The sequence below is a fragment of the Rutidosis leptorrhynchoides genome, chromosome 11 (assembly GCF_046630445.1).
Source record: "Rutidosis leptorrhynchoides isolate AG116_Rl617_1_P2 chromosome 11, CSIRO_AGI_Rlap_v1, whole genome shotgun sequence".
In the NCBI taxonomy this organism is placed as follows: domain Eukaryota; kingdom Viridiplantae; phylum Streptophyta; class Magnoliopsida; order Asterales; family Asteraceae; genus Rutidosis; species Rutidosis leptorrhynchoides.
This window is the reverse complement of record NC_092343.1, coordinates 63029328-63101416: the sequence shown is the minus strand read 5'-3', so window position 1 is coordinate 63101416 and position 72089 is coordinate 63029328. Positions and strand designations below refer to the sequence as shown.

At 33.1% G+C, this 72089-nt stretch overlaps 1 protein-coding gene and 1 pseudogene across 1 annotated transcript; both read right to left on the bottom strand.

The window, feature by feature from the left end:
• Positions 1–43632: 43632 nt before the first annotated feature.
• LOC139877798 (benzyl alcohol O-benzoyltransferase-like) lies at positions 43633–45372 on the bottom strand. Its single transcript, XM_071865217.1, has 2 exons — positions 44926–45372; positions 43633–44651 (listed from the first exon to the last, which is right to left on the bottom strand). Exons 1-2 carry the CDS (start codon positions 45370–45372, stop codon positions 43716–43718), a joined length of 1383 nt encoding a protein of 460 aa, XP_071721318.1. The 3' UTR covers positions 43633–43715.
• A 10090-nt stretch (positions 45373–55462) lies between these two features.
• On the bottom strand, positions 55463–56341 carry LOC139874635 (protein FATTY ACID EXPORT 3, chloroplastic-like; annotated as a pseudogene).
• Positions 56342–72089: the final 15748 nt, after the last annotated feature.

Here is a 72089-nt window from a genome sequence, read left to right as displayed (position 1 = left end):
AATCTTTATTTCAAGTTTATTATGACTATGAGTTGTTTTACTTTACTAAAACATATAATCAATCATCTAAAGTCAAGATTAGGGATAGTTATGTAGTCATCATTGAGTGTTTAAACACTCTAGATTAAGCTTTTACACTTATTTCTCTTGAAGATGATCTTGAAATGAAGAATAGAAGTGCAAGTAGTGTTTATACCTTGATGAATGAAGATGAATATACTTATGAAGATGAAGGAAGGTGGAAAATATAGCTGGAACTTAAGAGATTTTAGTGAATTTTTAAGTGAAAAATGAAAGAGTAAAAGGAAAGTGGAAGTCTAATAGGGATGGTGGGGGGTGGTGTGGCATGATGGGAGGAAAAGGAGGAATGACTCATCAAATTCATTAATTAACCATGCAATCCATGCATAAGTGTCTAATATCTTGAAGACAATATGATGTGATGAGTTGCATGCAATTAGTCCTTAATTAAGTGTGATTAATTAGATATAATGTTAAGGTTAAATTTAGATTAGTTAGGTTTAGGTGCAAGTATGTGTTTATGATCTTGATTAAAGCTTAATCATATATTGTTTTAGCTTCTAGATAGATTAAGGAAGGTTACTTAATCATTATACTTGATTAGTTGATGTATTTAACTTCATAAATACATAATGGTGTGAGTTTCTCGAGTTAAGAGTTTACGAGAATATACTAGGGTTTCTGAAAATTGTGTGAATGTGTGTGATAACTTTGGATCAATCAAGACCCTAATGTAACCTTAGGGTTATACAAACCCTGGAAACAAATCAAGATTCACTATATCGGATTTACTTGTCAAGTTAGAAATTCTAAATCAGGAAAGTTAGGTCAAACAACCTAGTCGGGAAAGTTAGGGTCGTGACAATACCTATCCGTTAAAGAAAATTTCGTCCCGAAAGTTGAATTCGCACAAACTGAAGACATCAATAGAAAATTTTAAATCAATATTTACCAGAATTAATATTAATGTAGATGGTGAGGTGACATTCTCCGCACACTCGTTTTTGCTCACGTGAATATAATTAAAGAAGGCATCTATGTAAAATGAAATTACTCTTTCAAAGTTAGTAGTACATAATATATATATGTATATATATATATATGTATATATATATGTATATGTATATATGTATACATATACATATATATACATATATATATATATATATGTATATATATATATATATATGTATATGTATATATATATATATGTATATGTATATATGTATATGTATATGTATATATGTATATGTATATGTATACATATATATATATATATATATGTATATGTATATATACATACATATATATATATATATATATATATGTATATGTATATGTATATATATATATGTATATATATATATATATATATGTATATATATATATATATATATATATATATATATATATATATATATAATAACAATACATATTATAGTAACATAGTGTAAGTAATCACATGAAAGTGAAAATGACTCGGTTGTAGACTAGACTCACTAATGCATCCTAATGACTCATGTTGGATACACTAATGCACCTAATTCCCTACAACCAACGCTCTGATACCAACTTGTAATAACTGCCAAAATCGTTATTGACGCAGTCATTAACAAATGGTCCTATCGTTTAACACTCCGTTTTTTCTTGAACATGGTCCAAAGGTGCATATTTAATCTCTTGAATGTTTAACTTTAACCGTGGTCGACCTTAAATGGTTTAAACGTTGGAAATTAGACTGATCAGGTCACCATCGCGTTTGGGGCATGTGTATCGCGTTTTAGGTCGTCGCGGAATGCGACAAGAGTGGTTGAAACGCGACAGCTTAAAACCCTCGGCCTGACCTCTTTGTCACGTATTGGTCGAACCTATCGCATTTGGGTTGTCGCGAAACGCGACACGTGAGCAGATCTGGTTTCCAACTCATTTTTAAAATGCATTTTAAGGGGTGTTTTGGTCCTTTCACTTTGTGGACGGGTTTGAGACCATAAAAACTGATCAAGGCTTATCCTTATCTCATTTCTCACTCTTTCACCTACACACTTTCATTTTAGAGAGAGAATTAAAGTTTTAGAGAGAGAGAGAGCTCATTTTGGAGAAGAATGAACCGATTCTTGACTAAGTCCAAGCTTTAAAGTCGTTCCCTACATCTCTAGCTACGTTTTGGTAGTGATGGTAAGTTTTAACTCAGAGTTTCAAGTTCAAATTGATTTATAGATAGGGTTTATTCATGTGTAGTGTGACGACCCAGAAATTTCTGATCAAATTTAAACTTAATCTTTATATAATTCCGACACGATAAGCAAAGTCTGTAATGTTGAGTCTCGAAAACTTTGGAACAGATTACATGAATGCAATTACCCTTCGACTGTCCACAACGAATCACGAACAACTAATTGTAAATTGATACATATATATTTAAATATGTATGTATGTACATACGTATATATAAATATGAAAATAAGTATATATAATAATGTGAAATAATAAAACACAAACTTAATCATTAGGATTAAGAATATAAAATAATATACAAAATAATTAGGTTACTATTAAAATGAACATATATATTATAATATATTAAAATATTTAAATATTAAATATTTAACATATGCTATTATATATATTATATAATTATTAAATATTACATAATTAATAAATTGTAATATTAATATATGTAACTACAAGTTAAAATATAATCATATTATTATTATTACTTTCATTACCATTATTAAGATAGATATTAATATTATTATCAATATTATGACTATTAGTATTTTAATATAATATATAGATATGAAATTTGATACATGTAAATTGTTATATAAATATTATTATTATTATTAGTTATTATTATCATTATTATTAAACTTAGTATTTTTATCATTATTGTTAATATTAATATTATCATTATTATTATTATTATCTTTATCAATAATATTATTGTTATTATTAACATTATTATTGATAAATATCATTATACATGTTATTTGTATTATCATTATTATTTGTATTATGATTATTACTCTTATTATTATTAATAATATTAAAAGAATTATTATTAATAATGAATTTATATTAATATTATGTATATAGTTTATAACTCAATGAATCATTTGAGTTTGTTACATATCACAATCGGATTTGTTCCACTTTTTGAAATGCACCATACAAATTGAAGAACTAGTTAATCCGTGAATTGCTTTTTGAATGTGAATATTACTGTGGCTACTTTCATTTATGTCGTGTCCTACCTCCCACTTGATTCCACTTGATCTTGTATATTGTACATACTTATTCAATGCATAAGCTTACACACACAAACACTTTATCTCAAGTCACTCACTTCCTCTACTTGGTGAAGACGATTGAAACCTCACCTATACCATCGTGAGCCACCATGTACAACCACCATTAACCCCATCTTCATATACAAGAAACACCATCTCATAAAATCACATAACCTCCATCTCATTCTATATATATATATATATATATTTACATAAAAACCCATTTACATATTTTTGTTCCCCGACAACTATCATCGAATTCTTGTTTCTGCTTCCACTTCATCGATCATCAACTAAACAAATATAATCATATCCATTTGCAAAGGAAACAAAGGTAAAATATTAACTTATGATTATATCGCAATTCAATTGAAATTTTAGAAACTGTCTTACATCAAATCACCGCCGCCTGCCCCCACCACAAGCCACCACCATTACCACCGTAAAACCACACCCACTTAATCACCACCCTTTTGTTGTTCTTTCTATTCGTCGTGAATAAACCGTCACCATCTAATCACCACCACCATTTTCAAACACCAATAAAATCACCGGAGCAAACCCATTAAATCATCCACATCAAACTATCACCTCTAGCAACCATTTTATTTACTACTTTGTTTTCTGTTTTATGTTGAACCCAAACAACCACCATAACTTGCTCGTTATTACAACCATTCGAGTAGTCTACGCTGCTGTTATACTCCCTGTCAGACCCTGGTTTTCTTTAGTAAACCCACCCAACATAAATCGGTTCATTCACCAATCACGAAACATCATCCTAGCTGAACCTCACCATCGAACCTAGGTTGATTATTGCAACTGCTGCTATTCAGTGGAGAATAAAAAAAAATGATTATAAATGAAGTAGAGGAAGGATAGGATAAGGTCATAGTTTAGTAGTTAAATATTCTTTAACTTGAATAAAGAATACTACTTTACAACTTATGATTGTATTTGCCAGTGGAACCCAAAAGTTGAAATATACGGCCGACAACAAGCAAATTTAATAAACATTGCAAGACTTCACCCTCTAAATGCTGTACAAACCGAATCCCTTCTAGTTGATACAATCGGACTGTTTTGTTTATATGGGTCAAATAACATTAAAGGGACTTTTACTTGGACTCAAGAAGTGGTTAAAAGTTGTTGGGCCTGTAGGATTTCAATTAGAATGATAATGATAGTGATATGATACGTAAGATGATGATGATGATGGGTGATGGTAACGAGAACGAGATAGATAGATAGATAGATATAAGACGTACGAGAATTTGATTGATTCATTGATATACATGAAATGATAAATATGATGGAGAGTGAAGATGATGACATAATACATAAAATCATAGACATAAAAAGATGGTTATGATCGTGATTGTTATGATTAGGATAATGGGTTTGTTTTGAAGAAGATAAAGCAGTTATATATTAAAACAGAAAAATGCTGAACGGTCTATTGGTTGAGTGTATGGTTGTTAAACGAGAGGTTGGGTGTTCGATCCTTGGTTGCAGCAAAAACTATTTTTTTTAAACAACCTGCTGTTGGGTCTATTGATGGGCTAGAATTTTATGATGGGCCAAGTTCCTATTAGGCCGAAGTGAGCTGAGCCGAAAGTATTATGATCATGATGATGATGTTATGATCATAATGGTAATGAAGATTAACTAATTAATCATGCGAGTTAATACCAAAACAAATCGTTGGTTCGTTGGTTTAAAGGTATTAACGGGTTAGCGGGAGGTCGTGGGTTCAAACCCGGGCTTGGGCATTTTTTTTAAGGATTATTTCTTTGAGGTAGAATTCTTATTTACTTATTATTATTATTACTTTTATTATTATTATTATTATTATTATTATTATTATTATTATTATTATTATTATTATTATTATTATTATTATTATTATTATTATTATTATTATTATTATTATGATTAAAGATACATATTATTATCACCATTAATATTATTATCATTATTATTATTATTAACATTACTATTATTATTATTAATATCATTATCATGATTTATAAATATACATGATTATTATCATTATTTTGATTATTATTAATAATATTGTCATTATCATGGTTATTATTATTATAATTATTCTTATTAATAAGTATTATTACTATTATTATTATCATAAGATAATACAACTTTTATTTATTATTATTATTTTACCAAATAACAATTAGTTACATAAAACTATAATTAACACACATAACATAATTTAACAAGTATATCATTAAAAATATTTATATTCGTTCGATTACGATTATATGTTTTAATATATACGAATGATATAGGTTCGTGAATCCGAGGCCAACCTTGCACTTGTTCAATGACGTCATATGTATTTTTACTACAAAATACAGTATAGTGAGTTTCATTTGCCTTTTTACCCTTTATATTTTTGGGCTGAGAATACATGCGCAATTTTTATAAATGTTTTACGAAATAGACACAAGTAATCGAAACTACATTATATGGTTGAATGATCGAAGCCGAATATGCCCCTTTTTGCTTGGTAGCCTAAGAATTAGTAAACCGATCTACTAATTGACGCGAATCCTAAAGATAGATCTATTGGGCCTAACGAACCCCATCCGTTGTAGCGGATGCTTTAGTACTCCGATGTTGTTTTTATCATGTCTGAAGGATTTCTCGGAATGATAGGGGATATTCTTATATGCATCTTGTTAATATCGGTTACCAAGTGTTCAATCCATATGAATGATTTTTGTCTTTATGCATGGGACGTATATTTATGAGAACTGAAAATGAAAATCTTGTGGTCTATTAAAATGATGGAAATGATTATTTATGTTAAACTTATGAACTCACCATCCTTTTGGTTGACACTTTAAAGCATGTTTATTCTCAGGTATGAAGGAAATCTTCCGCTGTGCATTTGCTCATTTTAGAGATAGTACTTGGAGTCATTCATGACATATTTTAAAAGACATTGCATTCGAGTCGTTAAGTTCATCAAGATTATTATTAGGTCAATTATAGTTGGATATATTATGAAATGGTATGCATGCCGTCAATTTTTGATGTAAAGAAAGTTTATCTCTTAAAGACGAATGCAATGTTTGTAAAATGTATCATATAGAAGTCAAGTACCTCGTGATGTAACCAAATGTAATGTATTCATCCAGATGGATTGGGACGGGGCAGTATAGGTGGTATCAGAGCGGTGGTCTTAGCGAACCAGGTCTTGCATTAGTGTGTCTAACTGATAGTTGTTTAGATGCATTAGTGGGTCTGGACTTCGACCGTGTCTGCATGTCAAAAGTTTTGCTTATCATTTAGTGTCGAAAATCATCTGCTTATCATCCTTAGGAAATTACCTGCTCATTATTCTTAGTCTAGACACGTTTTACTGCATTGACTGCATGAATAGTGTATAGACAAAATTCATATTTTAGCGTATCTGTTACTGTAGACCTTGCCTGATATCTCTCGTAAATTTCTCCGTAATATAAGGGATCCTGGTACTATATATATCTATGCGTATTATGCATTGAGAATACATCCAACTATCAATTGATGTCACTAAACTCTTCATACCAAAAATCTTTTCTGTGATCGCGTAAGATGGCCTCTACGAATCGACCACGTTCCTCTGACTCCGAAGACAGCGTATCAGGAGCACACCAACCAATCAACTACCGTGATTACTAGATAAAATGAGGGTGGGTTCGCGACATACTCACCCTATGGAGAAGGAAAGAAGGTACTCCATATCATGAACCGAATCTACCACCTAACCTTGGAGTACTCGACCCGCTCACCGGCGAACCTGTTCGCAACACCGTTTATACCCTTTTTGGAAGAATTTTTCGTCTTGAGGCTACCATTTACGGAACTAGAGAAGATATCCGACCTCTACCTCACACTGATAACCAACCAGGGTTAGTAGAAGAAGTTAAAGAACTCCGAGCTCGAATGTTAACTTTAGAGAGCACGATACACAATTTGCAAGCACCAGCAGTATCACCAACACTAGTAACATCACCAGCCTCAGCACCAACAGAACTAGTACCACCAACAACAACATCCGCGTCACTAGCTTCGACATCTCATTCTGTACCTCGAGTATAATCATCGTTCTACATGACGTTCTACATCATTTATCTTCGTTCGACATAGCGATTATGTAATCTCTAATGTTTTAGAGATTATACATTCTTGTTTTAACGGTAAATCAAATGAGTTTAATATCATATCGACTCATTAAATCCATGATTACATCTGAAAAAAATATATAGGTATATATATTTTTTTCATAAAGATTGTAATTAAAAATTCTTTCGTACAAACTGTTAATGGTGAAAATATTTTAACGGGTAGGTAATACCCGAGGAATATTTAGATTTCACATTAATAAGTACACTGTACACTCTTTCAAATCTAATTCAACAGTCATTTACTATCCTATTTGCAACCACCGATATACGTATCCGTTCACCGCAGAACAACTCTTTTCATTCAATTTCATATTTGGATTTTGATCTATCAGAATCCAACAAGTGGCATAATGAAGAAAACATTGGACAAAAATAAAATTTGTTTGAAACAAACAGATTAACCATGAGAAAATTTTGTTAAGAATCCACGCTAACAAAATCCTAGTTAACTGTTCCTAGCTAACTAATTACATTTTATTTATCGCAGTTTATTTATCGCAATTTAATTATCGCAATTTTATTTATCGTCATTTAATTTCTGTTATTTACTTTACGCACTTTATTTATCGTCATTTAATTTCTGTTATTTATTTTACGCACTTTAAATATCGGGACACGTATACAAGGTTTTGACATATCATATCGACGCATCTATATATATTATTTGGAATAACCATAGACACTTTATATGCAGTAATGACCGAGTTAGCTATACAGGGTTGAGGTTGATTCTACAATAATATATATAATTTGAGTTGTGATCGAGTCTGAGACATGTACACGGGTCACGATACGTATTAATTAATTCGAATATTATATATTAAACTATATATGAATTATTGGACTGTTAACTGTGGACTATCGACTGTGGACTAATAACATTGGACAATTAAAATGAATTAAAATATTGATTATAACATATGAAACTAAACATTTATTCAAGTTTGCCACTTGATTTCATCATAAACCTCATTTGTATCTTGACAATTACAATCTTCGTTCAAACTTTTCATGATTCTTGAAAACACCTTAATCGGGAGAATGGACCAACTGCATCTCATCTACGGAAGGAAAGATTTATGCACATAGTTATGTACCTGATAACACTCGAAACCTGAGTAAGCGTTTAAAACGTATCTGTGCTAGCTCCTTTGGCGTTGTTATTACCGAAAATAACTTTGCAATTTCTTTTCAAATTAGCCAATTTTGTTACAGCTTCAGCAAATCAACTTCGACTCTTCATTCGAATGAACTCTATTATAACTTTGATATATAAGTTCACCTTTCGTCATCATTACCGAGGAACCATTTATACTCCACCACATTATCAGCAGATGTACCGGCAACTTCATTGATCTTTGACTTTCTGAAAAATTATTATTTTTATCGAAACCCCATTATCTACTCATCCACATCTTGTAACAAGAATTGCCATACCAATTACCGGGAATCAGTAATCACTATTTTGAATCGCGTAGCGTTTATACATCAACAGTTATATGTATACATATAACATTTATCTCTTAGAATTATGATCTTTCATTCTGAAATCCTGAAAAGCACTCAGTCTACAAAGCAATACTCTGAATGTTGAAAAAGCTGAATGAAGTAGCTGAAACTATAAACAACCGTAAACGACCTTAATCGTCGAAATTTTGATGATAAAGAATGGAATGTTGGAAACGCTCAATAAAAAAGTTAGTACCAAAAAGCGGATTATACGAAATTATGAAGGAGACTGTAGACAAATCATAAAGATTAAACTTGTACATAAAGAATCCTGATGATTCTGATTCTGATGAAATCTTTAGCGAATACATTACTCTTTAATCGCTCTAAATAATCGTGAATGAATTTCTTCATCACAATTTGATTCTAAAATTCTAAGATATCATCGTATCTTTCTTTATTAATATCCTTAATATTTCTGAAGATATCTTCATAAATATTCTTGTCCGATATTAATTATCTCTCCGCTCTATCTGTGTTATATCATAAAAGAAACTGTTTTGGTTTCTAAAATTCTAAAAATTTTGAATTTGAATTATGAATGATATTGAAGTAGTGTTGGGAACTGAAGCATGAGTTAGTATAATATAATGACACTTGATCAACGTGATTATATTACAGTAAGTCATGCTGAGTTCTAATGGAACATGATGATTCACATATCATAAAGTCATCATGTGCCATTTACACGACTCTTACATTCTATCTAATATATAAACATATCAAGAACATATTTTCTTGATAGTTCTATCTTTTCTTTAGAATTCTGGTAATTTAACCAATCAATATCATCTATTACAATTTCTTTCTTAGAACATTAGTCACGTTCATTTGAAACTCCATACCTATGAATTCTGGACCATTACTCGCTTGACATAAAAGTCGGGAAGAGAAGACTAGAGCATGAAGCTCCGATATATAAGGAAAAATATAAAGCCCAATGAAAACACCGAAATTACAAACCGTGGATATTAATACGAATAGCAATATAAAGACACGGTAGAATTAAGAATAGTATCACCCCAAGGTAATAGTAGAAGTAAATAGATTTCTTCTGTGGAAGTTGGAAAAGGGAGAATGATTGTTGCGATAGTAAGAATAAGGACAAGGATCAGAACTGGATTAAGCATTTTCACAATCTTCTAGATGTATGAACTAAGAAAGAAAGTTTAGGAATGGTGAAAATTGTAGTGACCCGAACTTTTCCATGCTTATATATGTTAATTGAGATTGATATTTACATGATTAAATGTTTCCAACATGTTAAGCAATCAAACTTGTTAAGACTTGATTAATTGAAATATGTTTCATATAGACAATTGACCACCCAAGTTGATCGGTGATTCACGAACGTTAAAACTTGTAAAAACTATATGATGACATATATATGGATATATATATATATAGTTAACATGATACTATGATAAGAAAACATATCATAAAGTATATTAACAATGAACTACATATGTAAAAACAAGACTACGAACTTAATGATTTTTAAACGAGACATATATGTAACGATTATCGTTGTAAAGACATTTAATGTATATATATCATATTAAGAGATATTCATACATGATAATATCATGATAATATAATAATTTAAAATCTCATTTGATATTATAAACATTGAGTTAACAACATTTAACAAGATCGTTAACCTAAAGGTTTCAAAACAACACTTACATGTAACGACTAACGATGACTTAACGACTCAGTTAAAATGTATATACATGTAGTGTTTTAATATGTATTTATACACTTTTGAAAGACTTCAATACACTTATCAAAATACTTCTACTTAACAAAAATGCTTACAATTACATCCTCGTTCAGTTTCATCAACAATTCTACTCGTATGCACCCGTATTCGTACTCGTACAATACACAGCTTTTAGATGTATGTACTATAGGTATATACACTCCAATGATCAGCTCTTAGCAGCCCATGTGAGTCACCTAACACATGTGGGAACCATCATTTGGCAACTAGCATGAAATATCTCATAAAATTACAAAAATATGAGTAATCATTCATGACTTATTTACATGAAAACAAAATTACATATCCTTTATATCTAATCCATACACCAACGACCAAAAACACCTACAAACACTTTCATTCTTCAATTTTCTTCATCTAATTGATCTCTCTCAAGTTCTATCTTCAAGTTCTAAGTGTTCTTCATAAATTCCAAAAGTTCTAGTTTCATAAAATCAAGAATACTTTCAAGTTTGCTAGCTCACTTCCAATCTTGTAAGGTGATCATCCAACCTCAAGAAATCTTTGTTTCTTACAGTAGGTTATCATTCTAATACAAGGTAATAATCATATTCAAACTTTGGTTCAATTTCTATAACTATAACAATCTTATTTCAAGTGATGATCTTACTTGAACTTGTTTTCGTGTCATGATTCTGCTTCAAGAACTTCGAGCCATCCAAGGATCCATTGAAGCTAGATCCATTTTTCTCTTTTCCAGTAGGTTTATCCAAGGAAATTAAGGTAGTAATGATGTTCATAACATCATTCGATTCATACATATAAAGCTATCTTATTCGAAGGTTTAAACTTGTAATCACTAGAACATAGTTTAGTTAATTCTAAACTTGTTCGCAAACAAAAGTTAATCCTTCTAACTTGACTTTTAAAATCAACTAAACACATGTTCTATATCTATATGATATGCTAACTTAATGATTTAAAACCTGGAAACACGAAAAACACCGTAAAACCGGATTTACGCCGTCGTAGTAACACCGCGGGCTGTTTTGGGTTAGTTAATTAAAAACTATGATAAACTTTGATTTAAAAGTTGTTATTCTGAGAAAATGATTTTTATTATGAACATGAAACTATATCCAAAAATTATGGTTAAACTCAAAGTGGAAGTATGTTTTCTAAAATGGTCATCTAGACGTCGTTCTTTCGACTGAAATGACTACCTTTACAAAAACGACTTGTAACTTATTTTTCCGACTATAAACCTATACTTTTTCTGTTTAGATTCATAAAATAGAGTTCAATATGAAATCATAGCAATTTGATTCACTCAAAACGGATTTAAAATGAAGAAGTTATGGGTAAAACAAGATTGGATAATTTTTCTCATTTTAGCTACGTGAAAATTGGTAACAAATCTATTCCAACCATAACTTAATCAACTTGTATTGTATATTATGTAATCTTGAGATACCATAGACACGTATACAATGTTTCGACCTATCATGTCGACACATCTATATATATTTCGGAACAACCATAGACACTCTATATGTGAATGTTGGAGTTAGCTATACAGGGTTGAGGTTGATTCCAAAATATATATAGTTTGAGTTGTGATCAATACTGAGATACGTATACACTGGGTCGTGGATTGATTCAAGATAATATTTATCGATTTATTTCTGTACATCTAACTGTGGACAACTAGTTATAGGTTACTAACGAGGACAGCTGACTTAATAAACTTAAAACATCAAAATATATTAAAAGTGTTGTAAATATATTTTGAACATACTTTAATATATATGTATATATTGTTATAGGTTCGTGAATCAACAGTGGCCAAGTCTTACTTCCCGACGAAGTAAAAATCTGTGAAAGTGAGTTATAGTCCCACTTTTAAAATCTAATATTTTTGGGATGAGAATACATGCAGGTTTTATAAATGATTTACAAAATAGACACAAGTACGTGAAACTACATTCTATGGTTGAATTATCGAAATCGAATATGCCCCTTTTTATTAAGTCTGGTAATCTAAGAATTAGGGAACAGACACCCTAATTGACGCGAATCCTAAAGATAGATCTATTGGGCCTAACAAACCCCATCCAAAGTACCGGATGCTTTAGTACTTCGAAATTTATATCATATCCGAAGGGTGTCCCGGAATGATGGGGATATTCTTATATATGCATCTTGTTATTGTCGGTTACCAGGTGTTCACCATATGAATGATTTTTATCTCTATGTATGGGATGTGTATTGAAATATGAAATCTTGTGGTCTATTGTTACGATTTGATATATATAGGTTAAACCTATAACTCACCAACATTTTTGTTGACGTTTAAAGCATGTTTATTCTCAGGTGAATATTAAGAGCTTCCGCTGTTGCATACTAAAATAAGGACAAGATTTGGAGTCCATGTTTGTATGATATTGTGTAAAAACTGCATTCAAGAAACTGATTTCGATGTAACATATTTGTATTGTAAACCATTATGTAATGGTCGTGTGTAAACAGGATATTTTAGATTATCATTATTTGATAATCTACGTAAAGCTTTTTAAACCTTTATTTATGAAATAAAGGTTATGGTTTGTTTTAAAAATGAATGCAGTCTTTGAAAAACGTCTCATATAGAGGTCAAAACCTCGCAACGAAATCAATTAATATGGAACGTTTTTAATCAATAAGAACGGGACATTTCAGTTGGTATCAGAGCGTTGGTCTTAGAGAACCAGAATTTTGCATTAGTGTGTCTTATCGAGTTTGTTAGGATGCATTAGTGAGTCTGGACTTCGACCGTGTTTACTTGAAAAATGATTGCTTAACAAATTTTGTTGGAAACTATATATTTTTAACATGTGAATATTATGTGATATATTAATCTCTTAACGCGTTTGATATTATGTGATAGATGTCTACCTCTAGAACAAGTCCCATTGACTCACCTAATAATAATGAAGAGTCAAATGTAAATTGGAATGATTCGTGGACTGATTCACAAGTTCCCGAAGAGGAACCGGAAGAAGAGTCGGAACCGGAAGAAGAATCGGAACCGGAAGAAGAATCGGAACCGGATGAAGAAATAGAACCGGTGGGGGAAATAATAAAACGGTTAAGTAAAATAAAATCCTCAACCAACCGACCAAGGTTAATTATGGTCAATGGTGTTTCCGCCAAGGAAGCAAAATATTGGGAGGATTACCAATTCTCCGATGAATCGGATTCCGACGAGAATTCCGATGATGTTATAGAAATTACCCCAACTGAATTTAAAAAGGCAAAAGAAAATAATAAGGGAAAGGGCATAAAAATAGAGAAATCTAATTCCAACCCCGATGAACTTTATACGTATCGTCAACCCCCGAAGTCCTTAAGTTGTAACAATGACCCGGGAACCTCTAAACCACCAGGTTTTTCTAAACCAATGTGGATCACGACGGCTCGTATTAGGGGAACATCATATATCCCTAGAAACTTGGCAAAACGAACCAAAACCGAAGAAGAAGAAACGAGCGAGTCGGAATAAGATAGTTGTATTCGTGTGGTGTAATATATGTAATATAGTGTGCTTATGCTTTATGATATATGTAAAAATTGCTTGTATTAATAAGTATTTTTTTATGAATCTAACTCTTGTCTATTTTACAGTTTAAAAACACAAAATGGATAGACAACCCAATATTTTAAGAGACCTACCCGGAGACATGATTGATGAAATCTTGTCTAGAGTCGGTCAGAATTCCTCGGCACAACTATTTAAGGCGAGATCAGTTTGTAAGATATTCGAAGAACGTTCCAAGAATGTCTTGGTTTATAAGAGACTTTCGTTTGAAAGATGGGGGATATCACATTGGGAAACCCATAAGTTACGATGTGTTTACTTTGACGCATATATTGCGGGGAACCCAAATGCTATTTTACGCAACGGGTTAAGAAATTATTTTGACTCAATGTATCCGAATATAGGACTTCATGATTTAGAAAAAGCGGCTAACATGCAACATAAAGAAGCATGCTATGCTTACGGGTTAGTAATGTTCGCTTCTCACCAAAGTGAGAAAAAGAACATCGGGCTACAGTTATTAAACAAAACGTTCCCACAAGTGACGGAGTCGGTAATTGGGGTAAGAAATGAGGTTTTTAGATTGTTACGGGACTGTTGGACATTACGTAACCCTCGTCCCTTTGACAACGTTACAAAACGCTGTCTTATCAACGGCCATAACGGTTATGTTCCACAAGACCAAGGATGGGAAGTAGTCCTAGTAAAACCAGAATGCATGACTTGTTTCTGGACGTATGAATTACGTGTCTTTATTGCCTTTGCTGAACGACTTGTGTACTAGCTAGAATTATCTTCACAACTATCTTGTATCAAAGTTATTGTGTGCTATATTTCATGCTTTATGTAAAATAAGCGGTATTGTAAGTTTGTAAAATATTGTGTAAAAGTTTGAACGCGAAATATTATTATAATCAGTTTTTCATATAGAATTGTAGTAGTTGAATTGTATATTAGCTACTAAGTATGAACTTAACGGGTAGGTACTACCCGAATTTAAACTTATAAAACGCTAATATGAAGAAAAAGCTTTTATAAATGAGTTCATATTATGCTACGAAATACTATTAACTACTCTTAATATTCTGTATGATTAACTTGTTCCATTTAACTATTTTGAAGGAAATGGCACCGACTACTCGACACACCGTGAATATGAATGAAGAGGAATTCCGTACTTTTCTAGCTTCAAACATAGCCGCAGTACAGGCTGCGCTACATACCAACAATAACATTGGATCTAGCAGTACAGGAAATCGTGTAGGATGCACCTACAAAGAATTCACTGCCTGTAAACCTTTGGAATTTGATGGAACCGAAGGACCGATCGGATTGAAACGGTGGACCGAGAAGGTTGAATCGGTGTTTTCCATAAGTAAGTGTACTGAAGAGGACAAAGTGAAGTACGCTACGCATACCTTCACAGGTTCTGCGTTAACATGGTGGAATACCTATCTAGAGCAAGTGGGACAAGATGATGCGTACGCACTACCGTGGTCAGCATTCAAGCACTTGATGAACGAGAAGTACCGTCCCAGAACCGAGGTCAATAAGCTCAAGACAGAACTTAGAGGGTTACGAACCCAAGGATTTGATATTACCACGTACGAAAGACGATTCACAGAATTGTGCCTATTGTGTCCGGGGGCATTCGAAGATGAGGAAGAGAAGATCGACGCGTTTGTGAAAGGATTACCGGAAAGAATCCAAGAAGATATAAGTTCACACGAGCCCGCCTCCATACAACAGGCATGTAGAATGGCTCACAAACTAGTAAACCAGATTGAGGAAAGAATTAAAGAACATACGGCTGAAGAGGCCAATGTGAAGCAAGTCAAAAGAAAGTGGGAGGAAAACGGTGATAAGAATCACCAATACAACAACAGCAATTACAACAATAATCTCAATAACTATCCCAACAATCGCAACATCAATCGCAACTACAACAAACGCCCCAACAACAACAACAACAATAACAACAACAACAGCAACTACAACAATCATCCCAATAACAATAACAACCGCAACAACAACAATAATCAGAAGCAGCTATGCCAAAGGTGTGAAAAGTATCACTCGGGGTTCTGCACCAAATTTTGCAACAAGTGTAAAAGAAATGGTCATAGCGCGGCGAAGTGTGAGGTCTACGGACCAGGGGTTAATAGAACGAAAGGAACAAATGGTGTCGGAACGAGTAATGGCGGAGCAAGTAGTGTCGGAGCAAGTTATGCCAATGTAGTTTGTTATAAATGTGGAAAACCGGGCCACATTATTAGAAATTGCCCGAACCAGGAGAACACGAATGGACAAGGCCGCGGAATAGTTTTCAATATTAATGCGGCAGAGGCACAGGAAGACCCGGAGCTTGTTACGGGTACGTTTCTTATTGACAATAAATCTGCTTATGTTTTATTTGATTCGGGTGCGGATAGAAGCTATATGAGTAGAGATTTTTGTGCTAAATTAAGTTGTCCATTGACGCCTTTGGATAGTAAATTTTTACTCGAATAAGCAAATGGTAAATTAATTTCAGCAGATAATATATGTCGAAATCGAGAAATTAAACTGGTTAGCGAAACATTTAAGATTGATTTGATACCAGTAGAGTTAGGGAGTTTTGATGTGATAATCGGTATGGACTGGTTGAAAGAAGTGAAAGCAGAGATCGTCTGTTACAAAAATGCAATTCGCATTATACGAGAAAAAGGAAAACCCTTAATGGTGTACGGAGAAAAGGGCAACACGAAGCTACATCTTATTAGTAATTTGAAGGCACAAAAACTAATAAGAAAAGGTTGCTATGCTGTTCTAGCACACGTCGAGAAAGTACAAACTGAAGAAAAGAGCATCAATGATGTTCCCATTGCAAAAGAATTTCCCGATGTATTTCCGAAAGAATTACCGGGATTACCCCCACATCGATCCGTTGAATTTCAAATAGATCTTGTACCAGGAGCTGCACCAATAGCTCGTGCTCCTTACAGACTCGCACCCAGCGAGATGAAAGAACTACAAAGCCAATTACAAGAACTTTTAGAGCGTGGTTTCATTCGACCAAGCACATCACCGTGGGGAGCTCCTGTTTTGTTTGTCAAGAAGAAAGATGGTACATTCAGGTTGTGTATCGACTACCGAGAGTTGAACAAACTTACCATCAAGAACCGCTACCCACTACCGAGAATCGACGACTTATTTGATCAACTACAAGGCTCGTCTGTTTATTCAAAGATTGACTTACGTTCCGGGTATCATCAAATGCGGGTGAAAGAAGATGATATTCCAAAGACTGCTTTCAGAACACGTTACGGTCATTACGAGTTTATGGTCATGCCGTTTGGTTTAACTAATGCACCAGCTGTGTTCATGGACCTTATGAACCGAGTGTGTGGACCATACCTTGACAAGTTTGTCATTGTTTTCATTGATGACATACTTATTTACTCAAAGAATGACCAAGAACACGGTGAACATTTGAGAAAGGTGTTAGAAGTATTGAGGAAGGAAGAATTGTACGCTAAGTTTTCAAAGTGTGCATTTTGGTTGGAAGAAGTTCAATTCCTCGGTCACATAGTGAACAAAGAAGGTATTAAGGTGGATCCGGCAAAGATAGAAACTGTTGAAAAGTGGGAAACCCCGAAAACTCCGAAACACATACGCCAGTTTTTAGGACTAGCTGGTTACTACAGAAGGTTCATCCAAGACTTTTCCAGAATAGCAAAACCCTTGACTGCATTAACGCATAAAGGGAAGAAATTTGAATGGAATGATGAACAAGAGAAAGCGTTTCAGTTATTGAAGAAAAAGCTAACTACGGCACCTATATTGTCATTGCCTGAAGGGAATGATGATTTTGTGATTTATTGTGACGCATCAAAGCAAGGTCTCGATTGTGTATTAATGCAACGAACGAAGGTGATTGCTTATGCGTCTAGACAATTGAAGATTCACGAACAAAATTATACGACGCATGATTTGGAATTAGGCGCAGTTGTTTTTGCATTAAAGACTTGGAGGCACTACTTATATGGGGTCAAAAGTATTATATATACCGACCACAAAAGTCTTCAACACATATTTAATCAGAAACAACTGAATATGAGGCAGCGTAGGTGGATTGAATTGTTGAATGATTACGACTTTGAGATTCGTTACCACCCGGGGAAGGCAAATGTGGTAGCCGATGCCTTGAGCAGGAAGGACAGAGAACCCATTCGAGTAAAATCTATGAATATAATGATTCATAATAACCTTACTACTCAAATAAAGGAGGCGCAACAAGGAGTTTTAAAAGAGGGAAATTTAAAGGATGAAATACCCAAAGGATCGGAGAAGCATCTTAATATTCGGGAATACGGAACCCGGTATAGGGCTGAAAGGATTTGGGTACCAAAATTTGGAGATATGAGAGAATGGTACTTAGAGAAGCTCATAAAACCAGATACTCAATACATCCTGGAACGGGGAAGATGTACAAGGATCTCAAGAAACATTTTTGGTGGCCGGGTATGAAAGCTGATGTTACTAAATACGTAGGAGAATGTTTGACGTGTTCTAAGGTCAAAGCTGAGCATCAGAAACCATCAGGTCTACTTCAACAACCCGAAATCCCGGAATGGAAATGGGAAAACATTACCATGGATTTCATCACTAAATTGCCAAGGACTGCAAGTGGTTTTGATACTATTTGGGTAATAGTTGATCGTCTCACCAAATCAGCACACTTCCTACCAATAAGAGAAGATGACAAGATGGAGAAGTTAGCACGACTGTATTTGAAGGAAGTCGTCTCCAGACATGGAATACCAATCTCTATTATCTCTGATAGGGATGGCAGATTTATTTCAAGATTCTGGCAGACATTACAGCAAGCATTAGGAACTCGTCTAGACATGAGTACTGCCTATCATCCACAAACTGATGGGCAGAGCGAAAGGACGATACAAACGCTTGAAGACATGCTACGAGCATGTGTTATTGATTTCGGAAACAGTTGGGATCGACATCTACCGTTAGCAGAATTTTCCTACAACAACAGCTACCATTCAAGCATTGAGATGGCGCCGTTTGAAGCACTTTATGGTAGAAAGTGCAGGTCTCCGATTTGTTGGAGTGAAGTGGGGGATAGACAGATTACGGGTCCGGAGATTATACAAGAAACTACCGAGAAGATCATCCAAATTCAACAACGGTTGAAAACCGCCCAAAGTCGACAAAAGAGCTACGCTGACATTAAAAGAAAAGATATAGAATTTGAAATTGGAGAGATGGTCATGCTTAAAGTTGCACCTTGGAAAGGCGTTGTTCGATTTGGTAAACGAGGGAAATTAAATCCAAGGTATATTGGACCATTCAAGATTATTGATCGTGTCGGACCAGTAGCTTACCGACTAGAGTTACCTCAACAACTCGCGGCTGTACATAACACTTTCCACGTCTCGAATTTAAAGAAATGTTTTGCTAAAGAAGATCTCACTATTCCGTTAGATGAAATCCAAATCAACGAAAAACTTCAATTCATCGAAGAACCCGTCGAAATAATGGATCGTGAGGTTAAAAGACTTAAGCAAAACAAGATACCAATTGTTAAGGTTCGATGGAATGCTCGTAGAGGACCCGAGTTCACCTGGGAGCGTGAAGATCAGATGAAGAAGAAATACCCGCATCTATTTCCAGAAGATTCGTCAACACCTTCAACAGCTTAAAATTTCGGGACGAAATTTATTTAACGGGTAGGTACTGTAGTGACCCGAACTTTTCCATGCTTATATATGTTAATTGAGATTGATATTTACATGATTAAATGTTTCCAACATGTTAAGCAATCAAACTTGTTAAGACTTGATTAATTGAAATATGTTTCATATAGACAATTGACCACCCAAGTTGATCGGTGATTCACGAACGTTAAAACTTGTAAAAACTATATGATGACATATATATGGATATATATATATATAGTTAACATGATACTATGATAAGAAAACATATCATAAAGTATATTAACAATGAACTACATATGTAAAAACAAGACTACGAACTTAATGATTTTTAAACGAGACATATATGTAACGATTATCGTTGTAAAGACATTTAATGTATATATATCATATTAAGAGATATTCATACATGATAATATCATGATAATATAATAATTTAAAATCTCATTTGATATTATAAACATTGAGTTAACAACATTTAACAAGATCGTTAACCTAAAGGTTTCAAAACAACACTTACATGTAACGACTAACGATGACTTAACGACTCAGTTAAAATGTATATACATGTAGTGTTTTAATATGTATTTATACACTTTTGAAAGACTTCAATACACTTATCAAAATACTTCTACTTAACAAAAATGCTTACAATTACATCCTCGTTCAGTTTCATCAACAATTCTACTCGTATGCACCCGTATTCGTACTCGTACAATACACAGCTTTTAGATGTATGTACTATAGGTATATACACTCCAATGATCAGCTCTTAGCAGCCCATGTGAGTCACCTAACACATGTGGGAACCATCATTTGGCAACTAGCATGAAATATCTCATAAAATTACAAAAATATGAGTAATCATTCATGACTTATTTACATGAAAACAAAATTACATATCCTTTATATCTAATCCATACACCAACGACCAAAAACACCTACAAACACTTTCATTCTTCAATTTTCTTCATCTAATTGATCTCTCTCAAGTTCTATCTTCAAGTTCTAAGTGTTCTTCATAAATTCCAAAAGTTCTAGTTTCATAAAATCAAGAATACTTTCAAGTTTGCTAGCTCACTTCCAATCTTGTAAGGTGATCATCCAACCTCAAGAAATCTTTGTTTCTTACAGTAGGTTATCATTCTAATACAAGGTAATAATCATATTCAAACTTTGGTTCAATTTCTATAACTATAACAATCTTATTTCAAGTGATGATCTTACTTGAACTTGTTTTCGTGTCATGATTCTGCTTCAAGAACTTCGAGCCATCCAAGGATCCATTGAAGCTAGATCCATTTTTCTCTTTTCCAGTAGGTTTATCCAAGGAAATTAAGGTAGTAATGATGTTCATAACATCATTCGATTCATACATATAAAGCTATCTTATTCGAAGGTTTAAACTTGTAATCACTAGAACATAGTTTAGTTAATTCTAAACTTGTTCGCAAACAAAAGTTAATCCTTCTAACTTGACTTTTAAAATCAACTAAACACATGTTCTATATCTATATGATATGCTAACTTAATGATTTAAAACCTGGAAACACGAAAAACACCGTAAAACCGGATTTACGCCGTCGTAGTAACACCGCGGGCTGTTTTGGGTTAGTTAATTAAAAACTATGATAAACTTTGATTTAAAAGTTGTTATTCTGAGAAAATGATTTTTATTATGAACATGAAACTATATCCAAAAATTATGGTTAAACTCAAAGTGGAAGTATGTTTTCTAAAATGGTCATCTAGACGTCGTTCTTTCGACTGAAATGACTACCTTTACAAAAACGACTTGTAACTTATTTTTCCGACTATAAACCTATACTTTTTCTGTTTAGATTCATAAAATAGAGTTCAATATGAAATCATAGCAATTTGATTCACTCAAAACGGATTTAAAATGAAGAAGTTATGGGTAAAACAAGATTGGATAATTTTTCTCATTTTAGCTACGTGAAAATTGGTAACAAATCTATTCCAACCATAACTTAATCAACTTGTATTGTATATTATGTAATCTTGAGATACCATAGACACGTATACAATGTTTCGACCTATCATGTCGACACATCTATATATATTTCGGAACAACCATAGACACTCTATATGTGAATGTTGGAGTTAGCTATACAGGGTTGAGGTTGATTCCAAAATATATATAGTTTGAGTTGTGATCAATACTGAGATACGTATACACTGGGTCGTGGATTGATTCAAGATAATATTTATCGATTTATTTCTGTACATCTAACTGTGGACAACTAGTTATAGGTTACTAACGAGGACAGCTGACTTAATAAACTTAAAACATCAAAATATATTAAAAGTGTTGTAAATATATTTTGAACATACTTTAATATATATGTATATATTGTTATAGGTTCGTGAATCAACAGTGGCCAAGTCTTACTTCCCGACGAAGTAAAAATCTGTGAAAGTGAGTTATAGTCCCACTTTTAAAATCTAATATTTTTGGGATGAGAATACATGCAGGTTTTATAAATGATTTACAAAATAGACACAAGTACGTGAAACTACATTCTATGGTTGAATTATCGAAATCGAATATGCCCCTTTTTATTAAGTCTGGTAATCTAAGAATTAGGGAACAGACACCCTAATTGACGCGAATCCTAAAGATAGATCTATTGGGCCTAACAAACCCCATCCAAAGTACCGGATGCTTTAGTACTTCGAAATTTATATCATATCCGAAGGGTGTCCCGGAATGATGGGGATATTCTTATATATGCATCTTGTTATTGTCGGTTACCAGGTGTTCACCATATGAATGATTTTTATCTCTATGTATGGGATGTGTATTGAAATATGAAATCTTGTGGTCTATTGTTACGATTTGATATATATAGGTTAAACCTATAACTCACCAACATTTTTGTTGACGTTTAAAGCATGTTTATTCTCAGGTGAATATTAAGAGCTTCCGCTGTTGCATACTAAAATAAGGACAAGATTTGGAGTCCATGTTTGTATGATATTGTGTAAAAACTGCATTCAAGAAACTGATTTCGATGTAACATATTTGTATTGTAAACCATTATGTAATGGTCGTGTGTAAACAGGATATTTTAGATTATCATTATTTGATAATCTACGTAAAGCTTTTTAAACCTTTATTTATGAAATAAAGGTTATGGTTTGTTTTAAAAATGAATGCAGTCTTTGAAAAACGTCTCATATAGAGGTCAAAACCTCGCAACGAAATCAATTAATATGGAACGTTTTTAATCAATAAGAACGGGACATTTCAAAAATAATGGAACGAAAAAAGCTTAATTTATAATGGAAATATCAGACAGAGTAATCGAGGCAGATCACCGTATTTAATTATAGAGATCTTAATTTCCTTATTCGCCGAAGAATCAAATCTTTTAGATTTCAAAGATTTTCTTTAAATTCCTTGATTTTCGAAAATCAACCGTGACTACGTCACCAGACAAGACGAATCTGCATTTAGTCATTTCACTCTTTTGTGATAGCTTCGTTCGTACTCTTCGAATAATTGAATTGTTTTTATCCATATTACTCAATAATGATAAGACACAATTTATCAACTCATATTCGTCATGAAAACATTTTTATTGTTAACCATGATAACCACACTCAAATTTCGAGACGAAATTTCTTTAACGGGTAGGTACTGTGACGACCCGGAAATTTCCGATCAAATTTAAACTTAATCTTTATATAATTCCAACACGATAAGCAAAGTCTGTAATGTTGAGTCTCGAAAACTTTGGAACAGATTACATGAATGCAATTACCCTTCGTCTGTCCACAACGATTCACGAATAACTAATTGTAAATTGATACATATATATTTAAATATGTATGTATGTATGTATATACATATATATAAATATGAAAATAAGTATATATAATAATGTGAAATAATAAAACACAAACTTAATCATTAGGATTAAGAATATAAAATAATATACAAAATAATTAGGTTACTATTAAAATGAACATATATATTATAATATATTAAAATATTTAAATATTAAATATTTAACATATGCTATTATATATATTATATAATTATTAAATATTACATAATTAATAAATTGTAATATTAATATATGTAACTACAAGTTAAAATATAATCATATTATTATTATTACTTTCATTACCATTATTAAGATAGATATTAATATTATTATCAATATTATGACTATTAGTATTTTAATATAATATATAGATATGAAATTTGATACATATAAATTGTTATATAAATATTATTATTATTATTAGTTATTATTATCATTATTATTAAACTTAGTATTTTTATCATTATTGTTAATAATAATATTATCATTATTATTATTATTATCTTTATCAATAATATTATTGTTATTATTAACATTATTATTGATAAATATCATTAAACATGTTATTTGTATTATCATTATTACTCTTATTATTATTAATAATATTAAAAGAATTATTATTAATAATGAATTTATATTAATATTATGTATATAGTTTATAATTCAATGAATCATTTGAGTTTGTTACATATCACAATCGGATTTGTTCCACTTTTTGAAATGCACCATACAAATTGAAGAACTAGTTAATCCGTGAATTGCTTTTTGAATGTGAATATTACTGTGGCTACTTTCATTTATGTCATGTCCTACCTCCCACTTGATTCCACTTGATTTTGTATATTGTACATACTTATTCAATGCATAAGCTTACACACACAAACACTTTATCTCAAGTCACTCACTTCCTCTACTTGGTGAAGACGACTGAAACCTCACCCATACCATCGTGAGCCACCATGTACAACCACCATTAACCCCATCTTCATATACAAGAAACACCATCTCATAAAATCACATAACCTTTATCTCATTCTATATATATATATATATATATATATATATATATATATATATATATATATATATATGTATATATATATATATATGTATATATATATATATATATATACATAAAAACCCATTTACATATTTTTGTTCCCCGACAACTATCATCGAATTCTTGTTTCTGCTTCCACTTCATCGATCATCAGCTAAACAAATATAATCATATCCATTTGCAAAGGAAACAAAGGTAAGATATTAACTTATGATTATATCGCAATTCAATTGAAATTTTAGAAACTGTCTTACATCAAATCACCGCCGCCTGCCCCCACCACAAGCCACCACCATTACCACCGTAAAACCACACCCACTTAATCACCACCCTTTTGTTATTCTTTCTATTCCTCGTGAATAAACCGTCACCATCTAATCACCACCACCATTTTCAAACACCAATAAAATCACCGGAGCAAACCCATTAAATCATCCACATCAAACTATCACCTCTATCAACCATTTTGTTTACTACTTTGTTTTCTGTTTTATGTTGAAACCAAACAACCACCATAACTTGCTCGTTATTACAACCATTCGAGTAGTCTACGCTGCTGTTATACTCCCTGTCAGACCCTGGTTTTCTTTAGTAAACCCACCCAACATAAATCGGTTCATTCACCAATCACGAACCATCATCCTAGCTGAACCTCACCATTGAACCTAGGTTGATTATTGCAACTGCTGCTATTCGGTGGAGAATAAAAAAAACGATTATAAATGAAGTAGAGGAAGGATAGGATAAGGTCATAGTTTAGTAGTTAAATATTCTGTGACAACCCGGAAATTTCCAACCAAATTTAAACTTTAATCTTTATATGTTTCCGACACGATAAGCAATATTTGTTAAGTTAAATTTCAAGAATTTTAAACTATGTTCATACATTCATTCAACCTCGACCAAGTTCCAACAATTCACGAACCATTAAACGAATATGATTATATATGTATATGTGTATATATATTATAACTTGAAACGTAAACAAAATATTAGATTAAATACTTTATATGATTGTATCTGTTTCAAAATGTTTATCAATGAAATTAGAAGATAAGATCAAATGATTGAATTATCAGATATATTGAATTATGATTACAAGTCTCTGTTGAAAGGCCTACGTTGATTTGAGAAATCTTTTCATTTTAACAATATTCGGAAAATGGTAAAGTGATTTATAAATATGAACAAATTGTCAATCATTGAGAACTAGACAAAGGATAGTGGAAGATTGAATCTCATAAAGACTCGATTGATCTATTTAGTTTCAAACGTACAAAAACGTTTTCAGTTTAAAAAGAATTTTATTATTAAAACGTATATAACTTTTATAAATATCTAGAACCACTTTTGACAACTCATTACTTAACTAGTATGATAAAGATAATGATATTTATATTTTATTTTATTAAATATATATAATGATTTAAATTAATATTATATATATTTATACGCGTATTATACGTACATAGTTTTATACTTTTACTATACTTAAACTTTACCTTTACTTTATTTTTACTTTACTTTAACTTTAATAATTCATACTTTAATAATTCACTTTAATAATTCATACTTTAATAATTCACTTTAATAATTCATACTTTAATAATTCACTTTAATAATTCATACTTTAATAATTCACTTTAATAATTCATACTTTAATAATTCACTTTAATAATTCAAAAATCTATTATAAATAGAATTCAATAGGTTTCATTATTTCATAGAAACTTGAAAATAGTTTTCTCTAAACTCTCTCAATCGATTTACATATATATATTTACTCCGTATTATCTCAAGATTTTATTAGTATACATAAAATATTACGACGGAGTGCTGTCCGAGTGATTTCGAAGTTGTTTTTTCGAGTGGGATAGGATTAAGGAAATTATGGGTTATAGCTATGGAGGTGATTGAGTATGGTTCATGGGTATGCTCGTGAGGTCAATATAGTGTTTATCATCTCCGTTGCGTTTACGTACCTTTCCTGCAATATTGAATCTCAATATTGATATGTGAGTACTCATAATTTAATTTTTACATACTAATAGTGTATCCCTGACTAGTGCTCGAGTATATAGGATTATGCATGCTTGTACTTTTGATATTGCCATTAGATAGGTTATGTTGATTCCTGAATTAGTTACATATACGATTGAGATAAGGTATAAGATATGCATATCGTTGGAAAGCTAGCGAAAAATAGTTGAATTTTGGTTTAAGAATCACTTGAATCCAAGTAATGGTTAGAAAGTTATGAAATAAACAAATTGCATAATTAATTTCGTAATTAAAATTGCTGATGATAATTAGTGAACTAATTTTCTGGGTTATAAAAAGTGGTTATTTGGATTCTACTCGTCGAGTAGATGAATTTTCATATAAAGCACGTCTCGTTTCGTTGAACGGTTGTCAAGTTATGGACAAAAGAAGTTTTGCAAATTTTGATGAAATGTCGAAACGGGAACTGAAATTCTCGCTGATCTGCGTTGTTTCATACATAAAAAAAAATACCACTGAATTCTTTGCTGTAAGGTCTAATAAACAACTCTAGCCGTTTTTCAATTCGAGTCTCGATGATTTTTCTAAAAATCATCAAAGTTGACGGTTTGGTCACATTTTAAAATTCTAAAAAGAGCTGAAACTTTTTTATTTAAAAATGTCAGTTTTGTATCAGTTGTCATGGTCGGCCTGATATGTTTTTACTCTTGCCAAAAATCATGTTATATCTTTGTTGTAACGAGAATTTGCAGGCTTTGACCATTTGTCAATACGAGTTTTGAGGAATTTTCTAAAAATCTCCAAAGTAGGCTACTCGGTCACTTTTGTAAATTTATTAAAGCTGAAAAATTAACTTTGAAATGCCGAAAACGCGTTGGCAACTACGAGTTGTCTAGGTTTAGTTTACTTCTGTAATATTTATGCTTAATCTTTTTGGTAATGTGTAACTTTTATCTTTGGCCGTTTATCAATCGGAGTTCCGATAATTTTTCTAAAAATAGCTGAAGTGGCCCGTTTAGTCATGTTTGACCGAAAATCATTTTTGTATAAGTTATTATATATTTGCATGCGACCTCATTTTTACTTTGACCTTTGACTTTTGACTTTAACCTTTGACTTTTGACTTTGAACTTTGACTTTTCCTGTTAACTTTTCAGTTAACTTTTTGTGTTGATTTTCTCTATAAAAAAAAACCTAAAATACTATTTTATGATTATGAAACCATTTGTGTTACATTGTTTCACACGTCACCTTTTACTAGAATCTTAATTGAGCATGAGTAATATAACATGTTACTATACTGTAGAGTCAGACTCGAGCTATAGGATAGGATTACACTATGACCTGACCTAAATTGCTATACAAATATTGACCAACATATAAATATATATAATTAATATAGGTTCGTGAATCCGAGGCCAACCTTGCACTTGTTCAATGACGTTATATGTATTTTTACTACGAAATACAGTATGGTGAGTTTCATTTGCCTTTTTACCCTTTATATTTTTGGGACTGAGAATACATGCGCTTTTATAAATGTTTGACGAAATAGACACAAGTAATTGAAACTACATTCTATGGTTGAATTATCGAAATCGAATATGCCCCTTTTTATTAAAGTCTGGTAATCTAAGAATTAGGGAACATACACCCTAATTGACGCGAATCCTAAAGATAGATCTATTGGGCCTAACAAACCCCGTCCAAAGTACCGGATGCTTTAGTACTTCGAAATTTATATCATGTCCGAAGGAGGATCCCGGAATGATAGGGGATATTCTTATATGCATATTGTTAATGTCGGTTACCAGGTGTTCACCATATGAATGATTATTTTTGTCTCTATGCATGGGACGTATATTTATGAGAACTGGAAATGAAATTCTTGTGGTCTATTAAAATGATGGAAATAAATGATTATGATAAACTAATGAACTCACCAACCTTTTGGTTGACACTTTAAAGCATGTTTATTCTCAGGTGTTAAAGAAATCTTCTGTTGTGCATTTGCTCATTTTAAAGATATTACTTGGAGTCTTTCATAGCATATTTCGAAGAACGTTGCATTCGAGTCATTGAGTTCATCAAGGATTATTATTAAATCAATTTATAGTTGGATAGTGGATATTATGAAATGGTATGCATGCCTGTCAATTTTCGATGTAAAGAAAGATTGTCTTTTAAAAACGAATGCAATGTTTGTAAAATGTATCATATAGAGGTCAAATACCTCGCAATGTAATCAACTATTGTGAATCGTTTATAATGTATATGAACGGGTCCTTTCAGTTGGTATCAGAGCGGTGGTCTTAGCGAACCAGATCTGCATTAGTGTGTCTAACAGATAAGTCGATAGGATGCATTAGTGAGTCTGGACTTCGACCGTGTCTGCATATCAATAGTTTTGCTTATCATTTTGTGTCAAAAATTAACTACTTATCATCCTCAGGAAATTACCTGCTTATCATTTTTAGTCTAAGACACGTCTTGCTGCATTGATTGCATGAATAGTGTATAGACAAAAATTCATATCTTAGCGTATCTGCTAAATCATATCTTATCGTATCTAGTACTGTAAACGTTGCCTGATATATCCCGTAAATTCCTCCGTAATTTACGAAATCTTTTGTTCTATATATATGGATATTCTATGTAATTAGAATACCATCCGATAACCGAAAATCATTTCATATCGAAAAAAAAATCCTTATTCAATCGTACGAAATGGAATTCATCATTAATTCAAGTTCCTCGGATTTCAAAATGGAATCCCACTCCAGCTCCGAAAGCAGTGTGACCGGAATAGATCAACCAATCAGTCATCACCTATTCTGGATGAATTGGGGATGGGTTCGTAGCCTCCTCAATCATTGGAGACAAGAAGAAGGTGATCCCTTCCATCCACCACATTGCCCTCTTGACGAAGAACCTGAAGCACTTACCGGCGAACCTGTCAGAAACACCATTTTCTCGCTCATTTTCAGAGTATCTCGTCACGATTATATATTACATCAAATTTTAGATTTTATTTATCCGCTCGTCCGAACCGACTATCACCCCAGTGTAATAGAAGAAGTCAACGAGCTTCGCGCTCGGGTAGTGGCTTTGGAGAATATGGTGCAGAGATTACAAACACCAGCAGCAGCATCAGCAGCATAACCAGTAACACCATCATCAACGCCAATATTACCATTACCACCCCAACCACAACCACGTCGTAAACCTCAACTTTACACTCTGTTCCACAAGCACCAATGTCATACGCCCTGTAGATACCAAGGAATACCAACAACAATAACCGACGAAGTATTAATTCATAACTTCATTGGAGAAACATTCCGCGCAGATTATGTAATCTCTAAAGTCTTAGAGATTATCTAATCTAGCCCTAACCATAAATCAGTTAAGCGAACCAAAATGATAGAAGGAAGAGTAGAAACCCTGACAAAAATGGTGTGTGATTAACAAGCTAAACTTGTTTTACCAACAGCATCAACAGTACCGTCAGCGTTACCAGCATCATCAGTAGAGTCAACATCAGAATCAACAAAACCTATAACATCACAAACTCCGTCAGCTCAAGAATCACTATGGACATCATTACGAATCAATAACCCGTATATTGTATCAACGAGTTATGAAGAATTAACTCATTCCCTTTGAAGAAATTATTTGTATATTTTATATATTTTGAAATAAAAATAAATCTTTCCGTGCTAAGCTATTGTGTGTGAATCTTAACTACTCGGTTAATTCATATTACAAATATGCAATAATGTACATCCTTCGGCCGCAACTTAACCAGCGTTAACTACAATCTCTGTCGCAATTCAACAAATTCCAATTCATAATAAATCAAGTATATATTTGATTTTACACTTTCATCATCGATGTACCAGAAACTTTTCAGATAACATCATTCGTACTTTGCGAAATTCACAAGAATTCCACGAACCGAACATCATACATCAACAAATAACGAAGTATTGATTCATAATTTCAATGTCATTAAAGAAATACTGCGTAAAAGTTATGTACTTTTTAAAGCCTTTAGGGATTATTCAATTCTAGTTTCAACCGTAAATCAAATGAGTTTAATTTAACATTAACTCATTAAATCTATGTTACATCTGAAGAAAATATACATATATATATTTTCATAAAGACTGTAATAAAATTCTTTTGTACAAAATATTAATTGTGAAATTTTTTTTAACGGGTAGGTAATACCCGAGAGATATATAAATTCACAATTAATATATTACATTCTTCGAATCTGATTCAGCAAATCATCCATTATACTCCCTACTTTCACAACAATATACATTCTTTTATAGAAATCAAAACAACCATACTCATTCAAAATTTAATTACATATTCTGATTTTGAAATCTCAAAATTCAACTTGAGATATGACCAAAATCATCACTCTTAGATCCTTACATCTTTCACAAGCTATATTTTGACTTCAAAACTGTGTTAGAACATCAAATGTATGTTAACGATTACAATCTGTGTTCAAACCCTTCGAAAATTTCTGAAGACACTTCGAATGATGAGCAATCGAGATGATGATCCAACCACATGTTACTCACAGTTATGTACCTGAAAAACTCTTGAAACCAAAGTAAAAGTTTAAACAACGTATCCGCGTCAGATTCTTTAGCATTTATTAGCAAAAATAACTTTGCGACTCCTATTCAAAGTAGCCAGTTTTGTCACAGCTCCAGCAAGTCAACTTCGACTTTTCAGTCAGACTAACCTTATTATAACCTTGAGATATACACCATCGTTACCAGGGAACCTTTTACATTCCACCACATTATTAATAGATGTATCAACAACTTCATTACCCTTTGACTTTAGCCTCTCCAAAAAGTCATTATAATTATTCATTGAAACCCCATCATTTACTCATTCGCATCTTGTAATGAGAATTTCCATACGAATCATTGGGAATTAGCAATCAGTATTTTGAAATCTCGCAGCATGTCTACGCCAACAGTTATATGTGTATATATAACGTCTATCTTCTGGACTTAATTTGAATGTGAAGATTCTGAAAAACACTTCGAACTACGAATTGGTTCTCTGAAAATGGAAAAATACTGATGAAGCAGCAAAAAAACTATAAACGACCATAACAGTAAAAGTTTGATGATAATGAATAGGTGTGCTGGCAAAGCGCAGAAAAAGAGAAGTCTTGGAACTGGAAAACGGATTGAGCAAAGTAGGAAGGAGGCTGTGGACAAATTACAAAGACTGAACCTGACTTCAAAGGATCCAAATAATTCAGTATCTGCTGAAGTCATTAACGAATACCTTGCTCCTGACTCTAAACCCCTGCGGACAATATTCTTCATCATCCTCTGATATTAGAAATTATAAAATATCATCATATCTTTCATTATAAATATCCTCCATATTTCTGAAGATATTTTCTTAATTTTTCTTATTTGAAATCATTTACCTCTTCGCGCTATCTGTATTACATCATAAAAGAAACTATTTTAGTTTCTAAATTCTGACACATTTAAGTTTAAAATAGGAATATTTTGAAGTAGTATTGGGAACTGAAGTATGAATTAGTATAATATAATGACACTTGATCAATGTGATTATATTACAGTAAGTCATGCTGAGTTTCTAAATGGAACGTGATGATTCACAGATCTTAACATCATCATGTGCCATGTTATACGACTCTTGTATTCTATTTAACCTCTAAAATATCAAGAAAATATTTCTTGATGATTCGGCCTTTTCCAAGGTATTTTAGTAATTTGACAAGTCAAGATCGTGCCATCACAATTTCCTTCCTAGAACATTAACAATGTTCATTTCGAAATTCATATCTGTGAATTCTGGACCATTACAAGCGGTGCTTAATCGCAAGAAGAAGAAATGAAAGGACAAAACTTCGAAATAGAAATTGGGGTATAAATTGCAGCAAATAAAAGAGAGCATTAACTGTGAATGATAATGATTATAGAAGACAGAAGCAGAGACTTTGAAATATAAGGGAACATATAAAGCCCAACGACAAACCAGAAATTATAAACCATATATATCGATGCATATAGCAATATAAAGACACAGGAGAACTAGGAACACTATAAACCCAAGAGTATAGTAGAAGTAAATAGATTCTTCCGACGGTAGATAAAAAAAAAAAAGAATGACCAATATGAAAGTTAGAAGTATATCGAGAATCAGAACTGGATGGAGCATATTGATGAATACTTTAAAATATGAGTTGAGGGGGAAAGAATAGAAGGTGATGAAACATGACTAGGAACTTAGAAATCAACAGATTTAACTCACACAATGGCAGAATAAGTGAATCAAACCCTCTAGTGAATAGGTTAAGTTTTTTTTTTGATTAATTTAGTCAAACCACAACTAAATCAAGTGTGATTAGATCAACACCTAGAGCTATTATTCACCACCTGGGTGATTTGGACTGAGAGAGAATCGAAGGAGCTCACTAGATCTGAGTGTGTGTAACAAATGAGAGGCTTAACCTAAAATGAAAAACATAAGACTTTATATACCCCTGCTGTTGACACACCCATACGATTCATTCATCACGCGTACGAGTTAGCTTCATCAACCGTACGGGTGATCACTCACTCGTGTCTTATCATTTAGGTTGTAATTGTGACTTAGCTCAGCATCAACCATGCGTATGAGCCTGTCAGCCGTACTAGTGAGGCTTCACTCGTACGTCTGACTAAGTCTAACATAGTCAAACATCTAAATCTCGTTCCTGCAGTTCCTGTAACCACATACAACCACGGATAGGATAATAACGAGCAATCATGGTGGCCTGTAAACTGTTGTACCTGCAATGGACGTGGGTAGATGTCTAGGAACTTGCATAAAATGCATCAACAAATGGTGTGAGTTGTAAGGAAACGAAGGAGGTGAATTTATAAGAAAATCTCCAACAGAACAATTAAAATGGACGATCGCATTTAAAGCGGATCCTAATTCCCTTGATTACCGGAGAGTCAAATCTTATTAAGAAGATTTTCTTCAAATCCCTTAAAAGCTGGGAATCAATCATATCTACGTCAAATGATAAGATGAATCTACACTTACTCATTTCACTCTTCTATGTTAGCTTCATTCGTACTCTTCATATAAATGGATTGTTTATCCAAATTATTCGCTGATGATAAAACTCTAATTTTCAGCCCGTATGCATCATGATAACATACTTATTATCATTCACGACCTTTCCACTCAAATTTCGGGACGAAATTTCTTTAACGGGTAGGTACTGTGACAACCCGGAAATTTCCAACCAAATTTAAACTTTAATCTTTATATGTTTCCGACACGATAAGCAATATTTGTTAAGTTAAATTTCAAGAATTTTAAACTATGTTCATACATTCATTCAACCTCGACCAAGTTCCAACAATTCACGAACCATTAAACGAATATGATTATATATGTATATGTGTATATATATTATAACTTGAAACGTAAACAAAATATTAGATTAAATACTTTATATGATTGTATCTGTTTCAAAATGTTTATCAATGAAATTAGAAGATAAGATCAAATGATTGAATTATCAGATATATTGAATTATGATTACAAGTCTCTGTTGAAAGGCCTACGTTGATTTGAGAAATCTTTTCATTTTAACAATATTCGGAAAATGGTAAAGTGATTTATAAATATGAACAAATTGTCAATCATTGAGAACTAGACAAAGGATAGTGGAAGATTGAATCTCATAAAGACTCGATTGATCTATTTAGTTTCAAACGTACAAAAACGTTTTCAGTTTAAAAAGAACTTTATTATTAAAACGTATATAACTTTTATAAATATCTAGAACCACTTTTGACAACTCATTACTTAACTAGTATGATAAAGATAATGATATTTATATTTTATTTTATTAAATATATATAACGATTTAAATTAATATTATATATATTTATACGCGTATTATACGTACATAGTTTTATACTTTTACTATACTTAAACTTTACCTTTACTTTATTTTTACTTTACTTTAACTTTAATAATTCATACTTTAATAATTCACTTTAATAATTCATACTTTAATAATTCACTTTAATAATTCATACTTTAATAATTCACTTTAATAATTCATACTTTAATAATTCACTTTAATAATTCAAAAATCTATTATAAATAGAATTCAATAGGTTTCATTATTTCATAGAAACTTGAAAATAGTTTTCTCTAAACTCTCTCAATCGATTTACATATATATATTTACTCCGTATTATCTCAAGATTTTATTAGTATACATAAAATATTACGACGGAGTGCTGTCCGAGTGATTTCGAAGTTGTTTTTTCGAGTGGGATAGGATTAAGGAAATTATGGGTTATAGCTATGGAGGTGATTGAGTATGGTTCATGGGTATGCTCGTGAGGTCAATATAGTGTTTATCATCTCTGTTGCGTTTACGTACCTTTCCTGCAATATTGAATCTCAATATTGATATGTGAGTACTCATAATTTAATTTTTACATACTAATAGTGTATCCCTGACTAGTGCTCGAGTATATAGGATTATGCATGCTTGTACTTTTGATATTGCCATTAGATAGGTTATGTTGATTCCTGAATTAGTTACATATACGATTGAGATAAGGTATAAGATATGCATATCGTTGGAAAGCTAGCGAAAAATAGTTGAATTTTGGTTTAAGAATCACTTGAATCCAAGTAATGGTTAGAAAGTTATGAAATAAACAAATTGCATAATTAATTTCGTAATTAAAATTGCTGATGATAATTAGTGAACTAATTTTTTGGGTTATAAAAAGTGGTTATTTGGATTCTACTCGTCGAGTAGATGAATTTTCATATAAAGCACGTCTCGTTTCGTTGAACGGTTGTCAAGTTATGGACAAAAGAAGTTTTGCAAATTTTGATGAAATGTCGAAACGGGAACTGAAATTCTCGCTGATCTGCGTTGTTTCATACATAAAAAAAAATACCACTGAATTCTTTACTGTAAGGTCTAATAAACAACTCTAGCCGTTTTTCAATTCGAGTCTCGACGATTTTTCTAAAAATCATCAAAGTTGACGGTTTGGTCACATTTTAAAATTCTAAAAAGAGCTGAAACTTTTTTATTTAAAAATGTCAGTTTTGTATCAGTTGTCATGGTCGGCCTGATATGTGTTTACTCTTGCCAAAAATCATGTTATATCTTTGTGGTAACGAGAATTTGCAGGCTTTGACCATTTGTCAATACGAGTTTTGAAGAATTTTCTAAAAATCTCCAAAGTAGGCTACTCGGTCACTTTTGTAAATTTATTAAAGCTGAAAAATTAACTTTGAAATGCCGAAAACGCGTTGGCAACTACGAGTTGTCTAGGTTTAGTTTACTTCTGTAATATTTATGCTTAATCTTTTTGGTAATGTGTAACTTTTATCTTTGGCCGTTTATCAATCGGAGTTCCGATAATTTTTCTAAAAATAGCTGAAAATCATTTTTGTATAAGTTATTATATATTTGCATGCGACCTCATTTTTACTTTGACCTTTGACTTTTGACTTTAACCTTTGACTTTTGACTTTGAACTTTGACTTTTCCTGTTAACTTTTCAGTTAACTTTTTGTGTTGATTTTCTCTATAAAAAAAAACCTAAAATACTATTTTATGATTATGAAACCATTTGTGTTACATTATTTCACACGTCACCTTTTACTAGAATCTTAATTGAGCATGAGTAATATAACATGTTACTATACTGTAGAGTCAGACTCGAGCTATAGGATAGGATTACACTATGACCTGACCTAAATTGCTATACAAATATTGACCAACATATAAATATATATAATTAATATAGGTTCGTGAATCCGAGGCCAACCTTGCACTTGTTCAATGACGTTATATGTATTTTTACGAAATACAGTATGGTGAGTTTCATTTGCCTTTTTACCCTTTATATTTTTGGGACTGAGAATACATGCGCTTTTATAAATGTTTGACGAAATAGACACAAGTAATTGAAACTACATTCTATGGTTGAATTATCGAAATCGAATATGCCCCTTTTTATTAAAGTCTGGTAATCTAAGAATTAGGGAACAGACACCCTAATTGACGCGAATCCTAAAGATAGATCTATCGGGCCTAACAAACCCCATCCAAAGTACCGGATGCTTTAGTACTTCGAAATTTATATCATGTCCGAAGGAGGATCCCGGAATGATAGGGGATATTCTTATATGCATATTGTTAATGTCGGTTACCAGGTGTTCACCATATGAATGATTATTTTTGTCTCTATGCATGGGACGTATATTTATGAGAACTGGAAATGAAATTCTTGTGGTCTATTAAAATGATGGAAATAAATGATTATGATAAACTAATGAACTCACCAACCTTTTGGTTGACACTTTAAAGCATGTTTATTCTCAGGTGTTAAAGAAATCTTCCGTTGTGCATTTGCTCATTTTAAAGATATTACTTGGAGTCTTTCATAGCATATTTTGAAGAACGTTGCATTCGAGTCATTGAGTTCATCAAGGATTATTATTAAATCAATTTATAGTTGGATAGTGGATATTATGAAATGGTATGCATGCCTGTCAATTTTCGATGTAAAGAAAGTTTGTCTTTTAAAAACGAATGCAATGTTTGTAAAATGTATCATATAGAGGTCAAATACCTCGCAATGTAATCGACTATTGTGAATCGTTTATAATGTATATGAACGGGTCCTTTCATATTCTTCAACTTGAATAAAGAATACTACTTTACAACTTATGATTGTATTTGCAAGTGGAACCCAAAAGTTGAAATATATGGCCGACAACAAGCAAATTTAATAAACACACTTGCAAGACTTCACCCTCTAATTGCTGTACAAACCGAATCCCTTCTAGTTGATACAATCGGACTGTTTTGTTTATATGGGTCAAATAACATTAAAGGGACTTTTTCTTGGACTCAAGAAGTGGTTAAAAGTTGTTGGGCCTGTAGGATTTCAATTAAAATGATAATGATAGTGATATGATACGTAAGATGATGATGATGATGGGTGATGGTAACGAGAATGAGATAGATATATATATAAGACGTACGAGAATTTGATTGATTCATTGATATACATGAAATGATAAATATGATGGAGAGTGAAGATGATGACATAATACATAAAATCATAGACATAAAAAGATGGTTATGATCGTGATTGTTATGATTAGGATAATGGGTTTGTTTTGAAGAAGATAAAGCAGTTATATATTAAAACAGAAAAACGCTGGACGGTCTATTGGTTGAGTGTATGGTTGTTAAACGAGAGGTTGGGTGTTCGATCCTTGGCTGCAGTAAAAACTATTTTTTTTAAACAACCTACTGTTGGGTCTATTGATGGGCTAGAATTTCATGATGGGCCAAGTTCCTGTTGGGCCGAAGTGAGCTGAGCCGAAAGTATTGTGATCATGATGATGATGTTATGATCATAATGGTAATGAAGATTAACTAATTAATCATGCGAGTTAATACCAAAACAAATCGTTGGTTCGTTGGTTTAAAGGTGTTAGCGGGAGGTCGTGGGTTCAAACACATGCTTGGGCATTTTTTTTAAGGATTACTTCTTTGAGGTAGAATTCCTATTTACTTATTATTATTATTAGTTTTATTATTATTATTATTATTATTATTATTATTATTATTATTATTATTATTATTATTATTATTAATATTATTATTATTATGATTAAAGATACATATTATTATCACCATTAATATTATTATCATTATTATTATTAACATTACTATTATTATTATTATTAATATCATTATCATGATTTATAAATATACATGATTATTATCATTATTTTGATTATTATTAATAATATTGTCATTATCATGGTTATTATTATTATAATTATTCTTATTAATAAGTATTATTACTATTATTATTATCATAAGATAATACAACTTTTATTTATTATTATTATTTTACCAAATAAAAATTAGTTACATAAAACTATAATTAACACATATAACATAATTTAACAAGTATATCATTAAAAATATTTATATTCGTTCGATTACGATTATATGTTTTAATATATACAAATGATATAGGTTCGTGAATCCGAGGCCAACCTTGCACTTGTTCAATGGCGTCATATGTATTTTTACTATAAAATACAGTATAGTGAGTTTCATTTGTCTTTTTACCCTTTATATTTTTGGTCTGAGAATACATGCGCAATTTTTATAAATGTTTTATGAAATAGACACAAGTAATCGAAACTACATTATATGGTTGAATAATCGAAGCTGAATATGCCCCTTTTTGCTTGGTAGTCTAAGAATTAGTAAACCGATCTACTAATTGACGCGAATCCTAAAGATAGATCTATTGGGCCTAACGAACCCCATCCGTTGTAGCGGATGCTTTAGTACTTCGATGTTGTTTTTATCATGTCCGAAGGATTTCCCGGAATGATAGGGGATATTCTTATATGCATCTTGTTAATGTCGATTACCAGGTGTTCAATCCATATGAATGATTTTTGTCTCTATGCATGGGACGTATATTTATGAGAACTGAAAATGAAAATCTTGTGGTTTATTAAAATGATGGAAATGATTATTTATGTTAAACTAATGAACTCACCAATCTTTTAGTTGACACTTTAAAGCATGTTTATTCTCAGGTATGAAGGAAATCTTCCGCTGTGCATTTGCTCATTTTAGAGATAGTACTTGGAGTCATTCATGACATATTTTAAAAGACGTTGCATTCGAGTCGTTCAGTTCATCAAGATTATTATTAGATCAATTATAGTTGGATATATTATGAAATGGTATGCATGCCGTCAATTTTCGATGTAAAGAAAGTTTGTCTTTTAAAAACGAATGCAATGTTTGTAAAATGTATCATATAGAAGTCAAGTACCTCGCGATGTAACCAAATGTAATGTATTCATCCAGATGGATTGGGACGGGACATTATATGTAGTTTGTAAGACCCATTTTAGTGTTAAAGGGGTGAATTTGGGTAAGTTTGATGCATGGAAACCCTAAGGTTTGTAATCTAGGGTTTAGTCTTGTTGATTTGGAGTTTGTAGGGTTACTTATGTTGTTGAATCACTAACACACTTTTGTGTTAGTGGGAGGTTGCTAATGGATTCAAGTTTGATCCAATTGTGGGTCTTGACTTTAAAATGGGTCAAATGAGAATGTTTGACTTAGTTGGGCAAGTTAGGTATAAGAATACCTCAAACTAGTGTTAGTTAGTGTGTTGGACTATAATCACTAGCTATTAGTGATTTAATGTGGTCTTGACCTAGGATGGGTGACATTAATGCAAATGGGTCATAATTGCACCTTGAGTCATTAATGCACTAGGAGTTAGGAGTTGGTAATGAAGTCCAACTTGTTTATGTGTTAATTGGGTATTTAATGTAATAGGTACTTTGCATTGAAGCTTGCGGGACTTTGGTTTTGTTTCCACCTAAGCGATAAGGTGAGTGAAATAATTATACGTGTATGTATATAGTGTATTTATTTGTGTGATATGGTATGAACCACGGAGCCGGTAGTACCATAGCATGTGCGAGTGTGCTATGATGTGAACTACGGAGCTGGTAGCATCATGGTACGGGTGTTATAGTGTGAACCACGGAGCCGGTAGCTAGTATAGCACGATTTGTTAAGGTGTGAACCACAGAGCCAGTAGCGCCTTAACGTGAGTATGACTCGAGTTATGATGTGAACCACGGAGCCGGTAGCATCATGAAAAATGCGTATGGTGTGAACCACGAAGCCGGTAGCACCATGACGCGAGTATGGTTAAATATATGGTATGTGTGTGTGTGTGTGCGCGTGTGTGTGTGTGTGGATTACTTGAGCATTACTTATTATATGCTATGGATTATGCTAGCTTGTGACGCGTTAAGGATTTAGCTTGTACTTTGAGATTGTATGTTAAGTTAATTGCTAGCATGTATGTGGTATGTGAGTAAGTGGTTGCAAATAAGTATGTTATATATGTATATGTATAATTGTTGCATTCACTAAGCGTTTAGCTTAGCCTCTCGTTGTTTACTCTTATTAGGTTCCGGCGTGGACAAAGGCAAGGGTGTACTTTTGGATTAGAGATCCCCATCTAGTGGGCTATTGGAGGGTATTTTTGGATGCGACCTTGTTGGGTAGTTTAACCCCAAACGTCATGCTCGTGTTTTGTTTGGAAATTAAACTAATGGGTCGTTATTATATTTTGACTTGTACTAAACTTTAATATTCGAAGCGTTCTACGAAACCTTTTATGTTATGTTGGTTGTTTGTTACTCGGGAAACTTATTTGAATGTTGTACAAAGTCACTAATGCTTCAAAAAAAATTATCGGGTTAAAGGCGGGTTGGGTTGTTTCACATCTCGTGGATATGCCCTCTATATGAAACATTTTAACCAAAAGTTCATTCATTTATTACAAAACATTTTCCAAATTCAAAAGTTAACCAACAATTCTAAAAGTAATACATTTCAAAATATATAAAAAAAAATGAATGCATAAGTTTAGTAAAACGAAAGCAGACAGGCATGAACACTTCAACAGAGCTACTCTTGACATCTAGACCACAGCGGAAGCAACAAATAAGTACCTGAGAAATACATGCTAAAATTTGTCAACATAAAGTTGGTGAATTCACAGGTTTGAATAACAGTTGTATAATATAGACCACAAGATTTAATGTTTCAAAATGTTTGTAAAAGCATTCTAGATAATGAGCACCCAATATCGAAACTTAACATGTTTGTGGAACGTTACCACGTACCCGTAAAACAAGACACTCGTAACCCAAGTGTTAGAGGTCAAACATTTATGCACCCGTTCATGACCGGTAGTCAAAATTTAGCACTAAACCCGAGTGAGGATTGTCAATCCCAATAGATCTATTCACAACAATTCGCGCTTACCAACCCATCCATTAACGATATCAAGCTAGGGATTTCTGGTTACAACTCATGTGTAAGAATGTAATTAATTGTACTTGTGTCTATGCGTAAAACAGTAAAAGCATGCATGATTTCTTCCCCAAAATAAATCAGTAAAAAAGGGCTGTGAACTCACTAGTGATGAAGTACGGTGCGAGATTCGGAAGTGAGATTTACGTAGTTTGCGGTGATTCGGGCTCGAAACCTAAATATAAATTAAGGTCAAAGGTCATACTATATCTAATATAATGTTTAGTTAAGTTCATAATCAGTTTCAATAAGTATTACATGTTCGTCTCGGTTTTCGGTTTCATTTGTTACTTAGTTTCTTAGTATAGTATTTTCAGCTTTTCTGTTTCAGACTAATAATTTTACCCAAGTGTTTCTCCCAAAATACACATCCATTTAGGATGAGATTACCACCCGTGGAAGGTTTTTGTGTCTAGTTTCCAACCATGTAATGTTATGTTTCAGATTCAAAATAAAAGTTGGTCAAAAATGCATTCTCTTACAGGTGTGCAAAATTGTCCAGATTTACACTATATATGGTGTGGCGCCCATAGGAATGATGCGGCGCGCAGTCCTGAATCTAGCTATTCCAAACTTAAAAACTATGACAAAAAAAAAAAAAAAAAAAAAAAAAAAAAAAAACTTGTCCCGAAACTAACCATGGTGATAAAAGTCGAAGAAAACAATTCACTGAAAATCCAACCTGAAGTACTTCTTGATGCAAATACATAAATGTTCGTGAATATCACCAAAAGGTCTTCGAACTATCATAAAACCGAGGGAAAACATTTGATATTGCGATAGAATATGTGTCCGATTTGATATATATATATATATAGGGGCAGGATCAATGGGGAAGTAACCAATCAGGGGGAAGTGGGGGGAAGCAAAATTTATTATTTTTTTTCGTTTTTTTGAATTTTTTTTTCCGGCATCAAGATCACACGAAAATATGAATATTTAGAAGAGACACTTCGTGATGAATGTTATTATTTAGGCGGGAAAACGATCGACAAAAATAACATTCAAGATAATATTGTTCGTGAAGAATATGAACGTTTTTTTTCATGTTTTGTGAAGTAAAATTTAGCCCGATTTAGAGTTTAGGGTTTAGGGTTTAGGGTTTGGTGTTTTGGGTTTATTCCATAAACCCAAAACACCAAACCCTAAACCCTAAACCCTAAACCCTAAACTCTAAACCGTTCGTGTTAAAAACTCAATCTAAATCCTAAATCTAAACCCTAAATTTAAACCCTAAACCCTAAATTTCTAAACCCTAATATCTAAACCCTATAAACCCTAATATCTAAACCCCAATAGCTAAAACCTCAAAATACGCTCGAAAAACACGATAATTGTTATATATTACTTCTTCGAGCGTTTTCCCGCCAAAATAAAAACATTTATCACAAAGTGTCTCTACTAAATGTTCATATTTTTATCTCATCTATAATGTTCGTGAACAAAGTTTTTTCAAAAAACGAAAAAAAAAAAAAATTGCTTCCCCCCGCTTCCCCCCGATTGGTTACTTCTCTCCTTGATCCTACCCATATATATATATATATATATATATATATATATATATATATATATATATATATATATATATATATATATATATATATATATATATATATATATATATATATATATATATCAACAAAGTTGCCTCCTCTGAATTTCTACTTATACATCTCATATTGAGAATATAATATAATTTCTTATTAAAAAAATCAACTCTTAAAAATTATATCTTGTAGTCCCTTGTTGAATCAAGACTATAATTTGGAATTGAGTGTGTGTAACTCGAGTTCTTGAACTTCTTTATCATTGTTGTCTTGCACCAGCATACTATTTAGCTCTCTGATAAATTTCTCCATAGTTACTTCAGGTAAACATATGGGTACCACAATTCCAGACTCACCCTTATGATTTTTCGATCGTAAGTATATACTATAAATTCTTGAGGCCCCTACCACGGTCCCACCATAAGCCGGTTTTCCCCAACCAAAGTCAACTCTATCAAATCCGGCACGGGTGACATCTGAGACGCTGTAGCTTTCACTTAGTTTGAGCGGTGGTCGTCCCTTAATTACCATTAGGTCCGCGATAGATCTCATGTACTCTTTAGTTACTGTAGATTTGGCCTTTACAATAAGCTCGAGCGAGAAACCTAATGTTTTGTTACATATATCTTTAGCTGTTGAAATGGCAACCGGAAAGGCTGACGCATTTCCGTAGTACCCTATTGGGATAAATGACTTGAACTTGCGAGAGTTGAACATGTATATCATGCGCACCTCCTCTTCGGGATTTAGTTGGAGAGCTATTGTACGACAACGCCATAGACACGCTGTTAGCACCTCAAAGTTGGTACTATTTTGAAGGTGTGTTGGAACAAGCCTACGAATCGCTAACATCTCACGTGGACCAAAGAAAAATGATCTTTGATGCATATCATCTGATGAACTATATCTACCCGTGTTGTCCTCGGCGGTAGCTAGTTCATCATACTCAGGATGCGTACATGTCACGCGTGGTGGGTCCCTTGCAGAAAGCACCTCTCTTTGCCACACGGGTAAAGTTGATGGTGTTGATGCACCTTTCGCCATTTCACTTAATGCTGTCATAAATTGTACAAGTCCGGACGCATCCATAATTGCGTGGTTGAATCGTGTAGTTACGATGAAACCTCCACATAACAGTCGTATCACCTATATTAAAAAAACTGTCTTAATCATCATGATCTATTTAAATTCAATCACTTAACTACCGGACATCGAGTCACTATTAAAAAATGTGTCATGTGAAAAGTGTAAATGTATGAAAAGGTCATTGGCCTAACAGCATCGAGCTGCTATTCTAACCATGATATTATGTATACATACGTGGAAATAACTCAGTGTTGATGTGCATGTATCTTTCTAAAGAAAGTGCAAAATGTGTCATATGAAAAAGTGCTAAGTCATATGAACAAGTGCAAGTCACCTGAATAAGTAACAATGGTGAGTCAAGGATGCTACTAGATCCAGGAACATCATACGCCAACTCTTCCGAACAAGGAAACGGAGGGTGGACAAAGTCTCCAAATTCTTTCAGAGTAACATCTGCCTCGGCCTCGATAAACAACACACCCTCGCCAGTGCAATCCACCATCAGCTTCCTCGATTGATCTTCCTTTAGGCGACCAGCTAACGGGTAGTAGTAGACTAGTACCTTAGCTAAGGCCTCCTTGATCACACTTGCTGGATTCTCGTTCCCCAATTTTGGATCAGCATGATAAAAGAAGACTACCGGGAACTGAATTCGAACGATTTCTTGGGAGTCAATATCCGAGAGATGCTTCACCTCTCGAGGCGTTGGTTTAGCTGGAACGATCAGCTCGGGTGCACATCTTCTGACCGTAAACTTCAAGGGAGTATTGATTTGAATCATTTACCTTTTACATTGTATATCTGTGTCCATGTGTTTGTGTATTAATAGTGGTGTGTTGGGGTATATTGCAAAGAATATGTTGAAATTTTGAAAACTAATTAAACTTGGAGAAATGACTTGACTTTATTCTCGGATAGGGGAAGTTTTGTCTACATCTCACCTCCCTCATACACCACTTATGTGGTATTGGGTTTCGTTGTTGTTGTTGTTGTTGTTGTTGTAATTAAATGATAAACGGATTAGATTTTTCCGGCCAATTGTGTAAACTAATTAAAGATGCACTACGTATTTGTAACCCTTGGTTTGAATATACTAAATAAGCTAACCCATTAATTTTTGAGTTGAAAATTCGACATAACTACGTTATATATTGTTCTTATACTAGGACTATACATTAGATATTAAAGATGATACGTAATATGGAGAGTGTCAACGTTTACATTTGATTTGATCTCTTTTTTTTAAGATTGGTGACTTCAATAAAATAATTTTAATCTATGTCAAACGTAAATTCTGCTTGTTAGAATAATAACGCGTGACAACAATAATAAAAATCCAATCCCACATATGCGAGGTATGCGGAGCTGAGATGTAAACAATGTTTCGCGTATTCTAAGTTCATACTTTTTTTAAGTGTTATCTCTAGCATTTTATAAGCCTATATTTGGGAATAATGCTAATGTATCGTAAATCTATTCTGTTTTTGTCAGTAAGTGTTATCTTTCGCATTTTATAAACCTACTAGTAATTGGGAGGTAGCACGTATACATTCATACCCTTACTCAAGGTAATAAGACTTTTTCCATAAAGACTATTGCAAAGCTAAAAACTATTGTGAATTATGTAACTGATCGAGTTGTTTCACACATTATGTGCATGATTCTATGATAATAATACAAGAGATAGAAGAATTGAAAATCTCTAATTCTTCTTTATAGTGTGTTGACTTTTATCAATTTATGTCATATGTGAATCTGTTTTACTCTTCTTTACAGTTTTTATTGGTGCAGTGTAATTGAAAAAGGAAGAAGAAGAAGAATTTGGATTTTATTACAGCCATTGACTATAAAAGTTTGAACTAGTTTGTTGTTAACATGTCGTTGTCAGAAATGGAAATACTTAAACTAGAAGTAACAAAAACATAACAATAACAATAGTAGTAGTAACCACGTAACTATTATTGATTGAGTGGTAAGAAGTCTCCGTTAGTTTTAGACCTATATTATTAAAAAAAAAAGGTACAGATTCAAATTATGGGGGAGTTTTCTCTAAACTTGTGCATCTGGTATCACTCACTTTGTGCAGGTCAGACAGTTAACCTAAAGAATTCCAAGTATGCTTTGCGCGATGGATGCGAGGAGTTTCTCACTAACGGGTGTGTGAGTGACAAATGAGAGAATTTCGATACCAAAATAATCGTTAAAAAAACACAATAATAATAAAAATTATGTTATAATTCAGTAGGCTTATAACTACCTTTAGTGGTTTGGTTCTTGGCAGTAGTACTACAATTATTGAAGAAGATTGAAGTAGAGAGAAAACTATTTTTATTCAATAGATGGTGTACTAAATATGGTAGCTTACACCTCTTATTTATAGTGAATAAGCTAGGTGATATAGTAATAATATTGTTAGCCATAATTGAATTTACAACACTCCCCCTTGGATGACAATGTTATTATTATTTGGAGATCAATAGTACTGCCTCGTTAAAAACCTTGCTAAAGAAAACTCAGTGGGAAAAAAACTTTAGCTAGGGAAAAAGAGTGCAGCATAAAGTTGACTCCCCCTCAAGTAGGCATCGCCTTAGCTGTTACATCTTTTGAACATGCCTCATGCCAATATTGTGAACGTGTGTTCTGAAAATAGCCGTTGGAGGTGATTTCGTGAAAAGATCAGCAGAGTTTTTGCTGGATTGTACATATCTCATTTCAATCTGGTTGTCCTTAATGAGATTTTGAGTGTATGAGAAGAATCTAGGAGGTATGTGTTTTGTTCGGTCACTTTTGATATACCCTTCTTTCATCTGTGCTATGCAAGCTGCATTATCTTCATAGATAGTTGTTGGACTTTTATCACGTTCTAGTCCACAAGAGTCAGTAATGAGTTGTGTCATTGATTTCAACCAAAAATATTCCCGAGTAGCTTCATGTAATGCAATCACTTCGGCATGATTTGATGATGTTGCAACAAGTGTTTGTTTTTTAGAACGCCATGATATTGCGGTACCTCCATTTAGGAATACATATCCATTTTGAGATTTAGCTTTATGTGGATCAGATAAATAACCTGCATCTGCATAACCAACCAAATCTTGTTTCGATTCGTTAGAATAAAATAATCCTAAATCAGTAGTTCCTCGAAGGTATCGAAATATGTGTTTGATCCCATTCCAGTGTCTTTTGGTAGGAGCTGAGCTGAACCTTGCCAACAAATTAACTGCAAAAGAAATGTCGGGTCTTGTACAATTTGTAAGATACATAAGAGCTCCAATTGCACTAAGATATGGTACTTCTGGTCCTAGGATATCTTCATGATCTTCACAGGGACGAAATGGATCAGTGTCAACATTAAGTGATCTAACAACCATAGTAGTACTTAATGGTTTTGCCTTGTCCATATTAAAAATGTTTTAAAATCTTTTTTTGTATAAGTTGTTTGATGTATAAGTAATTCATTAGTCATATGCTCAATATGTAAATTAACGTAATACTTGATTTTTCCATTTCAAAATATTTCTTTAGAAGTTGAATGGCTTCATAGATTTCTTTATTTAAGATAATTAATATAAACAACTATGATCACATATCCGAACATTGTTTTTATAAAACACACGTGCAAATAAGTTTATATGCATACTCTTTTTTTATCAAGTAATCACTTAATCAGTTATACTATTGTATCAACCCATATAAAAATCTTTGTAACTTGATTGAGTAAATTTCTTTGGGTTTTGCATTGGTTACTTCTGATACCTTAAATCCTTCAGGTATCTTCATATATATATCACTATCAAGTGATCCATAAAGATAAGTAGTTACAACATCCATGAAATGCATTTAACTAACTACTAGGTTGATTAAGTATCTAATAAGTAATTGTATCCGTTACAGGAGGATAAGTTTTCCTCATAATTCATTTCTGGTCTTTGTGGGAAATCTTGAGTTACAAGTCTAGTTTTGCCTTGTAACTTCATTTGCACATTTCTTTTTCGGATAAAAATTCATTTGTATCCCATACGTTTCACATCTTTAAAAATGATAACGATTGATCCGAAAACTTTTCTTTTATCGAGCGATTCTAATTCAGCTCGTATTGCTCCTTTCCATTTAGCTCAATCATGTCCATTTTGATATTCAATGAAATATTTTGGTTCCAGATCATCATCTTTATTCATGATGTCATTGTAACATTATATGAAAATATCTCATCAAGATTTTTCATTTCATTTCGGTTCCATAATATTGCATAATTTATCGCAATTTATGTATTTACATTTATCAATATCCTCTGCAGAAGGAATATTGATTTGTGGTTTTTCTTGAACACTTTCTTTTACCTCATTATCAGCTGATTTTCCTTTTCGAGGATTTTTATCTTTGAAACCAATTGGTCTTCCACGTTTCAGACGTGGCAAATACTCATGAATGATATTATTGCCAGCTTTTGGAATTTCAATTTGAGCTGGAGCATTTCCTGCTATTATATATTATTTAGTCACTCTTTTTGTATCTTTAAATGCATAAAGTAATTAATTTGCAAGTTCTTGCATATGCATTATTTTAACTTTCATTTCGCATTCTTTTGTGCGAGTTCTATATACCTTAATTGATGCTCACATCATGAAGCATCTTTTTCTTTATTTTTCATTTCTCCTCTAATATAGGGATAAATTTAAAATAAAAATCAGCAAAACGTGCTGTAAAAACATCACCCGTCATGGGTTCAATATATCTTATAATTGAAGATGTTTCATATTCAATATATATCCCCATCCTCATTTGAGGACCCATTTTAGTGTGTTGTGGTTGTGCAACTAGAACATATATTGTACAAACAAATGTTCTAATGAGAAATATTTGGCTCTCGGCCAAAATCAAGTTGTAGGGGAGAATATTTATGACTTGCATTTTGTTTAATATGAAATAATGTCGCAGCATGCAAATTTGCATGTCCTCATATAAATTCTGAGAGTTGTGTACTCATTTTCAATGGTCTAGCTATTAGCTGCAATTGTTTAATTAATGATACAGTTAAACCAATTTTTTGTATGCACATGAGCAAAAAGATGTTCAACAACAATCCATATAGGCACATGCCACATTTCGACTTGATAACACACAAACATGAGACCATCCGCTAGATGCGTCTATTAGAACCATGAAATATCAAAATGGTCCACATGATGGATGAATTGGTCCATATATATATAACCTTGAATTCTTTCAAGAAACATTGGTAATTCTTTTTCAATATTCTTTTCATTAATCACCATATGCGTTTTTCATTAATTACCATATGTGCTTTTAATCATATGCGCTGGGCTTTTCATCATATGCGCCTTTTATCATATGCGCTTTTAATCATATGCGCTTTTCATCATATGCGCTTTTAATCATATGCGCTGCGCTTTTCATCATATGCGCTTTTTATCATATGCGCTTTTCATCATATGCGCTTTTTATCATATGCGCTTTTAATCATATGCGTTGCGCTTTTCATCATTGTTGATCCTGGGTGGCCTAATCTTTCATGCCACAGATTGATTATTACAGGATCACATGCCTTTTCATTAACTACCATGTGTGCTTCTGGTATATTTATATATGTATAATGTAAATCAGAACTAAGATTTGGTAGTTTTTGAATCACATGCTTCTTGTCAGTGATACTTAAATATTTATCATTTTCTGTAGTCACTGACTGATAATCATATCTATTTTGGTATATGTCAGAAAAGCTTAACAAATTTTCTTTGACATGGGAAAAAATAAGGCATTTTTTATCAAAAAATTTGTACCATTTGGTAACATGAATTTTGCCTTTCCTATTCCTTTTATTAAATTCGCAGGACCTGATATAGTATGTTTTCCATCTGTCTTTCGCTTTGTAAATCTGTAGGTGTCAAAATGGGTGATTTGAGCCCAAATTCATTAGCCATGAAAAATACGATCGTCTAAATAAGAAGTTCATTTAGATACAAAAAGATGGGCCTTGTAAACATTAAATTTTTCAATACATATAAAATAATCCATTTAATTCCGGGCATATTTTGTAAACTAGCTAATTACAATTTGAACTTTTTGTCTAAACGATATTCCGCCAGAAAGGGCGTACGTGCATGACAAATGAGAGTATTCGATGTTAACACCTTGTCTTTCAAAAAAAAAAAAATTAAAAATTGTATATGGGTTTCTAATGATCGGCTGCACACTTTTGATATGCGCCGGAGATACCTATGATAAAGGGTTGGTAGAATAAGTTAAAATGACTGATTAAATGTTACAATTAAACATGTTTTTTGATTAAAGCTACACTTTTGTCCTGTTTTGTTTGTATTGCTTTAAAAAGAAATATATTATCATAGTTTGTATGAGACAATATCTTTTTTTCAAAGTTACATGTGATCCGTTTAGACTATTAACATTATAAGCGATATAAAGTATGTCGATGATATGGTTACAAGATCTCGTGACATGTGTCTTGACTCTTTAAAATAATATAAAAGTGATTGGGTAAAGGAAAACTTGATTTTCTTGATTTCTTGTGACCAATTGAATTAAGTTTCAAAGAAGATAAGCATAACAAGTACAATAGTGACTTCTACTCTGTATATTTTTGTTCCTTTAGTTAAAAAAAATCCTTTGTAAATAAAGTTAAAAATAACAATTAATAAAATAAACATGGAAGGTGGGACACATACTTTGAATCACGAGTTTCAAATATATTAAGTAAATATAGTTTGAGATACTATGATGTATATATTCTTCTTGATTTTCACATAGTCAACTCTAAGGTACGATATTGGGTTTAACCTTCACCGCATGATAGAATATAACTAGCTAGGAACACTATTTTAATGTGTATAATCGTATATCATAATACAATGCTAATACTATACTAATTAATTTGCGTTAAGAATACTAATCTAACTAAGATTTAGTTAAATTTCCCCCACGTGAAGCTCCCTTCCCAAAATATATATTCTGCACATCTCACTAATACTATATACGTGATATGATCTAATTAGAACTAATTATTTATTATTATTTTTATTTATTAAAAAATGGTATGATTATAAATAATAAAACCATAAGGGAAGGATATAATATAGGTTCATATTATATTATTAATAATATTATTATAATATATATTAAGTTATAATATATATTATTATAATATATTTTTCTTATTTTAACTTTTAAGATTTACTTTTAATAAAAATACAAACTACTTTTTCTTATTTTAACTTTTAAGATTTACTTTTAATAAAAATACAAACTACTTTTTCTTATTTTAACTTTTAAGATTTACTTTTAATAAAAATACAAACTACTTTTTCTTATTTTAACTTTTAAGATTATAAATTTAAGAATAAACATTAGTATGCATGAAATAAATAATGATTAATTGCATAAGTAATCATAAATGTTAGATAACATATAAAGACCTCATCGTATTCGTATTGATCGAAATTAATCTCGAGCCATGGTACCGTGTTGTCAAATGACGTGTTGCGTACATAAAGTACCGTGTTGTCAAATGACGTGTTGCGTACAATCATGAGGTCTTATTAACATAAATATAAATGTTAGTGAAGTTAATAAGAGTTAGATTACAGAAAATATAATTCAGGCGGTATAACCGACCATGTATAACTTAAATAACATAAATATAAATGTTAGTGAAGTTAATAAAAGTTAGATTACAGAAATATAATTCAGGCGGTATAACCGACCATATATAACTTAAATAACATAAATATAAATGTTAGTGAAGTTAATAAAAGTTAGATAATTTCTTACCTTGATTAGTGACGTGTGCTTGCTTAGATAAACCTTGATTATACGGAGCACTTCGTGCTGATAACGTGTTATAATTCAGTAGGCTTATAACTACCTTTAGTGGTTTGGTTCTTGACAGTAGTACTACAATTATTGAAGAAGATTGAAGTAGAGAGAAAACTATTTTTATTCAATAGATGATGTACTAAATATGGTAGCTTACACCTCTTATTTATAGTGAATAAGCTACTGTAGATGGTAAGTGATATAGTAATAATATTGTTAGCCATAATTGAATTTACAACTAATTAAATATTCTTTCTAAAGTAAGTGTCTCCATCACTTTTTATTTTTATTCTAACATAATTACCCACTTATATAAAATAACTCTTAAATACCATTAAAAATCCCTAATTTACCCTCATTTATCATTAAAGTCCCTAATTTAGCAAAATAATAATAATAATAATAATAATAATAATAAATACTGTATAAATAATAATAACAATATTTATCACTCGTATTTAAAATAAATAAAATCAAACTTACCTTCAATATAAAGGCAAAATTGACATTTACCAAATCTATCTTAATTCCAACAAAAATTCCAACTACCAAATCTATCTTAATTCCAACAAAAATTCCAACTAGACACTCTTTTGAGACTGATAGAGTAATTTTTTCGTATAAATTTTTATGTTAACATTAATTGATACTCTCTGTGTCTCGAAAAAAATGTCTTGTAAGAATTTTAAATTTAAATTGCCCTTATATTTTAGATAAATTGAATGAATTTATTTATAATATGAGTGACTCATAGTAATAAATGAGAATAAATTGGAAAGTTTAATAATATTTAGTAGCTTTTGTTTACAAGTAGACAATTATTTCGAGACACGTGTCGTATACACTTATTTTTAAAACAGATAGAGTAATTGACATTTAACATTTATACTAATATTTGCGAGTAATAGTTACCTTTCTAATGTATTAATTATTACTTCGTACATTAAGATTTTATTAAGATATTTGGTGAAAAAGAATGGTGACGTGACAAAGATATCAATTGTTTTTTCTTCCTTAGCTTTATATTTCGACAAAGCGAGTAGGAAGAAACATTTGGTCAATGATTCGGACGGAATTGTTTCCTCTTCTGTTTTGGAATCACTTTTTGCAGTTTTTGACGAGATGATGAATCAAATGAGGGCTGTGAAGGTCAACGTTATTATAATTAATTCTAATGATCCACCTATAGTTCGGATTAAGATCAAAAAGCAAAGGAAAAGGAGGTCGGTGCAAGGTGAAGTAATGTAATATCTTACCGAGTTCGTAAAAGATATTTGATTTGTTCGGCAGTTGATGGTCGTTATGTTATCCTTGCTTTAGATGATTTTAAATCTTTTGTACGCGTTTAGATTAGTCACCCTAGTTATTATTATTGTTGTTTGTTGTTATTGTTGTTTGTTGTTAGTGATGTAGTCTTTAGGTTTTCTTTTGTAACCGTCTTTCGATATTTAGTTGTGAGATCTAGTTTGATATGATTGTGTAGTTAGTCAAGATTGGCAGTTTGCTTCAATTTGTATGTTTTAACAGGTTAACCTTTTTTATGAATCGTTTTTTTGGTTATAAAGGTTTATAATTTTCTAAAGAATTTTTATTTAGAAAATTACTTATTTATGAAATTCACGTTAGCTTATGTCACGAGGACATATTAGCAAGATCCTTCATCTTAACTCATTTATTGCTTGTTTTTGTCGTTCACTAGAGGAATCAATGCAATAATGATTCTTGGACTATTCTAATGCTAAATCTTTTAATTAAAAGTTTCTAGTTGGTGGTGGATCAATTCATCTACTGATCTACGTTCATTTCTATCAAGGATGTTCTTATGGGCTATACTATCAAGATGAATTCTAATTTAGCAACACCGACTTTTTACATGGTTTGTATCATTATGGTGCGACTTATCTAAAAAAGATAGAACAAGATTTGAATAGTTCGATGGATTCCTCCTATAACCATCACAAAATGATTAAGTGGCCAGAGTCCTGAAATTTGTATAAAGAGCTCTTAGGTTTACATCTAGGAGAGTGAATTAGTCGAGTGGGGCTAGAGCTCGACTCGTTTCGAGTCAAACAAGCATATGGTCAACTGCATGTTGTGGCAGCCTACCATTTAAACGTTTTGTGCGACTGCAGTTTAATAAGGTATTCGGTGTAGTGAGTTGTCAAAAGAAACTTTTTAAAATTACTAAATTTACACGTTCTAATTGCATGCAATAACTATACATAACTAGGATTGTCCTTCCAAAACTTTGGGTGACTTCCAACTCCTTTGATATGTTTCCCCTTTAGGCTGAAACAGCAGCGGAAACACCTAGTGGCAGCAGCAGCGGCAGCGGCACTTAGCAGCACCTTAGCAGGCAGCAACGGCAGACGGCAGCAATGAAATGCATAATTATGTAAAACAATAATATTACATCAATGAATAGATAAAATAATTTTAAACATGTAAATAGTGAAATAACATTTCAAGCATGTAAATAACTCATAAACATTGTCTCAACTCAAATCTGTATTAATAATTACTAATTTATTTTTATCAAAAGCCAAAATGTTTTACCCAATTAGTTCAGTTACATACTTCTAGAATCGTTGGCCTTTCTATTTGTAATTTTGTATTATTAAATATACAATAAAACTAATGGGTTGTCCATTTGCATATACACTATAATAGTGTAGAGACCCCTAGAATCACGAGATTTTTAAGGAAATTTTTTTATTGATATATTGTAGTTGACGAATGTTATTTAACCAACATGTGAATCTTATATAACCAACATGTAGATAAGATAGCATAATTCATAAGTTCGACAAAATAGAAAACAATTATTGGATTCATCAAGATTTTCTAAACTGTCTAACAACTTGCTTGGATTTAAATCGAACAATTCCCATCAATTACTTTCTTACCTATCACAATATTTTCTCAATGAACACATTTTATACTTATTTAATTATGACATTTAAAAAAAATAAAGAAAATTAATAAAAAAAGTATATGCATATATGTGTCTTACCGTATGGTTAAATCCATATTTCCCTTATATACTGCTGGCCTTTGTAGAGAATGAGAACGAAACAGATGTAAGTGTCATGAACGTAGCTATTATGAAACCAACCTGATTGGCCTTTCAAAGCAACCGAAGAAGATTACCTTTTCTCCATGATCTTAGACTATAAACAGCTAACGCCAAAGAGTACCGCCAAGAATAACACCAAATCTATTACCCGAAATGTTTTTGGTTATCATAAACAAAAGAAAACCACTTAAAGTAAACAGCCCACCTGATAACATACATCAAGATTTAAGATTTAAGTATAAAAAAGAACTTTCAAGCATTTTGAATGATAAACACCACTACACAAAATGAAAACATTACCGTATGTGATACCAACATAAAAGTCAAGAATTGTGACACATATTTCACATCATTGGTTGAAGAAGCAAATGTTTCAACAATATCTTTAACTGGTTCCGGCGAGTTTTCGGCGGCTGCAAATGAATAAACTTTACCTTCTTCACTAAGTTCTTTAGCAATCACACTCAAATCCTCACTTGCTTTATCAGCTTAGATCTTTAATTGCTTTGAGGTCTCATTTATTACTACCAAAGCTTTTTTTTAAGTGATCTTCATAAGCTTCTTGGGAAATATCCAGCATTTTCAATGCTTGTTCTTTATAAGAAGCCAATGTTTGTTCCCAGGCTTATTCAGATTCTTCATACTTATCTTTTAACTTACTTGATTATTCTTCTATTTCAATATCTAAAGGCGTCTAAAAATGCAAACCGAAAGCATCATGGAATTATCTATACTGTCAACATTATATAGTTTCAATACTTCTTTTACTAAATATTTAAAAAATGAGCAAATGTTTTCTCGCCATATGACAATGCACTTCCATTACATGTTATGTTATTTAGTTTAGATCTTTTAACCAACAAATATGGCCCTTACACAATTAACACCTACCCAACATAAAAACGCACACAAAATTAAATACAGAGAGGATGACACGGAGAAGCTCTATAAATACTAATATCATTAGAAAACGGACAATTAGTAACGGAGTGAACAAATTATAAAATACATAGAGGACGATATTGATGGGAAAATAATTCACAACGGGCAATCTACAAAGCGGAAACGAACCCGTTTGACAAGCATTTCCCGACCCGTATGAACCCGTGAGGAAACTAACAAACAAGCTATATCAAATCCAACCCAAATCTGTCCCAATTCAGTAGCAAATAAACTAATAACGAATAATCAAGCACACACAATACACACGAGACTTTTTACGTGGAAAACCTCTCAAAATCGAGAGTAAAAACCACGGGACTCGTAAGCCACTTAAACTTCACTATCATCAACAAGAGAGCAATACAACAATCCTTCTCTAGATCAACTAGAGGCATACAACATCATCATACTCTTGAACAACAATAATCAACAAGTATATGAAAAAATTAAAGACAAAAGACGAACAACACTACCCTAAAAAAACTGCTACTGTTCCAGCAGCGAAAATACGAGCTACAGACCTTTTTAGAAGAATTCAACGGTTGAAAACCTTGGCACTGATGTCAGGAAGACACAGTCCAAAATTGGAGAAGATTCAACGGTCGGATCTCCGGGGATCGTCTCTTTTCTGAGCTGCTGTACATAAAAACGGGAATTTGAGGTTTCTCTCTTTTTTCTTGATTTCTTTTTGATCTCTCTCCCTCTTGATAGTCAAAGAACAGCTGCACACAACTGATTCAAATAATGCACCCAAATGTTGACCAGGTCAAACTTCATCTTGGGCTTAAATTTGTTGGGCTTGGGCTAGAGATAAGTTTCCTCATATTTGAAAACATATAATAAAACCCAACAAATCTCCCCCTTTCCAATTATGAGGAAGGAATCGCCATCCCGGCGATCGAGCAACATACCTTGAGCTTCTCACTTGCTAAAGCCTTTGTGAACATGTCGGAACCATTATCATCGGTGTGAACTTTATCAAGTTCAAATGAACCATCTTCAAGACGTTCTCTAATCCAATGATACCGCACATCTATATGTTTTGTCCGCTTATGATACATAGAATTTCTAGCCAAATGAATCGCACTCTCATTATCACAAAGAACCACATATCGTGGTTGCTTAAACCCAAGGTCTTGTAGAAACCTTTTCATCCACAATAGTTCTTTGCACGCTTCTGTTGCTGCCATATACTCAGCCTCGGTTGTAGACAATGCAACACACTTTTGTAACCTTGATTGCCATGAAACTGCTCCCCCTGCGAAAGTCATCAAATATCCAGAAGTGGATTTCATGTTATCTTTGTTTCCTGCCATATCTGAGTCTGTATAACCAACAAGCACCGGCTCTCCATTTCCGAATGTGATACCTAACTTTGAAGTACCTCGTAAGTATCTCATAATCCATTTAACCGCTTCCCAATGCTTCTTACCCGGATTTGACATAAACCGACTAACAACACTTACCGCATGAGCTATATCTGGCCTAGTACACACCATAGCATACATCAAGCTACCAACTGCTGACGCATATGGAACTATATCCATCTCCTCAACACCCTCCTTTGAAGTAGGACAATCTCTTTCTGTTAGCTTAAAGTTGTTTGTAAGAGGGGAACTAACCACTTTAGCATTCTTCATGTTGAATCTACTTAGCACCTTTTCAATGTATTGCTCTTGTGATATATGTAACGTCTTAGCACCTCTATCTCTAGAAATTCGAATGCCAAGAATCTGTTTTGCTGGCCCCAAGTCTTTCATAGCAAAAGACTTGCTCAATTCTCGCTTCAACTGCGCAATTCTTTTAATATTTTTACCAACAATCAACATATCATCAACGTATAACAACAATATGATGAAATCATCATCACCAAACCTCTGAAAGAAAACACAATGATCTGAAGTTGTCTTTCGGTAGCCTTGCTTTCCTATAACCGACTCAAACTTCTTATATCACTGTCTCGGTGCTTGCTTCAACCCATGTAAACTTTTCTGAAGTCTACAAACATAATTTTCTTTACCCTTAACCCGAAAACCTTCAGGTTGCATCATGTAGATTTCCTTATCCAAATCACCGTGAAGAAAAGCAGTCTTGACATCCATCTGTTCAACCTCAAGATCAAGACTAGCAGCTAATCCAAGAACCACTCGAATAGATCCCATCTTCACAACCGGTGAGAAAATCTCATCAAAATCAATACCCTTTTTCTGGCTGAATCTTTTAACGACTAACCTAGCTTTGTACCTTGGTTGTGAAGTAAGCTCATCTGTCTTCACTTTGAATACCCATTTGTTTCTCAAAGCTCTCTTACCTTTAGGTAACTTCACCAGCTCATAAGTATTGTTCTCATGCAAGGAATTCATCTCATCTTGCATAGCTTCACCCCACTCTTTCTTATGTTCATCTTTCATTGCTTCTGAATAACATTCTGGCTCTCCCCCATCAGTAACTAATACATACTCATCAGCAAAATATCTAACAGAAGGATGACGGTCTCGGGTAGACTGCCTAAGTGGGACAAATGGGGGCACATCTGGTACTGGAATCTCTACCTGCTCCGGAGCATAATCATCATCAGTACCATGTTCATCATTATGAACATCATCTCCAACATGTTGTGGAGTAACTGGATCCAAATCAACAAGATCAGCACTAGTTTGAGGAACTGAATCTGTCTTCTCAACATCTTTTAACATCTGATCTTCTGTAAAAACAACATCTCGGCTTCGTACAAGTTTCTTCTGAACTGGATCATATAACCTGTACCCAAAATCATCTTCACCATAGCCGAGGAATACACATGGCTTAGTCTTCATATCAAGCTTTGACCTCTCATCTTTGGGAACATGAACAAAAGCTTTACATCCAAAAACTCGTAAATGATGGTAAGAAACATCTTTGCCGCTCCAAACCCTGTTAGGAACATCAAAACGCAAAGGAACACAAGGGGTTAGATTAATAATATGAACTGCCGTATTTAAAGCCTCACCCCAAAAGGAATCGGACAACCATGCATGTGAAAGCAAACATCTAACTCTCTCAACCAAAGTTCTGTTCATCCTCTCTGCTAAGCCATTCAACTGAGGTGTCTTTGGTGGAGTCTTTTGATGCCGAATACCATTCTCCTTACAGTAAGCATAAAATCTACCAATGTATTCACCGCAATTATCAGTCCGAATACACTTGAGTTTCTTTCCCGTTTGCCTTTCAACTAGTGTATGAAATTCTTTAAACTTTTCAAATACTTGATCCTTTGACTTTAAGGTATAAACCCACACCTTCCTGGAATGATCATCGATGAATGTAACAAAGTAGGAACAACCACCGAGTGTCCTAGTCTTCATAGGCCCACAAACATCCGAATGAACTAGATCAAGTACGTTCTCCATTCGAAAAGGAGAATGACTCTTAAACGCAACTCTGGTCTGTTTCCCTGCCAAACAGTGAGAACACTTACTCAAATCAATACCACTAACACCCGATAACACATTCTTCTTGAACAAGATAGACATCCCCTTTTCACTCATGTGGCCAAGTCTTTTATGCCACAACTCAGTAGAATCAACATTGTCCACTGCGTTAACAATGTTCTGGATGATCTTCGGACGCGTGATGTATAATCTTGAGTCTTTCTTGCCTCTTCCCACTATCATAGAACCAAGAGTTAGTTTCCAAATACCATTACCAAAACCGTTATAATAACCATCATCATCAAGAATGCCTGTTGAAATAACATTAAGTCTCATATCCGGAACATGTTTTACATTATGCAAAACTAACTCCATTCCCGTGTCAAATTTCAAACAAACATCTCCAATACCAACGATCTTTGATAACCCGGCATTACCCATCCTAGCAAATCCATAGTCACCTGGAGTGTAAGATGAGAAGTGATCTCTACAAATTGCAACATGACATGTAGCACCACTATCAACAATCCAACTCGTGTCATCATGAGTAAGATTGATCATATCATAATCAATACAAACAAAGAACTCATCTGTGATAGCGTTAACTTCAACCTTATCATCATCACCACCATCACTTTTCTTTTGTTTATTCTTGTCATATGCCTTTTTCTTCTCATTCTTCAACTTTGGACAATACCACTTTGTGTGCCCCTTTTCATGACAATTATAACACTCAACGTTAGCAAATTTGCCTTTGCGTGAGCTGCTACGATGATTGCCTTTTTTACCCTGACCTCTACTATGACTTCTCCCCCGCGTTTCTGTGACCAAGATATCTGACTGTGAAGAGGAACCTTGTGACTTTCTTCTCATCTCTTCATTCAAAATACTACCCTTAGCCAATTCCATGGTGATAGTACCATTCGGTGCAGAGTTGGACAAAGATGTCCTAAAAGTCTCCCAAGAGTCCGGTAATGTACCAAGTAACCAGAGACCCTGAATCTCATCCTCAAACTTGATACCCATACCTGCAAGCTGATTTATAATACCCTGATATTCATTTAGGTGATCTGTAATAGGAGTCCCATCATGATACTTCAAAGCCATCATCTGCTTAATTAAGAACAACTTGTTATTCCCAGTCTTTCGTTCATATAACTGCTCAAGCTTTTTCCATAAGGCTTTAGCATCAGTCTCCCCAGTAATATGATTCACAACATTATCATCAACCCACTGCCGAATATACCCACATACTTGTCTATGCAAAATTTTCCATTGAGCATCAGATTTTTCCTCAGGTTTATCCTCAGTAAAAACAGGCAAATAATAATCTTTCACATAAAGAAGATCCTCCATCTTGCCTTTCCAAACATGATAATTTGAACCATTTAAACTAATCATTTTACTTGTATTAGCTTCCATCTTTCACACAAGTCAATAAAAAAACCTTAAGCTCTGATACCAATTTGATGGGAAAATAATTCACAACGGGCAATCTACAAAGCGGAAACGAACCCGTTTGACAAGCATTTCCCGACCCGTATGAACCCGTGAGGAAACTAACAAACAAGCTATATCAAATCCAACCCAAATCTGTCCCAATTCAGTAGCAAATAAACTAATAACGAATAATCAAGCACACACAATACACACGAGACTTTTTACGTGGAAAACCTCTCAAAATCGAGAGTAAAAACCACGGGACTCGTAAGCCACTTAAACTTCACTATCATCAACAAGAGAGCAATACAACAATCCTTCTCTAGATCAACTAGAGGCATACAACATCATCATACTCTTGAACAACAATAATCAACAAGTATATGAAAAAATTAAAGACAAAAGACGAACAACACTACCCCAAAAAAACTGCTACTGTTCCAGCAGCGAAAATACGAGCTACAGACCTTTTTAGACGAATTCAACGGTTGAAAACCTTGGCACTGATGTCAGGAAGACACAGTCCAAAATTGGAGAAGATTCAACGGTCGGATCTCCGGGGATCGTCTCTTTTCTGAGCTGCTGTACATAAAAACTGGAATTTGAGGTTTCTCTCTTTTTTCTTGATTTCTTTTTGATCTCTCTCCCTCTTGATAGTCAAAGAACAGCTGCACACAACTGATTCAAATAATGCACCCAAATGTTGACCAGGTCAAACTTCATCTTGGGCTTAAATTTGTTGGGCTTGGGCTAGAGATAAGTTTCCTCATATTTGAAAACATATAATAAAACCCAACAGATATTTTAGTTACCTTAAATTTAAAATGGAAAACGGCACATATGCCACGCAACTCCATTTACAAAGGTTAGATGGTGCTTATGACAAAAGCGATCGAGAATTACCTGCAGTAAAATGAAGTGGCAGAAGTGCCTGTAATTATGATTTCGTTAGTTTTGTTGGTTAATAGTGACAGTGATTGACTGATTATCATAATAGATTTCGGATACTACCTGGAATTAAGTACAGATGGTAGATTGTATTCAGCACGAATCTAGTTTTATTTAGTTTCTTTTCAATAAGAGTTTTGGAAAGTTTTTAATATGGGCAACAAGTTTATAAGACGTTAATGGCATGGTCTCAGTTAAGTGGGTAAAATCAAGCAAAAGAATAGGGATAGCAATGGTTACGAACAATAGGTTGTCTTACCAAAGTACGAAACCATTTCAACTCATTTTTTGATCAAACTCCTTCAAATTAATCATCACAACCTTTTTAATAACCTTCTTTCTAGAAACCATACTCATTTTTGTTGGGAGTTGTGAGCATCGCTAGACACAATTATTAATACAAATGTGTTGCTTGACTAAAGAAGACCACACAAAAACTGCATTGCTAATCTTTGTGGTCCTCTTTGTGGCACAGTCATATGCATAAATCAATCAACCAAAAATGATTCATCAATCGCCATGGCTGCAATCTAGAGATTGCTCTGTCAAGATACGAAAACATTTAATCAATATACTTAGCCCACGTCCAATATGTTTACCATCACAACCTAGTTCTTTATAGCATACAAAACTGGAAAAGTCTACGCAAATAGCATTAAACATATCCAGTGATGACAAACATCAAGATACGATCGGTGGTACTGAAATAAAGCTTCAAAGAACACCCCTGAAAGCTGATGTAAAAAGACAATCAGAGACAAACTCTACAGTAACATGCCAAGTCTCTAATGATGTATAGATTATTTGATAATATGATAAAACAGGTCACCGTGACTGCAATCCAAATATTTCCACGCCAATATATGATCCTTTTTTTGCCCTTATAAGGCTCAAGTTATAAGTGTTTTTTTATCACAGCCTCACATATTGTTCTGCAAATAGACAACACATTACATTTTAACAACATAGAACTCCAATAACGTATTAATAGTAGCACTATATATATATATATATATATATATATATATATATATATATATATATATATATATATATATATATATATAGGGCCGGCCCAATGAGGGAACAAAGTGTACATTTGTTCAGGGCCCAACAATTTTAGGGGCCCAATTTTATCAAATAAAAGCGAGGACCAGATCTAAGCAAGATGAAAATGCTATATAATGGTCCACTAGCAAGGCCCATATACAAATTAAAGTATTTCTTTCTGATGCATTTATAAATATTTCTTGGAAAATACATCCCAAACCGATGTGGGAGGCTTCGGTCCAGACTTAATGGTTATGGACTTAATGGTTCAAACCTAACACAACTGATTTTTAACTTGGCCGAAATAAAACTTGTTGACGAAAAGCTGCATTACAAAATACCACATACGCAAATGTTGACGAGAAGTACAATAATAATGTGATGCCAAATAAAAAAATCAATTCATATACGGACTACCATGTCCATGTACTGTCACAGAATGTATACCCAATATTTTGTTTTTTAATTAAGCAATGGAATAAAGTATTTTGGCTTCCTATATACCTTGCATTGATGATATTTAACTAAAATCGTGCATGACTATAGATCTGGTGAATAGAATTAGGGATGATTTATAAACAATTATCTGGTTATTAAAAATGTAAGAGAAAAAGATAAGATTAGTGGATTGGCGATGATGATTATTGAGAATGAAATCTTAGATAGTATAAACCGTTAAGAGGTGATTAAACATTTTGCTACCAAAAATGCGAGGTGGGCTTCAAGAATCATTGGTTAACGATTACGGTATGTAATTACAATGTTAATGTTATATTCGTTATGTTTATTGATATGACGTTGTCGTTTTTTAAGAGCTTATATTATTATTATTATTCGTAAAGGTCTTAGGGCCTTTTTTTCGTTTCGTACAGGGCACTCAAAATCTCGGGACAGGCCCTGTATATATATATATATATATATATATATATATATATATATATATATATATATATATATATACACTAAAAACACAAACTTAGACACAATTATCGTCATCAAAGGAATATACATACAACTGAAAATACATATAATTCTGTAGCAATTTTAATGGAAAACATAAAGCATAAATGTGATGACCCGGAAATTTCTGACCAAATTTAAACTTAATCTTTGTATGATTAATATTTCCGACACGATAAGCAAATTCTGTAAAACTGAATCTCAAAATTTTTGAACTACTTTTATATATTTAAATACCCTTCGGTTGTTTTCGACGATTCGCGAACAATTATATGTAAATAGATACATATATACTATAACTTGAAAAAAAAATAACAATGTATTAATTGTTTGATACCGTATAATTTCAAGTTATTTAGTAAACGATAGTAACATTCGTTTGTTAATTCGATTGATATTTAGATAAGTGAACTAAAACATTTAAGATGAACCAGTAAAACACTAATTTGCTACAGTATTTTCAAATTGCTACAGTACCCAAAATGCTATAGTGTTTTCAAAAATCACTATTTGCTACAGTGAAATTGACTTTGCTACAGTGAATTGCTACAGTAAAAAAATGACTTTGCTACAGTAACTTTGCTACAGTAAAACACTATTTCAAAATGAAAATGTATGTATTATATATATATATATTAACAAATAGCGAGACAATGATTTATAGAAGTAAATGACCAAAACACTCAAGTGTATAAGTTACAATTCTAGTGATATAGTTTATAGATAATTTAAGGTTATATTTAGACAAAGGTACGTGTCACGAAACATAAAAAACGAGTTTTCTAAGCGTACGAAAATGCGTTCGAGAAACCGGAAGCGGGACATAAGTCGAGCGTAAACGTACGAGTCATCGGAACGAAAAGTTCAAGTCAACTATGCATGTGAATTAAATATAATATATAATTAATTATATAAATTAAATATATTATATATATATATATATAATATAAAAATATGTCGACGAGGAAGAAGTTAAACAAACCTGAGCTGGAAAAAGAGGCCATGCGATCGCATGGCCATTGTGCCTCAGACCCATGCGATCGCATGGAGGGTTGGGACAAGTCAGGATCTATAAATTCAGCTGAAGTCAGTTCATTTTATTTACACACATACATATTACACTCGTATACATATTTATTAATTATATTATTATTATTATTATTATTATTATTATTAAGATTAATATTATTATTAATCTTATTATTATTAGTAGTATTATTATTAATTAGTATTATACATAAAATACTACGACGAGGTCATGAGCGTGTCACTTTCAAAATGGTTTTCAAGCGGGATAGAGCTAAGGAAATTATGGGTTATTGCCAAGGAGATTATGGGTAATGTTCGGGGGTATATTTGTGAATCAAACCTAGTGTTTATCATCTCCGTTGCGTCTACGTACTTTCCTACAATATTGAATCTCAATATTGATACGTTGAAATCTACGGTTATTTGGTAATCCGTGTTTCGATCACATTTTGGTGAACGACTTTATATGCTGCTAAGGTGAGTTTCATATGATCCCTTTTACCCTTTATATTTTTGGGCTGAGAATACATGCAAATGCTTTATTAACTGATTTACAATATTTATATGCGTGAGTTTCATAAGATCCCTTTTACTCTCTACATTTTTGGGCTGAGAATACATACAAATGCTTTATTAACCGATATACAATATTTATATGCGTGAGTTTCATTGATCCCTTTTTAATTGCTTTTGCAATATATTTTTGGGCTGAGAATACATGCACTTTATTTTAAACGCAATGGATACAAGTACATACTAAATTCTACACTGAGTTTGAACCGAAAATCCCTTAGCTTTGGTAACTAGTAACTGCCAGTTATAAGAACTGGTGGGCGTGAGTAGTAGTATATGGATCCATAGGGCTTGATATCCCCGTCCGAGCTAGAGCACTAGCCTTTTAACGGACGTATGCTATTTGAGAAGCGTACACGTTGGTTTGCGTGTATTTATTAAGATGATTATACAAAGGGTACAAATTATATATACGTTAAGTTTAGTTACCAGGGTGCTCAATTTCGTAGAATATTTTGATAAACGTTTCTGGACAAAACAACTGAAATCTTGTGATCCATCTTTATATACAGATTATACGAAACATTAAAACTATGAACTCACCAACCTTTGTGTTGACACTTGTTAGCATGTTTATTCTCAGGTTTCCTAGAAGTCTTCCGCTGTTTGCTTAGATGTTAGACAAGCTATGTGCATGGAGTCTTACATGACATATTTTTCAAGGAAACGCTGCATTCACCAAATTATCACCATGTATTTTATTTTGACTGCATTGTCAACGGAAATACTGTTGTAAACTATTATTTATGGTGATTGTCTATATGTAGAAATCATCAGATGTCGAAAACCTTTGATTTAAATATTCATTTATGGTGTGCCTTTTCAAAAGAATGCAATGTTTACAAAATGTATCATATAGAGGTCAAATACCTCGCAATGAAATCAATGAATGACGTGTTTGTCCATATGGATTTGGAGCGATCGTCACAATAAAGTAGCCGCAAATATTCAAAGACTACCACTTGTTTTCAGGTTAGAGAGAATGTGATCAACATCAGTTATAATCCAAGCAAATATTTTACTATTTGAAAACACTATCCAAATGCAACATATTAACTTTAATCGAAACATCAGACAAAAATATTGTAAAAATAGTCAAACCAAACTGTTTAAACCGTTAAATGCCTCTTCAATCTGTAATGCTTATTACTGACCAAAAAATCAACTGAAGTTGCTTTAATATTTTTCATCGAATAAACAACGAAAATCGAACGATTATAACACTAAATCGTCTTTTCAATATGTTCGCAAATATCATTGTCAAAAAAACTGGAGCATCACCACAAAAAGGAGCAACTGTAACAAAATTTCGAACCATAAGAAAGCATCAACCAAAAATCGGACGATTATAACTGTTAATCGTCTTTTAAACATGTCCATAACAACCACCGTTAAAAATAGACTTTTTTGCTCAGTTGGTCCCTCTATTATACCCCAAATCGCTACTTTGGTCCCTCGGTTTTTAATTTGGCAATCAGCGTCCCTTAATTATTTTAATTTTGCAATTCGAGTCCCTCCGTCAAGTTTCTGTTAGAAATGTCCGTTAACCATTGTCATGTGCAATGCATGTGAGGGTAAAATCGTCTTTTTACTCTTTTCTTCACTAAAAACAAGAGACCACCGGCGCAAAAACTTCTTTTTTAATTTCTACTTTCTTTTTTAATTTCTACTTTCTCTTTTAAACCTATCATATGTCGATTTTCATGGACTTTATGGTTTAACTTGTTAGCCTTCATCTGTTGTTTTTTCATGTAAGACCCAAATATTTATTGTACATAATGTATTTATGGTGTACGATGCGTGTATGAAGTGTACGAAGCACGTACGTGTTGCTTGCTCGAACGTCGAAGGAAACTGGACGTTGTCTGAAGTGACAAGGTGTGTACGTATCTTTTCAACCCCAAATAAAGTTTGTATTGATGTTTCAAAGCCTTACCATTGGAAATAAAATCTTATTACGTTTCTAACGATATTTGATTCATCGAAAACGGAGCTACGGTCAAAAAGTTATGGCCAAAACAAGTTTCTGAAAACTGACCTGTAGGTTGGAGCGGCGCTCCACCTTTTGGCGCGGCGCGCCGATCCCGTCTGATGCAATTTTCAGCCTTTTTAAAAGGTTTAAATGAGGGGTACTTTGATCTTTTCATTTAGGGTCGGTTTAGGGTCACCAAAACTGATCTAGAACTCTATTGGAGCTCATTTCTCACCCACACAAACACTCTCATCCATATCTAGAGAGAGAGAGGAAGGGTTCTAGAGTGAGAGAGCTTGAATTGGAGAAGAAGGAGTTGGATTCTCACCAAAGCTCGGGTTTTAAAGTTGTTCTACTCGTCAACGGCATCATTTTGATGGTATTGGTAAGTTCAAACTCCAAATTACATTTGTTAGATTTGATATTCAAGATAGGGTTTGAGTTTGATTTGTTGTGAAACCCTCTTAGATAATGAAATGGGTTTATGGTGACTAGTTATTCTTGTCACTTGGCGGGTTTTGGGTTGGTTGACGATTTGGCCTTGATTAGGCTTTAATCTTGAGTTTAATCACTAGGTTTAGTGATTATGGAAGTGTTGGAACCACTTTAGGTGAATTTGGGTTGACTAATTTTGACTAGAGTCAAAATTAGGGTTTGGTGATGATTATGACCCAATTGTCGATTTAATGAGGTTTATAAACTTAAAATGTATTCAGCTGAAGTATAAAATCGAGTTAAATATGTTTTGGTGTCAAAACTCGCTAACGGCGCGATGTTGACTCCATTGGGTCAAAATTAGGGTTTAAGTGTCATTATGGGCAAGATAGGTGTTTAACACCTATGAATGGGTTTAATTGGCATATTAGGACCATTCTCACTTGTGTTAGTGATTATTGGTTAGTTTGGGCACGGTTTGTGCTTGGAAGTGCATTTGGGTCAAAATGGCACTAAGTGTCGAATTGGGTTGGTTTGTAAGTCAACCCTAATTGTGTTGCTTGTTTCGTGATAATGGAATAGGTACTTTCCATTGACGAGTCGCGGATTACTTGGAAGCATTCATCAAGACTTCAAGGTGAGTGTTAATATCCTATATGCATATGTATGTGTAGGATGGGTGCGGGTCGGGTGAAGTGATTCTCGGCTATAGAGCTCACTTCACATATAGGTGGATTTGATGGACTTGTGTATGGGTCCAATTGGCACGGTTGTGCGTTTTGGTTGACCGCCTTTGGCGAAGTACACACTTTGGGTGTACGTTATCACACGTGGTTGTGAGTGGTATAAGTATACATGTATGTATATAATGTATTTATTTGTAGGAACGAATATGTGATGTCCAAGTTAGTGATATATGTCGTTGTACACTAACGGCCTTTATGAACGGATGTATGTAGTCCGAGTTAGCGATATATGTGTTGTATGCTAACAGTTTATTGTATGGATATGTGTTGTCCAAGTTAGTGATATATGCGTTGTACACTAACGGTTTTATGAATGGATATATGTTGTCCAATTTAGTGTTATATGTGTTGTACACTAATGATTTATGAATGGATATATGTTGTCCAATTTAGTGTTATATGTGTTGTACACTAATGATTTATGAATGGATATGTGTTGTCCAATTTAGTGTTATATGTGTTGTACACTAACGATTTTATAAACGGATATGTGTTGTCCAAGGGTTAGTGATATATGTGTTGTACACTAACGGTTGTTATGAACACCGATGGGAAATTCGAGTACCATTCCTTTTTACGATTGGTTAACCTTGGGCGTTTATATATTGTTGTGTATATATATATATATATATATATATATATATATATATATATATATATATATATATATATATATATATATATATATATATATATATATATATATATTAATGTATTGTTGTGATGTAGCTAACCCTTCGGGTGTAGCTTATTGACGTTGTTCACATCGTCGTTGGTGACTTACTTTATGGTTGTTGTTACTAGCTTGTTGCTTAGTGATTATATGGTATGCTTAGCTTAGCTTGCCTTTATGCTTGGATGCTCCGGTATGCGGTATTTGATTATTTGTGTGGCGTGTCCATTTTATGCATATATATGTATGTAGTATATTCTCACTCACTAAGCGTTAGCTTACCCTCTCGTTGTTTACATTTTTATAGATTTGCTTGGATGCGGTGGCTCGGGTAAGCGTGGGAACTAATGGCTCGCGTAGTAGCTTTAGAAGGCTTGCTTTTGGATTAATTAGGATTGGATAGCGTATCCCCAATCGCCATGCTCGGTCTTTATTTTGTATTACAAATCATGTGATTAAAAACTTGTATTTTCGTATGAAAGTCGTAAAACGGCCGATGTGGGCCCGACCTCGTAAAACTTATTTTATGAATGGAACGTGTTAGTTTTTCATATATGAATAGGTTGTGAAAAGCGTTTTGTCTAAATACGTCGGGAAGTGGTCAAACATTTTCGCATTTCATGACTTTTTGGACAGGCCAGTTTGGCGTGCCGTGCGGCCATATGGCGCACCGCTCCATATGCTGTTCTAGCAAAAAAAAAAAATTTAATTGATATTTCCGCGTGATCATTTGTATTACGGGTTGGGTTGTTACAAGTGGTATCAGAGCATGGTCTAAGGGATTTAGGTGACTTGAGATAGGTGCCTAGACTTAGACTTTTGTGTGTGCTTAATTGTTGTGGGACTTGTAGGATTACGGGTCGGAATAGGTTATAGTTAGTACCTTGTTTGTAGGTGGTCTAACGTTTGTATTAGTAATGCGGATATTATTAATATACTTTTGTGTTGTGATAATAATTCTCGCGTGTGTTTATATCGCGTAGAATTTTGTTTGTGTTCGTTTATATCATCGAGCGAGGCGGTCGTTGTACTAACGAGTTGATACTTCGTGTGTGCGTAATAAGGATTTGCAAACCTTATTACGGGTGCAAATCGCGTTTAACAAGTGATGTACGACGAGTGTCGAGCAAGATGGGACGGTGTTGTGCGTATGGTCTATACGTTCATGATCTAATCGTTTGCATTCCTTAGAATGAAAACGGAAGATGGATGCAGAACGAGTGAGCCTATTCACGAAGGGAAGGATGAGTTAACGTTAAAGATTGAGGCCGTGTTTGAACAATATGTCTCGGTTTTCACCGGCAAAGTTAGAGAAGTAACCAAGGAGTTGGTCGAAGGACAAATGACGGAAATGGTCCGAGACTAAGTGACTAAAGTTGTAAAGGAAGAGTTTGAAAAGAGGTTTCCCAAACCTCAAGGTAGCAATGATGAAGATGTACTTGCAAGGTTAGGATTACATGGTGCTCATGGTAAGAGGGCACGAAGTACGCCTGAAGGTGTCAGGAATGTGAAGAAGAAGAGTAAGAAGGGTTACAAGCTCACGTGCTTTAAGTGTGGGGAACGGGGTCATTTGGCACAAGATTGTACGGTAGTGCCTTTAGGCTCAATCAGGTGTTTCATTTGCTGGATGGAGGGACACCGAAAGTCAGAGGGTTCCGAATCGCATGACGATCGGGTTAGGAGGTTAGAGCGCGAATACATGATGGGTAGTGGAGCACGGAAGCCCAACAGCCCTACATCAGGTACCTTTAGTACGAAATTATATGTTGTTCGTTTGTAATAACATGCGGTATGTGCGTAAGTCTTAGCTAAACTTTATTCTCCGTTGGAGATAATTCTTAGCAAGCGGGCGGTTTACATTTATGGTTCCAGTTTGCTCTCGGTAGAGTGTATAAGTGGTGTGTTGTGCCTCGATCCTATGGTGCGAATCCTTGGGTGCTTAATCATTTTGGTTGGTATCGGGTCGTTAAGCTCGTTCGAGTAAGACCCTTAAGGTCTCAATTATGTTGTGCATGTTATTGATATGGGTGACGTTCCTAATGGAAGTACCCTATGGTGACTTTGGATTGTCGGGCGAAGGGCGTAAGACTTGGCGTAACCAAGCATTCCTTAGTATTTGGGAAATGTTTCTACCAAACCATGAAAATGAGTTTTGGTGTTCGGATGTTAGAGCGTGTTCGCTCTCGTGTTAAAGTTGATGAACCATGAGGTTCGACGGGTGGGATGAAACCCGAGAAATCGAGTGTTTTGGATCTCGATGTATGTTGGTAAAGGAGTCTACGCGACGCGACATTAGGTGCCTTCATACCTACTAGCGTGGTGTTCGACTCCGTTTGTGTTGCGGTTACATTGTACTTAGGGTACCGAAGTGAAACCCTTAGGTTCATGAGTGA

What these genes read in the sequence shown, in the direction of transcription:
- LOC139877798 (XM_071865217.1), bottom strand. Translation starts at nt 45,372, where the DNA reads ATGATTCAAATCAATACTCCCTTGAAGTTTACGGTCAGAAGATGTGCA. An exon ending in CACCATTGTTACTTATTCAG is followed by an intron (nt 44,652 to 44,925) that starts GTGACTTGCACT and finishes TTTTTAATATAG; the next exon opens with GTGATACGACTGTTATGTGG.